Source organism: Carettochelys insculpta, chromosome 25 (assembly GCF_033958435.1).
Source record: "Carettochelys insculpta isolate YL-2023 chromosome 25, ASM3395843v1, whole genome shotgun sequence".
NCBI lineage: Eukaryota > Metazoa > Chordata > Testudines > Carettochelyidae > Carettochelys > Carettochelys insculpta.
In genome coordinates, this window is record NC_134161.1 from 6,544,887 (window position 1) to 6,605,834 (window position 60,948).

At 46.4% G+C, this 60,948-nt stretch overlaps 2 protein-coding genes across 2 annotated transcripts; both read right to left on the reverse strand.

Annotated features, from left to right (window-relative positions):
• Positions 1-12,584: 12,584 nt before the first annotated feature.
• POU2AF3 (POU class 2 homeobox associating factor 3) lies at positions 12,585-18,684 on the reverse strand (the record flags this gene model as incomplete). The annotated part of the gene is made up of 4 exons (XM_074976733.1): positions 12,585-13,201; positions 14,585-14,764; positions 16,364-16,424; positions 18,659-18,684. Coding segments are annotated over 4 exons (618 nt in total), but the record flags the coding sequence as incomplete, so codon positions are not given.
• A 12,389-nt stretch (positions 18,685-31,073) lies between these two features.
• POU2AF2 (POU class 2 homeobox associating factor 2) lies at positions 31,074-57,943 on the reverse strand (the record flags this gene model as incomplete). The annotated part of the gene is given in 6 exon segments (XM_074977162.1): positions 31,074-31,472; positions 32,206-32,495; positions 34,223-34,265; positions 45,631-45,740; positions 57,788-57,835; positions 57,838-57,943. Coding segments are annotated over 6 exon segments (996 nt in total), but the record flags the coding sequence as incomplete, so codon positions are not given.
• Between the last annotated feature and the right edge of the window lie 3,005 nt (positions 57,944-60,948).

Consider the following 60,948-nt stretch of genomic DNA (forward strand, 5'->3'; position numbering starts at 1 on the left):
TGAATGATGCTGTTCTGTTGGGAATCACTAGCGATTTCCCCTGAGACTTAGGCTCATAAGGTACTTAGGAGTTCTGAAAAAGAACCTGTAGCCAAATATGTAGCAGGTTTTGACTCCAGCTCTTAAGAAACACGGCTATTGGTATTGTGATTACAAATTGCTGTAACTCTTAGCCTTCCTCAAACCTGTCCCTCCCTAGTACTTGTTTACCTCCTTTTACTGCATCATCTTTACATACTTGACTGCATCATCTGACCAAAAAAAAAAAAGAAATGTGTATATTTGCATATATTTGCATACTTTCAGGTACAAATCAATCAAAGTGCATGCCTTCTCACGACTGAAGCTATGCGGGAACAAACTTTGATGTGGGAATGAAGGCACGTGTGAGTGTGCTAAGTGACACTTGCAAATGTAAATAAATAAATAAATACAGATGTTTAACTTGCTACCATCAGAAATCTGTGAATGACAGTGTGCATTTAATAAATTTGAATGCAACCACTCCTGAAGATTTTTACGTGGAGGGCCATCATATAAAGCACGGAATAAACCATTCTTGAATTAATGAGTGTATACGTTATTAATTCCCCGATTTACTTTAACATATGTAATGTTTAACCCTTAATAATAACACCACATTGCTCTTATTTAGATAGCACTTTTCATCTGTGTAGTTCAAACTTCTTTAAAATGTTGTCTATACATTGGTTTGATTGACAGCCTAAATCTCAATATCAGGTAGAAGGGAGTTATCTTAAAATATCAATATTTTAAATAGAGTAAACTCTCTCATATCTGGCATTCTATTATCCAGACCTCTCAAACAACCGACGTTTTAACCATAAGTAGTTTTAGTTATGTTTTCCATAAGTACTGTATAGTGAAAGTGAATGAATACAAATAAATACAGCAAATACAGTATACATTTACAAAACAAAAAGCAGTCAAGTAGCACTTTAAAGACTAGCAAAATAATTTATGAGGTGAGCTTTCGTGGGACAGACCCACTTCTTCAGACCATAGCCATACCAAAACAGACTCAATATTGAAAGCTTACCTCATAAATTATTTTGCTAGTCTTTAAAGTGCTACTTGACTGCTTTTTGTTTTGATAGTATATAGACTAACACAACTCCCTCTCTGTTACTATACATTTACAGTGTACAATACTACTGTGGTTGGTGAATAAAGTACTCTGAATATATTTTTGTTTGTTTCTTGAGATCTAATCTTATTTTTCTTTAGTGTTATGCATTGCGAGGTATACCTCTCTATTATTCACAATTTTTGAATATCCGGCAACCTCCCGGTCCTGGGGCTGCCGAATATGAAAGAGTTTTCTGTACAAATATATTATATTGACAATGGCCAAATTTCCGGCTGGTGCACACAAGTGCAACTCCAGTGGTGCTTTGGCAGTTTATACCAACAGAGAGCCTGGTTTCATTTAATCATATTTGAAAAACACTCCCCTGCTTGCAAAAAAGCCCAACATTCCTTATTGTTGAAAATGCCCAGCAGCCACATTTGCTAAACTGACTCCTATCATTTCTGTCTGTTGTTAATCGACAGTCCATCTGGGGGTCAATAATCAGCCAGTTTTCACTTGCACCAAATGAGTCACCCGAAACAAATGAAAGACCTTCGGCCTTGGAAACGTAACAATCCAAAACACAAACAACACATAAAATCTTTGCCACTCTCGGCTCGGAGCAAAAAATAATACACAGAACTGTACGAACACGTGATTGATGACATTATCCGAAAGATCTATGAAAGGCCAAAAATACGGTGTCGGTTCTCAGCCGTGAATTTGTAAAGGACAGGAACATAACCATGGCATGTGAGTTCCATGTCAGTGGAGTTCATCTGGGCTCGAATACCACGTTCTGCCTAGGCTGGCCCTTGTGGAAGGGAAAGAACTCCTCTGACAGCCCTGCCACCTTGTTTGGAGAAGAGAAGGCTGAGAAAGGGCCATGAAAGCAGTTTTCAAGTACCTAAAAGGGTGTTACATGGAGAAGGGAGAAAAACCATTCTCTTTAGCCTCTGAAAATAGGATGAGAAGCAACGGGTTTAAATTGCGGCAAGGAAAAATTTCCTGTCAGGGTGGTTAATTACTGGAGTAAATTGCTTAGGGCGGTTGGAGAATCTCCATCGCTGGAGGTGTTGAAGAACAGGCTCAATAAATAGTTAACAGGGATGAGCTAGATGGTGCTTGGTCCTGCCAAGAGTGCAGGGAACTGGACTCAATGAGTTTTTGAGGTCCCTTCAAGTTCTAGTGTTGTTTGATTCTGCACATGCATGGAAAACATTAGAGAGAACATTGGAGTACATTCCTGACTGGCTGTGGGCTAGCTCCCTAACTCACTCTGATGGCTTTCTAAAAGACCAGCTCTGGGAATTATCTGGGGGCTGTTCTCTGGCTTATGAGACTAAATGATCACTGTGGTCTGCTCTGGCCTTGCAATCTATGGATCTATGATTCTCAGTTACACTCAGTCTTCTGTGCCCATCATAGGGTGACTGGCTCCCTTCAGGGGAAAGGAGACCATCCACCCCTGTTGCCACAATTAATTATCTGTTTCCCAGCCAGAAGCCCCTTGGGTTTTTAGCTCAAGCTGTAGAGGCTCATGCACTAAGCTCCTGAGGTCCCAGGTTTGTTTCTGTCTGTCAGGAGTTATACATTGGTTCCCAGCCTGAAGATCAGGACTGAGTAAGTTCAGGTGACATCTTCATGGGCTCCTGCACCTTATAAAAGATTGAGTGCTTAGTTTGGAAGTTGGAACCCTAATGTATGGGAAGGTACCTTGGGAAAGCCTTGAGCTGGAGCTTGCATGAGGCTGGGTGATCCTGGGAAGCAGCCGAAGGACTGAGTGCTGTGGAGTGAAATGACAAAGAATGGGGCAGGCTTCTGAGGCAGACCCTGCACCAGGAGGCTGCCGTGCTTCAGGGGCCTTGTGCTTCCAAACAGCCTGGGGAAGAATGCAAGGAAGGGAGCCCAGAGGGGGCTGTGAACAGGACTCCAGAAGACCCATCCTGGGAGCTGCGTGCTTTATCCCAGTGCCAGAAGACACTCCAAGGTAACACAGGAAGGGGCTGGGAGCAGGGCCCTGAGGGTGGATGGAAGAAAAACCCCAGAAGGGCCTTTTGCTTGTGATGAAATTTGTACTTCCTCTGTTACTAACCCCAGAGGGACATTTTTGTTTATCACTCACCTGGCGGGGGAAGGGCCAGCTGCTTTTCTAGCACATCTCCAGTGTGTGGGGAGCTGAGGCCATCTCGCTTGGGGAGATTAAAGGGCCATTAGCGTGAGCGTTATTTGCTATTTCCACGCAGTTCAAGGGCCTGTGATGGTGGCAGAGCAATGTGAAAGGGCACTAGAGTAAATGACAATCAGGAGTAATAAATATAATACATCATCAATGGTCACCTAGGCCCTCCCTGCCTGTCAAACCCAGCTGCAGCATTGCATGGGCCTCATGCTAACTCCCTGCACAAGGGATGAAATTCACCCACTGTAATGTATTTATCTGGAGCCTGGTTCTCATTTTATGAAGCCTCTGTTACACCACTTGGGTACAGTATGGCTGCCTTTGAGCGGGAGTTCTCCACCAGGGGTATGCATACCACTGGGGTGCTCAGAGTTCTTCTGGGGGTATGTGAACTCATCTAGATATTTGCCTTATTTTACAACCGAACTCATGCAAAGCACTAGCAGAATCAGTAGAAACTAAAATTTCATGCAATAACTTGTTTCTACTGCTTTGTGTGCTATCCACTGAAATGTAAGTATAATATTTATATTCCAATGGCCTTACTCTACCAGCAAAGCTTGGTACTGTAGACAAGCCCCCATGACTCAATTTCTCATCTGTAAAATGGTAATAATATTCTCCTGGTCTGTCTTCCTTGCTAAGATTATGAGCTGTCACGGGCAAGGATTGTCCCTTACCTTGTTCTTGTACAGTACATAACCTTGATCTCCACTGGGACCTCTAGGCACTAATGTAATGCAAATAACAAATGCCTGTGAATTAATAACAATGGGCTCTTGACACTACAGATGTTTACTACTAGGTGTAGAGCTTATTGCTATAAATAAATAAATTCACTGACTGCCAGGCATGGGTAAAGCAGCACTCATAAAATGTAGTGCATAATCAGTGCTTATAGAATAACCAAGGAACCTAATTTACCTGCCACACACTGCCATTCCTTAACTGAGAAAAGGATTTAATCTTTATTATTTAAATTCCACGTAACTGCAATCAGATAGGAGATATACACCCATATATAATAAACATGTAGTGTTTTGGCAGTGTGTAGTCCTGGGCCATATGCTTACCACTAAACCGAGACAATATGTTGATGTGTTACTGCACACCTGTCACACCTGAGCACGGACACAGGGAAGCTGATTTCCTTGCAGGCATTATTCATCCGGTGCTTGACTGAAGTAAATGGATTGCAAGTTGTAGGTAATTATTAATCCCATTCCAGGAAGATGATTCAATTCAGGACGATTTAATCTCTGCATTTTTATGTTGTCTTAACTTCTTTGTGCCTTTTCTATTGGCTATAATCAAGACCATTTGATTAATCTTCCCAAATTCAGTCTAACATTTTCAAAACAGAGTAGTGTATTTCGTCACCTTACTACTGTTCATTTGAATGGTAAACGGGCATCTATCTATGACCTTTGTTGGTTTGGACAATCTCAGTTCATCCTTCAAACTATTAATTTCAATAAGCCTCTAGCACATTTGAGTAAATCTGACAGATTTCCATGAACAAGTGTATGAGGCCGGGGAAATGCGAACATAATTAGATGCTCCATTATGGGTGATGGGCACCATATAAAAATCTTGCACAGACAGAATGGTAGGTTTTAGCCTAAATTGCCAAATTTTTCAAGCCAAGGTTGGGAAAAGAGGCTACGGCATTCAGCAACGCAGCTGGCATTCCATTGTATCAGAATCTTGGGTATCTTTGTACAGCTTTACCTAGCTGCAAATCCGAGCAGTAACAAATCGATCTATTCCAGTCCCCAGGATAGGAAGACTTTTCTTCTGAAGGATGTGAGAAGTCTACAGACAGTGTACTATGTAGCTGATGAGCAAACAATTCCATTTCACAAACAGCATTTTTAATCCGATAAAAGCTTTGTTGAAGGAAGCAGTATCAAAATTATGACTAACATAGCCTGTTACTAATGGGAGCCAGCTGCATTTATATGGGTTGCTGGGGTCTCTGGGGGTTCAGTTCCCCATCTGTAAAGGGTGTACAAAATGCTGTCAGGGACTCCTCTGAAAATCTGAGTACAGGACTTTGTTTCAAATGTCACTGTTGACTGACAAGGCTTGGAGAGGTAGCCATGTTTGTCTGTACCTGTAAAAACAACAAGGCCCCTTAAAGACTAACAGATTTATGTGGGCATAAGCTTTCGTGGGAAAAATGCACAGGACTTCTCATTATTGTTAACTGAGTACTGGAGCCTTCACCAGCAGAGGTCATTGTTTCACTAAGCTCGCAGGCAATCTCTCTGTTTCATCGACTAATAAATACATTCCCTGCACTGCTGCAGTAAAGTTTACAATCCCAAGCTGCAATGACGTTCCCACTTTTGGGTAATGCTGTTCATCCCCTTTCCAGGGGCCAAATAAGACTTTTGCTTTTTTTCATAAACTGCTCCGTATCTACCTGTGATGAATATGACTGAGGTACAGTTTTTCCAAGAACCCCAACGTTGATATCCTGGACCAGATTGTAGCTTGTTCTCTGTCCCTTTGGCACCACTCAGCCTGTAGAAGGGGGTTGGATTGTGGCCATAGCTGAGCAGCAGATAAAAGTCCTTTAGTGGCATAAAGCAGGCAGAGACAATTCCTGTGCTTGCGCCCTCTCCCCACTGTCCCATCAGACTTACGACACCGACACTAAGCAGTCCTGTGGCAGTTTAGAGAGTAACTCATGTATTAGGTCATGAGCTAATAAATGTGTTCGTCTTAGGTTTGTTAACCTAATAAATGTGTTAGTTTCTAAGGTGCTACACGTGACTGCTTGTTATTTGTGAAGCTACAGACTAACACAGTGACCCTTCTCATGCGGGTAATGAGTTTCATCATCAATGTTCCCTCTAATCTTTTCCATCCTTGTGCAGATTTTTTCCCATTCCTGTGCAGAATAAATGTTATGTGCACCAAAGCATGGGCACAACACATGATAAAGCTTGAGAATGGGTAACTGAGGGAGGTGGTAGACTCTCCTTCCCCAGAGGTCTTTCAGTCCTGGCTTGACAAGGCCCTGGCTAGGACGATTTAGTAAGGATTGGCCCTGCTTTCATCAGGGGGTTGGACTTGATGACGTCCTGAGGTCTCGTCCAACCCTAATATTCTATGATTCTGTGTGTGAATGTGCACCATCAGAAAGAACACAAACCAAGCCGTGGGCAGTCTGCTAATCAGCTGGGCGGCACCTGAATCTCTCTTGCGCAGCCACACAAGCGCTCAGCTTACAGGGAACACTGTTCATGGTGTGTTATTGTGATATTGTTAAACGTTTGTGCCTAATACCATAGGGGTGTGGTGTTTCTCTTCTCTATAAAGAGAGCCACCAATTCCTGCCATGGGGCATATGAGATCTGGGTGGTAATATATAGCATGATATCAGACAGGGCGTGATGAGAGGACACAGGGAAGGAAGAATGGGGAATGAGACGGTTCTAGCTTGTTTTGTCAGGTTTGTATGATATGAGTTATAAGTGCCTGCCTGTGTTATTTGTTTGCCAGCATTGTTCTCATACATCATCAAACCAAGTATTACAAGGCAGAGTGAGACACTGTGGGAAGAGCAGGTCTGGCAGGAGAGAGACAGGTTATGCGATGAATAGGGCCAGGCAGTCTACTTCATGCAGCAGAGGGGGCAGGCTCGGAGAAGGAGCCAGAGTGAGTGGCGGAAGATAAGAGAAGCAGCGGGTAAATCCAGGAGGGAAAGAATGAGGATCTGATGCAGGAGGAGGTTCAAAGTGAGGAGATGCTCTGGATGGGGATGTGGGAGGAAAGGAGGAATTTGGCAGTGTGTGGGCTGACCTCGCAGTAAGCTTTGAGCAGATGCTGTCACTTCCTTGCTATGCAAGGAACGGAGAGTTTGGAGTTGGCGGCTTGAGGATGGAAATTTCATTCAAATCAGATTTTTTTTTAAACAAATGGGTCCAGAACATCAACTGGTGGATACTGGTGTCATTCCACATCTCCACAACTGTCAATTGAATGATCCCAGTTTATACCTCCTGTAGATCTAGTCCATGCTCATGGTGGAAAATCCCAGCCTTAGCCGTCTGATGCTTAGAGAATCGTCGTTGTGTTTGACTTATTATTTTTCATGCAATTGTTACCCCAGTCACTAACAGTGCTCTTCTACCAACATCCAGCAAATGGGTCACTTGTAGACCTACAACCTCAAATAAAGGTAAGCCCCTAAAGAGTGACCTGGAGGCTGCATGGTGAATTGAAATGGAATTCGTACGAGAGAATGGTCAAAGGAAGGGAATGCGGGAGAGAGGGAGCAGAATGGTGATGACAGAACAATAGGCAGACTTTCAGAGAGTGGATGGAAAAGAGGTGAGATACACAGCTTGTGGTGGAAAAGATGCTGGTGTTAGAAGAGGGCTAATCTCAAATGTGTGGTGGTGAGTTACGCTTGGTACTCAGGTTTTCTAATACCCGAGCAGATGTATTTCAAAGGTCCTTGGAGATTTTTTGTTTGTTTGGGTTTAATGTGCAGAAATGCTTATTGGTTTCTGAAGCTGACTTGTGGCTGGAGGATTAATGGAATGTAAATCTTACTCCTCCTGTACCGAACACCGTAACACTGCTTAGCAAAGCTTTGAGGTTTTGTGAGAGTTTGGGTCAGAGGTGAAAGGAAGTGGGTGTGCCCTGGTGCACAGCTCCGACAAGAGCTGGCTGAGCTTCAGCAAAAGCCAGCAGGGAGCCATTGAAAGAGTTGTCAGGGATCTGGGTTGTAATTGGACAGGACCTGCAAAACATTGTAAATTACTTTAATGGGTTGGGCTAATGAGACTTTCTTATTTAAAACCCTTGCTCTTGGATGGGCACTTGTAATGAGAGCTGAAAATGTGGAGAAGCAAGAAGGCTTGGCAGATGAAAGCAGACAGTATCTAGTCCATTTAGATTAAATCATCGTTAAAATGCTGTTTTTTCGGTATCAGCTGACTGTCCTTTGAAGCAGACTGTGACATTTCAAGAAGACGCGTTGTACCAAGGAGATTTCATTTCTGCAGGGAGCCTGCAATTTAAAATGCTTTAGGCCAGCTCCTTGATGATGTAAGTCATCATGACTCTAGTGAATTCAGGAAGATAGGGCCTGAATGTAATGCTTTTGACGTCAATGGCACTGTGCTAAGTTACACCAGCTGAGACTCCGTTTCCATTTTTCCTAGTTCAGACCAAGCCTATGTCTACACTACGAGATAAATTCAAATTTAAGGCAGTTAGCTCAAAATTACAGTGTCACCGTCTTCACTGTAAATACCATTAGCTCGATTTTTAGGGAGCACTAAGATCGATATCAGAACACTGTTGAAAGAGGCTGGGTGTAGCGTCAAGTTTGCATTTAAAAGTTCGAATAAAGAGCAGTGTGGAAGCACCAAGTCTTAAAATTGCATTCAGTAGACTCCAGAGGTGCACCGTATGTGTCCCACAATGCCCCACACTGCTCTGTTCTGGCCGCTTTCATCTCCGCTGGTCTCCAGATGCGCAGGCGTTAGGTAATAGGAAGCCTGCAAATTTGAATTCGGCACCGGGAAGCCCGGGGCTGTGGTGTCATGCTTGTGTGAGAGGCTAAGAAACTTCTTTCTTTCTATGCTATCTGCACTGGGAGTGCATCTACCCAGTCAAACTAGCCCCAGCACAGAGTTCATGGTTCTGTCTCTACCTCTGCAAGCTGAGCACTTGGGATCTTTTTCCTGCACTGGCGTCAGCCTCCGTCCCGCTGCATCACGTCTCAGCTAGGTTGTTGGTGGTGGTGGTGAGGGGTGTGCATGAGAGAGAAGCCGAGACTTCTTTTCTGTGGTTTATATTTGTGCAGCCCCCCCGCCCCGCACAGGTGCATGCATTTGGGGTCTTTCCTGCACTCAATCACATCACGTGCTAGCCTCTGACCCAATAAAAGGACCTGCCCGCTGTTCAATGCAGATCGTGCTGCCAGGCGGCACTATGGGCTAGCTTGTGCATGGTAAGGGCTTCAAGGGCAGGAAAGATTTTGGGTGCTGGCTGTTGCCCAGGGGAAGTGTCCCCCAGAAGCTAAGACTTTTCAGGTGCTTGCTGCCGCCTGGGAGGACTGCTTCAACTGGCCCCCCATCCCCCCAAAAATATTTTCGGGGCTTGCTGTCACCGGGGGAAGTCTCCCCCAGCGGCTCTGATTTTCAAGGGCTTGCTACTGTCAGGGGACCATTTCAACTGGCTCTGCAGCCATGGTCCCCACGCTCCCCTGCCCAGAAAGATTTTTGGGATCCATGTCAACTGGCCCATCATCCCCCGATCCACCCAACCCTCCCCCCACACATGAGATGAGGGAGTCCAGCGCCCTGACAGTCAGTTGGTGCTAGGCCCCTCACCTGAGCACCATCGCTTGTTGAAATTTGGCAAGCTCCATCCCCCATGTTGGACAACTCTGCGCAGTGTAGTGGGAAGGTCAAAGCCTTTTTCCTAACCTTTTCTATTTCTTTCTTCAAGTTTTAGCCCCCTTGAAACAGGGAAGAGTGTGTGGCCACCCAGTTGAGAAAACACAGAGTGCTGGGTGATCCCAAGGCACAGAAGCTGTGTAATGGACTGGGAAGCCAAACTGTGCCTCACAAAATCTTTTTTTTTTCCCAAAACCTTTACTATCCTACTCTTTCTTCAAGCTTTGCATGGTTCCTGTATTATTATTTTCAGGATCGTGTGTAATCAAGCGAGAGGGAACAGTGGGTGGAAGGGCCAGTTGAGAAGACTCAGACACCTGCCGTTTTTTATAACATCTTTAACAATTCCATGACAGCTAGAGTTTAAAAAAGCAAATCAGTTATAGAAGCAAGAGATTTCCATTAAATTGGCAATCTTTGTTGATGCCTTTTCCTTCCGTCTGCCTGGAAAAATATCTGTTTGCTTTCTATAGGCGGGAGATGATGTCACATACCCACAACCACTTGTGGGGATTTTATTTTATTTTTTTTCATGCTGCACCAGCAAAAATACCCAGGGGCTCAGGGAATGGTGGGATAAGTTTCCCACAATGCACTGCTGCAGCAGTTGATCTTTGGCGATTGGGTGTGGCAGCAATAAGTCAGCTTTATGAGGCGCGTGTGGGGAGGTGAGGATAGTCATGATCAAATGTATAAAACCCAGAGTTGCAAAATCGATAGTAATTAATTCAAATTTCTCGTAGTGCAGGCATAGCACAAAGCCCAAACTCCAGGTGTTGATCAATACGTCGTACGGAAGATGAAAGGTTGCTAGCTCCGATTGTGTCTTGACTACTGTTGTTCCCTGGGTTACCAAGATTGAAACTAGTCTGGTACGCCTTCGAACCACACCTTCACTTGCAGAGTAGATGCCCCATACAATGGGCCCCTCAGTCTCCAGAAAATTCCAGTCTGTTTGGAATCATGCTCAGACCAGGGCTATGCCAGTGTTCCTAAAACTACGTTCCACAGAACACTGCTGTTCTGTGAACAACTCGCAAGTGTCACGCGGAGGTGCAGCAACTAGCAACTGTGGTTAAAAGCAGATACAATGTTACTTCTTTATTATCTGGCAACTGATTAAATCACTCAGCTTTGTTTTTGCTGTATAGGTCACTGTTGGTTGGGCTGGTTTGGCTGTAGAAAATTTTCAAAGGTGTTCCACATAAAAATGTTATCAGAGAGAAAGCCGTGCTCGTCTATACACTATCAAAATGAAAAAGCCGTCAAGTAGCACTTTAAAGACTAACAAAATAATTTATTAGGTGAGCTTTCATGGGACAGACCCACTTCTTCAGATCATAGCCAGACCAGAACAGACTCAATACTGAAGGCACAGAGAACCGAAAACAGTAATCCAAGTTGACAAATCAGAAAAAAATTATGCTGCTGAACTCTCTTTCATATTCAAATTTGACACATTAACATGTGGTTTGAACCGGGATGCAAATTTTCTGGGACGTTATAGGGGCTCTTTGGCAAACTTGGCTTAATCTAATTCTTGACTATGCCCGCCCCGTGCCCTTTGCTCTCTGATTTGCTCACCTTGATAATTTTTTTTTCTGATTTGTCAACTTTGATTACTGTTTTTGGTTCTCTGTGCCTTAAATGTTGAGTCTGTTCTGGTCTGGCTATGGTCTGAAGAAGTGGGTCTGTCCCACGAGAGCTCAACTAATAAATTATTTTGTTAGTCTTTAAAGTGCTACTTGACTGCTTTTTTGTTTTGATACAAATATCATAGCTTGGTTTTCACTGGTCTCAAAAAGTTTAAGAAACACTGGTTTATGCGGTGGGGAAAAATCGATTTAAGATAAGCAACTCCAGCTATGTGAAACAATGTATCCTAAATCCATTTTTCCTGCCATCCCCACAGCAGCAGGTTGACAGGAGAAACTCTCTCCTATTGACTTCCTTTATTCCTCACCACTGCGAGGAGTACCAGGATTGATGGTGGAGCCCTGATCATTCGATCTAGTGCGGCCCCCCACTCGGCACACTAAATCGAGCCCCAGAAGCTTGACTGCCACCGCATCAATCTTCTGGTAAGTGTTGATGTACCCTAACGTGGTGTGGTCTGAGATCCCAGCCTGGCTGTGATAGATAGAGGTTCTATCATTTTCAGTGGTGCAGAAAATCTAACATTTTTGCTTACGCTGCGAGGAAGGTTTTTATGATACTGACCAAGGGGAATGAACGATTTATTGGAATGATAGTGGGTGAGACTGGCGAGTACATCAGTGCTGTTGAGGCATGTGTATGTTGAAATGTAGCAGAGGTCCTATGACAAGGACAGCAGATGTTTACTGGCTAATTGTCCCCCCGTCCCCCACCCCGCAGCAGATGGCAAGTTTAAGAAATGGGTTGGGAGGGAGAACTTAAACCCTGATCCTGCAGTTACTTGCACAACCGAGTTACTTTTCACACCTCAGTAGCAGCGCTCCCTGCAAGCTGAGCGCTTGCGCAGCTGCCCAGGAGAGATTCAGGGGCCACCCAGCTGATTGGCAGAGCTCCCACAGCCGGCAGCCTGTGTTTCTATTGGCGGTGCACATGCTCACATGCCTTGGTGTACCCAGATTTTTTTCTGCCCATGGATGAGAAACATTAGAGGGAACACTGCCCAGTAGCCCATTGACTTTGTATGCAAAGGCCCCATTTTACTCAAAAATATACGTTTGCTAGAATAAGGCCTTTGATTTATAACAGTAGAAACTCAACCCCCACTTCCAGTGGTTGGAAAAAGTCAGATTTCTTCCAAATAACCTAAAGAATCTCTTATAAACTTAACAGGAATCAGCGTGCTCCAGGAATCGGTACAGAATTATTTATTTGTAACGACAAAGCATTGTCTAGTAAAGCATTCATTGAAAGCTATGTTGGTTTGTTGTGGATTTTTTCTTAATGAAATACAAGACAGAAATACAACTGTAGCAGTGCTGTAAGGCTTAACATCCTTACTCATCAGAACTAAATTAACACCTGGAGAACACCTGGCTAAGTAGTGTAGAGTAAACTGAACTTTGTGTTTCTCAGTGATATTTTGCGTAGTTCACAGGCTGTTAGCCACTCTGGTTACCTGTATATATGTACCTATATAAAAATCCATCATCTCCATTAACTGTAGCAGATGTCGCAGTTTCTATCCCTTCTAAAGAAGTCGTCTGCCACTGCCGTGGTGCCAGGATAGTCCATACAGTCTGCACTTGGGTAGGGGAAATACTCCGATACTCGGAATGTATCCAAGTGCTCTGGGGCACAGGATGAACAGTGACAGGCAGAGGAGGAGCAGCTGTACTCGAGATGGGAGTGGCGGTCAGAACACACCTCCAAAGGATGGCCATAGTTCGTGGAGTCTAGAGGAGAAGCAGGGCTGTAGTTGAGTGGAGCAAAAGGAGGCAGCTGAGGTGGGGAATAACTACAGTCCAAGGGGCCGGACAGGTCAGATGAGGCAGGAGACCCAGGAACCTACACAAAGGGAGAGAAAAGAAATGAAGTCAGTAATGGCATTCAAATAACTACTTGGACCAGGAAAAATACATCAGTAAAAGGTCCTGAATAGAGACAGCCATGTTACACCCTATTCTGCAGTTATCCGAGTCCACTTGTGGTGCTGGAGTTCTGAAATCAACATGTGACTTTTTGGGCATCACAGCCCTGATTGTGCCTTAAGCTTGGTGCACAAGCATTGCTGCGCCAGTGTTCCCTCTAAGTTGAGGGCTTGGGCAGCTGCCCACAAGAGAGTCAAATGCCACCCAGCTGCTTAGCGAAATGCCGGCAGCGTGTGTTTCTACTGGCAGTACACATTCCACATGCCGCAGTGCCTATAACAAAATTCATTCCACACCTGGATGGAAAAATTAGAGGGATTGCTGCTCTGCACCCACCCAGAGCCCCAGCAACTTCAGTGAATGTCTGCTGACAGAGGGATCCCCCTGATACAAGTCACTGCAGGATCGGTGCCTTTGTGCTCAACAAGGCAGCGTGCTACAGAAAAGTCCCAGATATGCCATGTGATTCCCCTGAGGAGGGGCTGTGCTGCCCCAGTTCTGCTCCATACAGATTTGCATGGAAGGACAAGGTCTGAGAAGCCATCAGTGGGGTAACTGGCCCTGTCACAGCTGTTTCTGATGTATAATTGGGAAAGAAAGCTGCACCGTACATTTGGTGTTGGTCCTTTAACTCTCCTCCCATGAGCATGTAGAACACACGTCACTAAATGACATTACAAACAGCTGTTTTCTACACTGCTAGTTACATGCAGTTTTAAACCCTCCTTCTTCCTGGCATAAGCCTGTGGAGGGACAGAAAGGAACTTTGTAGTGGGCAGGTTATTCCATTATCGTCCATTTCAAGGGCTCTCGTACCTGCTTGGGAGCTATCAGAACAGGATACTGGGGGCGGGGGGGCAAGGACCTGACCCGCTCCGGCAGCTAAGTGTGAACAGAGCAGTGGCAATAATTTAACCCTTAGGAGATCCATGGGGGTGCACCAGGATCATTCCCTGACCCCTCTCTAAAGCAGTTCCATGGAATACAGGTACAGGAGGACGGGAAGTGACACTTCTTGATTCTCCTCCCTCAGGCCACAGTCAGCTGGTTCCTGGTATCCTCTGCTCCTGTGAGAGAGCTCCAGTTTCACACCAAACCCCAGACTCACTCCTTCCAGCTGTGAAGTCATGGGAAATGAATGATGCTTAGGAAACCAGTTTAGTTTTCAAAACTGGCCCACACCTGCAAGGAGTCGGGGAGGAGGTGTTGTTATTTTGCCCTTGTTTGATCGCCCTGCTTAGGAGGGGAAGCTATAACTACAGCCAACAATCCAGCTCCGTAAAGACCTCACGCAACTTACCAGGTTCTGGTTAAAGCAGAGAGGGGGTGATTGGAAGGGGTCTGTGTTATAGTGGGTGGAAGTCTGTGGAGCACTGAGGGACGGGTCCATGGGCAGCTCTGACTGCAGATAGGTATCAACGAGTTGCTCCAAATAGCTTGCGTTTTCTTCACAGGAAATGCAATTTGGAAACTGCCGTGGCTGGAAATAGTTGGGGGCAGAAGAGACAGGTTCTGCATCAAAATAAGGTGCTAGGAGAGGAGGGTGGGGGGGAAGGAGATAAGAAATTATTCAGTAATTGTGCTTACAAAGGGAGGCCAAGCTCATTATACGTCTGCTTTGGGTTAGATTGTGGTATCCTTGTTTGATCCTCCACTGCAACAAGTCCCATGGAATGCAGGGAGTCTACACAGGAAGGAAAGGCCCCTCAAGTTTAAAGTGACATTTCCAGAGGGGTGTGTCTGAATTAGGGCCCTAGTTCTCACTGAAAGCCAATGGGGACTCGGGGAGGTTTTTTTTTTTTTCCCATAAGTCCTTGAATTAATTGGGAGCTTAAGTCCCCTTGGTTTCCAATGGGACGTGTGCTCGAAGCCACTTCATGCTGTTGAACACTGTGGGATCTAACTCCCTCAGACTCCTTGAAAATCCCAGCCTGACTCTGAAAGTAAATCCAGAGCAAGCCTACGAATATGTAATGCAGGGATGTGCTGCTGGTATTTTAACAGACAAGGTTCTCCTTTCGCCTCTGCAAAACCTCATCTTTCAGGGGTGCACATATATGCTGAAAGGTTTTGTGGGGCTTTCACAGAGTGGAGAAAGGAAATGAACACATCTCCACTGAAACAAAAACACAGCTGCTCATCTTCATTAGCAAGGCCAGAGGCAACATACTGAGCAGAGAGCGGAGAGCCGTCCCTACTCAGTGGGATTGCTCAGATGTGTAACATTACTCTCATGCATTACATGTTTGCAGAACTGAGACCAAAGCATTTAACTGGGCATTGGAATGAAGGGAGGAATAGGCACCTGAAAGAAAGACTTACCAGCGTGAAAAGGGTTATATGCTTCTCATGTTTCTATATTAACATAAGCAAATTTAAACCCCAAATATTAAGTATTTCCTTGTCCACGCAATGTATACATTCACACATTTACAAGTGAAAAGGGGACACCTTTTCTAGATCTCTTAGCTCCTAACACCTAGAGAATAGAAGATCTGTAAAGTCCAAACTAGTAACTCTTGCAAATAATAGGTTTTCTACCCCCTGCCACCTCAACTCCTGGATATTGGTGTCCACCAGGAAGGAGCTGTTTCTGCAACTCTGCTGAAAAGACAGGCACCCCTTCTGAACTCCACAGGGAGAGGGGTGAAGAGAGATCAACTGACTCTGCTGGAGGCTAAAGGATCAGCAAAGACAAATAATGCTTTAAGATGGTCTGGGCCCCTTTGGCAGTCGGATATAGGCAGTACCAAGAGGTGTAAATCACGATGAAAGCACCATGGCCTTGTTCTGCTGATAACAAATGTCATCGATGAATCGGGGCCTTCCTCCTTTGTAGAAAAGGCAAACTGTGTGGCCGTGAAAAATCAAATTTCTGCAAGAGTGAGAGCAAAATGTACCCTGCCTGTCTTACTGCATCCTCATCTGCATTTAGTGAGCCCTTTCCAGGTTCTGATTGGTTGGATGCCTAATTAAATGGTAGTGCCTGCCTCAAACCTTGCACTGAGGGCTAAAGAATCTTGGGCTGGAGAAGTAAATGGGGAGGGGGAGGGGAGAAGGGGATGCTCTTTGTACCAACCTGTGCAGGGAGGAGACACTGGTTCTGGAAACTGGACACTGCTGCTGCTGCTGCGTGAAACCTGACAAAACCAGAAGGAAGGGAAATAGCAAATGCAAGTGTTTCTGCTTAAAAAGACCAAAGGAGATCTTTTTCCAGAACGTTGAGGTAAGTCACTTTTCAAGCTTACTTGTGCAAACGTTGATGTCTGTTGTTATTACCTATGTATGCATTACATTCACTTGTACTGTTGTTTACGTAGCACCCGCAATCTATCTAACACCGTATTGATCCATATTTCCACCCAGAGAACACTAGATGTGCATTCCAGAGAATTGTTCTAGCATTGTTAAATATGTAGTTCCTCAGATGTGCTTTTCGTTCCTTAGCTGCTTCTTCACCATCGTTAAAACTATATTTGAATTTTTAGTCATGCTTTAACCCTTGCTGTTCAGCAGGATTGTAAATTTTAGTGTGGACATGACCCAAAAAATACTCTCTAGGGTTAAACACAACTTGGTACAACTTACAATTATGTTAGCTAATGTGTTCAAAACACCACTAAAAAATCAAGTGCAGCTTACCCGGCTCAGCACCAGACATGCGCACCAGACTGAACTCTTCTAATGCATTTCTTCACTTTGAGATCGACATCTGGGATTACTCTAATACGGACATACTTACAAGAAAACGGATAATGTTGTTTTCCCTGAATCTTTGTAAACTTATTCTTGCAAATCAAGAAGCCAATTTAAAACTGACATCAAACATTCTGGGTACAATCTTGGCTGCATGTTGAAAACAATGAGGTTTGCCATTAAATAGGGCTTCCATTGATTTCATTCGAACTATTCAGACTGGCTTCTTCCGATCAGATGATTTTAACTTGTGCTGACCCCAGCTGCATTTCTGTCATTCAATATGCTTCTGATTTAGAGAGCGGGTGATTTCCCTACAGAGAGCTTCCTAACATTTGTTCAGTTATTTCACAGTTAAGTTATCATTATTCTCTATCAGAGGAAAAAAAAAATCTTTCAATCATGTAAGAATTAGCAAGGTTGATCGCTCCTGTCTTGTCGCTACACACACCCTATGTGGCCTCTCCCACTTTCCCACTAACATAAGAATTGGTGAAGTTGCTTGCGCTGTCCTGGAGAATGCTTTAAAATCCAGCTTTGCATTACACATGTGTACATCGCCTAGCACAATGGGGCACTGATCCCTGGGGCCTCCGCACTGCAAATAAAATTTGTAAACTCTGTTAAAACATAAAGCTAATCTCCTGCACCACTGGCTTTGCCTTTTTAGTGGATGTAACAATCATAATGAACAGCAAATGAAGATTAGTTCAGTCCAGCCTCTTAACACCCAGCTGGAACATTTATAGAATATTTAAGTGTTAAGCCATTTGACAGAGGAAGAAGGAAGCAGGGACTTAACACTTAAGGGACAAATATACTGCAGCATTTCAGTGCTGGAGGGCTCCATTCACCAAGCCTCTTTATTTGTGGTTGCAGGTTGGAGTCCGCTCCGCTTCTTGTGCAATCAACAGCTGCAGAGCGAGCAGGAGGTGGGAGATTAAATCTGAAAACCATCCAGGCTGTTATGTCATGAACCAGGAAGCAGTAATGATTTACCAAGTTCTTTATGCAAAAGCACAAGGCAGCCTGAGCTAGGGGAGTGGTCTGTGTTCACGTGTGTCAATTCTGCCTCAGCAGATCTGTCTCCTTAATCCCTTTCCGTCTCTCCAACTAGTTATGTTTTTAGACTGGCAGTATTGAAATGCATGAAGGGCCCTGACCCCCGCAAAGCATTTAAACACATCTACAGCTTCACGCACGCAGTCGGCCTATTCACATGCGTTAAGAGCTTTACTGGAGCGCAGCCAGCATCCTGCATTACAGGTTGGATCCCGCACCAGGCAAGTGTTCTCATTTATTTAAATAGGTGTGAGATAAAGCCCTGTTTAAACAGCTCCCTTCCCATGTGCACTGTCTAACGTTCTTTCAAGACAAAAGGAAATACACCTTCAGTTTTTGGGGGTTTTAAAGTACTAACAAAGTTGCATTGTTCATTATAAAAATCCCAACTTTTCAAACAACTTCTAGAGGTTTTTTAGTGTTGGTTAAGAGATAAGAGTTGTCATTTCCATTGTTTCCATCTTTAACAAACTGGAAAGACAATGTCATAGGAGAAAATTAGCCCCATGATAAAACAAAGGTAGATGATGACATGTGCAATGAAAATAGGGCACCTGAAACTATCTTGCATCAGGCAACACAACTTCACCTGCCAAAAAGCATGGAAGCTACTCACTGTAACCTCGAGTGTTCAGGAACCAACAGAATTTAGTCAGCTACAAGTCTGGATACCTCACTGTTCAATCCCTTGTATAGATCCTCAATAAACATCAGTCCTGGTACAAAACATGAGACACTCAATGTTAACCTTTGGCCATGTTGAAAATTGTCCATTTTTCCCTTTCTGTTTCCTGGCCAGTTTCTAACCCCTGACAGCACCTTGCCTTTTGCCCCAGGCTGTCTAACTTCTTGTGGGGCATGCTGCAAACAGATTTTTGAAATTCCGTATATGTTCTGCTGCATGCATTGCTGGAATTCTGTTAAATATGTTAGCAAACCAGATTACAGCAATGGGGTAATCCTTCACAGAAGCCAGGCTGGTGCATCCCTGAATTTATTCTGTAACCTAAGTTTTAATGATAAGTTTGCTTGAGTCGCGTGATAATAACGGAGGGCACACCGCTCTACTGATGACAGTGGTGAGGTTTGCTCCTCTCCAGCTCTCTGGTACGGTAGCTGATTCTAAAGGAGAGGCTACAGATATTCTGCTTGGCCTGTCAGACTTTTCATTGTTAAGTTTCCACATCAAGAGTTTTGTCCTCAGGGAAAATTATTTCACGGACCAACTCCCTGCTGGCAGTACAATGTACTGGGATCAGAGCTCATTCCTGGGCTTGGATCCAGCAAACCTGAGAAGCTGAGCTTGGCTCTTCATTCTCAAGTCAGTAGCATCTTACAGTTTTACGGAACCACAGCTCTTGAGACCTGATCCAAAGTCCTCTGAAGTCCATGGAAAGACTCACCTTGATTTTAGCTGGCTTTGGAGCTGGCTCCTAGTGTTGGGGGATCCAAGATGCCACCCACCCCCCACCTAGACAAGCAGGAGTTAGGAGAAATGTGATGCCAGTACATTCAGCCCCAGGGGGATTTGTTGGCGCACCTCCCTGGGACCAGCAGAAGCTGGAAGCTGTGCAGAGAGTCCCCGACAGGATGATGGGGAGCCAGTGAACAATGGAAGGCCTTTGAGGGTTAGTGGCAGGGGAGAGATGGGGCTTGGAGAGCTCTCTCTTGGAGGGGAGAACATGTTGGGAGTCTCGGTACAACACATATCAGAGGGGTAGCCGTGTTAGTCTGTATCCTCAAAAATGATGAAAAGTCCTGTGGCACCTTACAGCCTAACAGATACTTTGGAGCATGACCTTTTGTGGGTTTTCATTGTTTTTGCGGATGCAGACTCACACAGCTACCCCTCTGATACTATTCCAGTATAACTGAGCTATTCTGGAATAACTCACTTGTGGGGACAGGAAGGCACTTTCTTCTGGAATAAAAATGAGCAATTAGTCCAAATAAAGTAACTTTTATTCCAGAGGCAAGTATCTGTTTTCTACATTGGTCAATTTCCCCTGTAAGACAAGATCTCTGTTTTGCCTGCATCAGCAGCCTCTACTCTCATAGCTCTGGGTTCATTAAGTTGAGATATTAAGAGAAATAGTTTCTTATTTTTAGGTGACAACATGGAAGAAGCTAGTAGTCTGTCCTTACAGTGCCTTCGGATGCTGCTTGTCTCGCTCTCCTCTGCTGCAGTAACTCTTTCACAGTGATCTTTACTCTCACACCTTGGTACACCTTGGGTTTTCCTGAAAGAATGGGTTACAAATAAGATTGCTTTGCTTTGTTCTCATCTGCACAGGCAGCCTACTGTGGTGACATGTAAAATACAAAAGTAAATGCAATGTGTTCTCGGTCACCCGTTTATATAAAGGGTATATTTACAAAGAGTTTGTATATAATTGATAGTCTGTTACTGCAGAATGCCAAAGATCCTTTGCAACCATGACTTTTAACCATTTCATGACTGTCATGCTTGAAAAATTTATTAATACTTTGTAGATGATTTGCAAATGTACCCTTAATATATAATAAATATAATTGGGACCATGTTTTCTTTCTCCTTAAGAGTTACTTCCTTTTTCTTAGTCACAACAACTGGAGAAATAAATAATACCACTTAGTGTATCATCTGTAAATCAAAGAACTCTTCAGAGAGGAAGAAAAATGCAATGATCTGTACTAAGGGGAAGTCTAAGGCAGAGAGATACCATGACTTCAATATTGCAATCACTTGCATGCATGCTTAACTTTTCATATTGTGAATAGTCTCATCGATGTCCATCAAAGTTACACGTGTGTAAATGTTTGTAGGATCAGAGACTAAGCAACTTGAATAAAATCATACAAACCCCAGGTAAGCTAAGTCTCAGCTTTGTCCACTGGGCCATACTGTGAAGTTAATTTGAATCTCTACACTACCCTGAAATTTTCAGTCCAGGAAAGACCTGGACACTGCATTCATGCACCATGTTAAGAACAGGAATAACAATGCAAATGTGTGTGATTATTCTTTTATAAGACTAAGCACAACAATGAATAAAATGATGGCATTTTCAAGAATCACTCTGTGAGACCTGGCTTTCTTTCTGTTTTTTTAAGAGGAGTCATTCTCAATAACTCCAGTTTGTTTCAAGCACACCTGTGGGGCTCCATCCAACCAAAACAATTGCTACTCGCAGTTGGAGTAGTTCAGAATTTGCCTCCTGACAAGAAGCCCTCCCAGACCCTCTTGCTGCAAGAAATATTTAACACCCACCGCAGTTGAGATCTGTTTTTATAATTGCTTCATTGCATCTGGCATAAAACATACATGCATGTTGCAAAGCTGGGACTGAATCTCGCAAACCCTTGTGATGGGGCCCCCAGTCCTACTATCAGACCTGGCTGCGGATCTCTGCCTGGGTGCAGAGATCCATGGTTACAGATCTGAATGCAGGATCCATGTCCTGCTTCTATTGCCGACAGTGGGAATACTTACGATGAGTAAGGATTCGCCTGATCAGGGTCACAGTTAATATTCTGCCTTTGGAGACCCTGTATTATTACCTAGTCCTGGCTTGGAAGCATAATAATATCGTCCCATGGAGATCACTTACCTAGCACTAATGCATGGGTATTTATAACATATCCAGCTATTAAAACAACAAGAAGTCCTGTGGCACCTTATAGACTAACAGATATTTTGCGCATCAGCTTTTGTGGGTGAAGACAGCTTCGTCAGATGATGATGCATGTTTTTGCCCACGAAAGGTTATGCTGCAAAATATCAATTAGTTTATAAGGTGCCCCAGGACTTCTTGTTGTTTTTGAAGGTACAGACTAACTTGGCTACCCCTCTGATACTTACACCCAGCTCCTGTCTGTTCATCTGCTAACAGCAGCTTTCAGCCTCTCCTATACTATGCCATAGTAGAGTGTACATGTTGGTTCAACAGTGGCTGGCACTTGCTGTCTTTCATGCCGGTTAAACCAGAGTACTAGTTCTAGAGCCTGTCTCTACCTACTGCAGAATGAGTCTCTTATCAACACCACAGCCCTGTTTAAGAACTGCATGCCACACACTTTGTTTGTCTTTAAAGTGGCACCTTGTGTTAGCTGTCCTTTCCTGCTTATTACACAGCACAAGCCAATCAGTGTGGTACCACGAGCAGGGGATTCTCTTGAGCTGGATACTCAGTGCCTGGGGCATTATTCCTCTTGCTAATCCCATTTTTATTTTGGACAAGTTGAAAACTGCAGTTTGGAATATGAAGGAGTGCAAAATAACATTTAACAGGAACCTTCTGCTCCAAGCCTTGCCTGTTACTAAGGCTGACATTTCTGGCCCTGATCCAGCAAACTGAGTTTGATTTATGTATGAAAACAATCTCTGTTGCTTTACCTACACATTTTCCTCGTGGGATACAAGACTGCAGCTAGCAGAATCAGGGCCTGACTGATACCTGAGCTGGCCGTGAGCATCAGCGTGGTCCTATGACTCTGTATCTGCAAAAACAATGAGTCCTATGGCACTTTATAGCCTAAGAGATATTTTGGAGCATAAACTTATTTTTCCACAAAAGCTTATGCTCCGAAATATCCGTTAGTCCATAAGGTGCCATAGGGCTCACTGTTTTAGCTGGTCCTGGTTGCTTCCAACCAGCCAACAGGACTGGCCTTGTGGCCGCTTAGGTCAAAGCATCATGTCAGTTACCCTGGCTGAGAACCTGACATCTTCCCAGCAAAGCCAGTAAAATTATCCCCTGGTTGCAGGATCAAGGCCTCGCCCCTGCCAGTTTCGCTCAGAGGCTGCTGCGTGTTCCCACCAGCGGGGGACTCAGACCCCCCGGCGGCCAGCAGAGAGGCAGGGGCCTGCCGGTGTGTGAAGGTAGGGCCGGTCCACGCCAGCGCCCAGGCTCTGCAGCGGCGAGGGGGAAAGGGGGCTGAGACTCGCTGCTCCGCGTTTACACGTGGCTGGCGGCAGGAGGTGGCAGCGGGGGCGGCAGGCAGGGGCCGGGGCTCCAGCAGGCCGCGCTCCGCCCGGGGAGGCGCGCACAGAACCCCGGGGGCAGCGCCGGGCCCCGTGCGCAGCTGCCGGCAGCGCCGAGCTGGGGTCGGGCCCCTTACGGAGGCGGCGGGGCCCCGCTCGGGGTGCGGGATCCCTCGGCCCGGCTCTGTGAGTAGCTCTGCTCGGAGGCGGGCCCCGCAGCCCGGCCCTGGGCGCCTCCCCCCTTGCGCCCCCGGCCTGGCTGGGCCAGTTACCCCGCAGCCCGGCCCCCCACGTGTGAACCACGGGCTCCCCTTTCGGCCCCCGTGCCGCGCTCGCCTGGGGATTACCCCGGGATTAGCCCCTCCGTCTCCCCAGAACAGCCCCCGGGGGCGCCGCTGGTGCCACTCCCAGGTGTAGCGCCGGCCCGCTCCCCGCACACGCGAGGGCTGGGGGGGGGGGGGTCACGCTGAGCGGTGTGGGGGGGTCATGTCCCGGCAGCACCCCCCCCCCCAAGACATGCTCTGGGCCCGCAGGGACTTTCCTGCCCGGCAGCGCCACTGCTGGTCACAGCCGACATGGCACCCGCACGCTGCGGAGAGGGCTCCCCGAGTGGGGACCGCAGGCAGGGTCCCCCCTTTCGGCGGCCCTAAGGGGAGATCTCCCCCCGGCGGCTGGCTCGGGGGAATCCTGCCCCTGCCGAGTCCCACTTGGATCAGCCCGCTCTTCATAGTAAACCCCGCAACTAATCACCTAGGAGCGCCGAGTTACCTTGCCTGAATCTGAGACTGCACCTGCGATGGGGCGCGTTGACCCTGAAAGCTGCAACCCCGGAGCCCCGCCAGCTCTCCCCCTGAGCACTAGCTGCACGCAGAGACTTTGCAAAGCACGTTAGGGATTAGCAGCATTTTTGAAAAGGCTGAAATACTTTAGCAGTACTTCCCGGGAGCCCCTGCATTCCTGTGCACAAAACCCTTTTGCTTTTCCCTTATATCTTGCGCTGGGGGTGTGTATTACTCTACAGATAATGGGTATTGCATATGATCAGTTTCGGGTCTATCCCCTTAAAAACACTGCTTTGGTTGCACTTTGCATTATACAGCCATTAACTTTTTCTGTCTCTCCCCTCCCCCTCCAATTTTGAAGGTAATATGACCAAAGAAATGGAGGATAATTAAAAACATCTCCAAAATTCAGGAAGAAAAGGCTTAAACTGAACTTACCAGACATCCTGACCTGAAAGAAGAAGCAACTTTTGTAACAGCTGATGTTGCAGCAGAAGATTGCAGCCTGGGCTCCAAGATACTGGGGGCAAAGGGAACAAAAAAACAATCATTTTAAAATTTAAAAAAAAGAATACCCGATAGCACTGTGCCAGTTCCAGGTGGAGACCAACAATATTAATGTTTTATACCTACAGATATAAGTTTGAGATTTTCTCCCCTAATGCCAAGTATTTAAAACCTCTAGAAACCAATGATTTGACAATCAATGATTGCGCGGTACTTTCAATTTGAATATTCAAAGGCTTACCAAAATGGTCTATCTTTTTGTGAAACCCAGCACATCCCCATGTAGCAAAGGGTCTTGGGGAATAAGATTTGGTGGTGCGGCCTTCCCTACTCCTTTCGTTTGGGACATTTTGAACATTTTATCCACCTTTCCACAAACAAAGCAGATGCCCCTAAACCTGGTCAGTATTTTCATCTGAAAGGCACACACTTGGCTCCAGTCCTCTCATATTTCACTGGATAGCTGCAGAGAGAGCCTGCAAGGGAACAGGGCAATTTTTGCATGATTTTTCACATTTTAAGGGTAAATTTGACAATTTGGGGAGCAAAATGGCTCTTGGGAGGGTGTGGCATAACACAGACACACTCCAGGGCATCAGAGTAGCTGTCACTGACCAAAGCCAGCTTTTATTTCATTGTGTTCCCCTCCTTCACCCCTTGTTTGTGCCCTTGGTTGGATTTTATTTATATTTTCCCCAGTTTGTGATCTTTATACCTATGCCACAGCATGGGCCACTTGGGATCAGATTCCTCAGAATTGACCTGTGTGGAGATCCTTGGCACTGACAGCCAATTTAGCCCTGGCAAGGGTAGTTTGACATGTTTTTCACCAATGTGTGACAATCAGTATAGAAACCCAGGTTTTCACACTGCATGTAAACATTCCCTATGCACTGCAGTTATTCCCCTCCACCAGGAATAGCTGGTTAAAGCAGAAAGCAGGATAAGCTGTTAATCATCTACGAGCCATGCATTTTGGCTTTTGTTACACTTTTCTTTTTTTAAGTTCAACAAATATACTTGATTTGTGTTAGGGAGTGGCAGGGAGGTGGTCTCACTTATGTTCCTACTCCAGCCCTGAAACATTTTTATGCCCAAACTGATTACTTTTGTTGGGCTGCACACTGCAGCAGAATGGGAGAAAGTTGCAAACTTAAGTAGACATATAAAACAGACCCCCCCCCCCAATAATGGCCCTGTATTAATAATTGTTTCACATCTGCTTTTCACCATAATGCACACTCACTGATTTCACTGTTGGTGATTAACATCCCCCCTCCCTTGCCCGCACCAACATGCCCTGCTTTAAGACACAACTTGTAGGAGAATATTTTGTTAAAGGATACCACCTGAGTTAGATATGTTTCCATGAGCAATCTAAATCCTCGGGCAGAAATGGGCAGGTTTCCACTAAGGGGACTTATTTTTCGAAGTTAGGAAATCTTTCTTCCTCCAGCTATGACGTTAGCTGCTACTTGACTTGAAATATACATTGTCAATAGCTAGAGGCATGGGAGAATCCTGTTCATGTCCCAAAGGGGGTTTACCTTGGAAAATGCTTCTGTATTTAGATTTACCTTTTGTAACTGGAATAAGTAGATAATTACTTATGAAAGTTGCCAAGATAAAAAAAATAATTGGCTGATGAAGCTTAAGCAAAATGGACTATCCTAACAAGGAAGGCCAAATGTTTGAGGTATAAGTTTGTGTAGAGCCTCACAAGTAGTTAGGTACCTAACTTCTCTTGATTTCTTTGAGGAGCTGAGCCTTTGTGTCCCGATTGAGAATGGCTACCACTGTTAGTTCCTGCTCTCTTATCTGAAATTTTATGATTAGGCAGCTGAGCAAATACCCATATGCTTTTAAAAAGGTAAGGGTGTGAGCACTAGAAAAGAGGGTCTGTACGGCCTTTTCTTTTCCAAGCATGTAAGATGGATGCTGAAAATACAGCACAGCTGGGTGATTTTTTTCAGGAGAATTTGAGAGGAGTGCACCTGATGTAATGCAGTCTCTGCATGAATTTCTAATTCCTTTGAAACAGCACATTGTCATACCAAATGCATTGCCCTGCAGCAACCCCAAGGGGTATGGAATACAGGGATTTAGAAAAATATGGATTGCAAAATGTATTTATTGGAAACCCAGCATATTAGGTGCAAGAGGAGCTCATGCATTGGCTCCGACTGTCCGTGGCAGTTCCACCCCACGGTAAGTGTAAGGGGCAGCCCCTGGTGTCCTCGGTGGGGATGTTAAAAATGATGGCCCCTCGTGGCTCGCAGTGCGTGGGGAAGCTGGTGCCAGGGTTTCAATAGCTGGCTGCCGGTGTTATCCTCGAGCTCCTACCCTCGGAGGTGCTGTCGTACACCGCAGAAATTTCCTGCGCCCTGCCTGGTGTCAGGCTTTTGGCTCACGCTGGGTCGCCCATGCCAGGTTTTACAGGCCAAGGCTCCTGGTTAGTCCCTGCTGCTCGGCAGTCTGGTGAATTGAGCGAGGAGGGCAGAGGACAGCTGGGGGCTGCTCAGTTGCATTTGCCCTGCAGGGAGGTAACCCCCCCCCCCCCCCCACGCCGCATCAGCTGGGGCCGGGCTGGCAGCTGAGGCTGGGGGGAGGCAGCTGGCGCCCAGCGGCTGCAAAGGCTGTGAGTGACAAGCGGTGCCCTGGGGCTCGCGGGACCCTTGCTGGGGGGGTTGGGGGGCGAGTCGGGAGCTGTGCCCCCTGTCCTGACTCGCTCGATTAGACCAGGAGAAAGGTGACACCCGCCCAACGTTCCCCAAGAGGCCGGCGCGGGGGCCCGGAACGGGGAGTTTCCACGCCAAAAAGCCTCCGAGGGCTGTTTCCAGACAGGTTTGAACAGGGCTGGAGAATCAGGAAGTTCCAGGAGGGAATCGGAGCAGGGGGCCGGGGCGGTCCTGCCCGGCTGCAGGGTTACACCGGGGCGGAGTAGCGGCAACCCCAGTCCCGCAGGGGCACCCACCGCCTGGGCGGCAGAGCAAGGCGCCCACGTGGCCTTTAGACGGCAGCTTTGAAAATAAAACTTTGCCAGCGACCACGTGCCAGATTCTGCCCAGGGCCACAGAGCACCCACCCTTCAGGCTCAATCTGGTCCCAGCCATTTGCCCTGGCGTGGACCCCTGTGGGGCACAGCGCCCGCTAGTTGTACCCCAGGGGGGTGGGTGCGACTGCCAAGTGGGGCAGGGGTGAGGAAAGTGCTTTCTGAGAAGGGAGCTGGGGCTGGCCCAGGCCTGCACTCAGCTGCTGGTGTAACTGGTACTCCCATTAGGTACATCAGAGGGTGCGGGAGGGTCCAGAACCAAGCCTACTGCAAAGCAAGCTCAGAGGCAGAACTTCTACCAACCTGCTTAAAGAAGGGCACTGGAAGTCCTTTAAAATAATAACTGGCAGTAAAAAAGTCATCAGTGGTGGAACTAAGCGTGTGGAGTGGGAGGGTGCTGAAGCAGCCCTGGGCTTCAAGGTGTTCCCATTATGTACAGGGTTTAAAATTTGGGTCAATGGCACTGAGCACCTGTGAAAAAAGTCCATCAGATGCTCTGGTTGGCCCTTTCTTATCAGAGGAGAGTAAAGGGGCACTTTATAAACTCATGCTGTAGTGGCATTGCTGGATGTGAAGGTGATTCATCACCAGGTTGCATCCTCGGTTGCCATGTGTCCCTTGAACGGTGTTCCCTCTTGGAGGTGCACTTGGGCAGCCAATCAGGAGAGATTCAGATGATGAACTGGGTGCCTGCAGCTGGATTTTTGGTTTCTTCTGGTGGTGCACATCTGCACAGATCTCAATGCACATAAAATTTATTCTGCACAGGGAATGAAAAAATTCTGCTTGTGGGAAAAGTTTAGGGGGAACGTTGATCTTCAGCAGAGAGCTGACCAGGCTGCTGAGTGTCTCAGAATACCTAACTGTAGGGGATGCTTTCTAGGATACTCTGTGTTGGGGCCAGGTTTGAAAGGAGGGCAGCACCTAACAGCTCCAAATAATTAGAGCAATATCAGTATTCTTGGGGCTTAAACTGCCTTTCGGGTTTAGTTTAGCTCCCTATAGTTTGTGTACACTTTATATGACATAGACTCTGTGTTTCTTTAGGCTTTTAGTCATAAAGGACATGGATCCTGGCTTTTGTACACACAGTTATATATATATTGCAGACATTGTGAAAATCCTATTTGAAAACAGTGGAATGTGCCAGACCAGTGGAAGGTATATTAGTGGCGAACGCAGCACCAGAGGCTGTTGATTTTTCAATTAGCCATTTGCGGTTGTGCAGCAAATTGTAAAAGGCAGAGAGGTCTCAGGGGAGAGCCGCCCCCACCCCTCCCTTAAGAGGTTTGGGGAAGTCCTTCCAGACAGCTGTGCATGCTGTTTAGGGGTGAGGATATCTAGTGCTTGATTGAAATGTGTGAGCAGCCAGAATGGGAGTTGATCTTTGTTGTGCTCAGATCTGGATTCTAAAAAGTTGCTGAAATAGTCATGGATTGTGGAGGTCAAATCCTCGTTCTGTAGTGGACCTTTTGGCAACTGCTGTCCTTGCAGGGGAATTCCTGGCTGGTGTCGTCGTCTCTGCACAATTGCCTCAACAGTCCCAGCCTCTCTGGGGGTTAAGTGCCCTGCGCGACGAGAGATGGTGTGTCTGGAGTACCTTTTGCCTGGGATCCTGCTGTGGAATGTCCCCTGGATTGCTGTTACCGGTGTGTGGAGACCAGAGCAGCCCAAGCTGCCCCCAGATGTAACCAGTGATGCTTTCCATCACCTTGTCTCCCCAGCATGCCTCAGGCCTTGTCTGGGCATAAGTTAGACATATCTCAGGACTTAGACCATGGTGTCTCCAAAACTAAGATTTCGCAGCTTTCCTGCTGCCACGCTAAGGGAGCATGCCCCATCAAAGGTGAAAGCAGCAGCTCCTCCAGAAACAAAATTGCTACAAACACAAAGAAAGTCACTAGAACCATAATAAGCGATGTGGATTGTGATTTGGGCAGGCACAAGGACTCCATATGTGTGTGAACAGCATCCTCTAGTGGCCACACACAGCTGCTGGCACACACATGAAAATACACTGTTTGAAGTTCTGGCACACTGGTTAAAGGGACACAGGTGAGGTTCTTTGCACTCCAGTTAAAAAATGTGTTCTTTCACTTCTGTTTCTGTAACCGATTCAGAGCTTGAAACCCCAATTTGTGTCTTTATGGTTGTGTTTTATCCATTGCATGTTACCACCGTCCACTTCCTGGCTAGCTTTTTGAGTGTGGCCTGTGAGATTTGGGTTGCTGACTTTCCTCATCTGAGGAAAAAATAGTAATGAAGCATCTTCCTGGCTAAGAAAGTCATGTGATCCAGTGGCAGGGCACTGATTTGCAACCCTGGTAACCTGGGCTTTACTGTGGCACTTTGGGGATGTCATTGAGGCTCAGGTCCTCAACAGTATTTCAGTGCCTAATTCCTGGTGAAATCAGCAGAGATTTTCCTCTGTGCTTAGATTTCCCTCTTCCCCTTTTGTATCTCCAGGCGAGATTTTCACATCTCTGGGATCTCTCACTTTGTGTTTGCACAGCACCTAGCGCAGTCGGTCCTGGTATTGATTGGAACAGCTGTGTAGTGTCACAATGCAAATAATGATAAAGACAAATTTTTGACTTTCATGGACTTTGCCATTAGGCAAAAAGAAGGAGGGATGTAAAATTGTGTATTCTAAAATATTATTCATGTTTACACACCTCTTCCTATGTGTATCAAGAAATACCCATGTAGTTCTGATTTAGAATTGTTTTGGGAGAAATATTGGCTGTATGCCGGAAGCTAATCCATGCAGGCAGACCTCTGCACCCAGGAGCAGTGTGTTTGAAGTCAGTGTGACAGTGCCTTGAACAAAATGGGACCATTTACACACCAAAAAGTTCAGGTCTTTGCAGAATCTCAGTTTTTAGATTACCAGTTCTTGGGGGAAGGGACTTGTCACTTACTATGTATCTCCATAGCACAAAGGGGGTTCATAGCTCCCTGGAGCATTACAAGCTATAAATAAATAATAACAAACTAATTACTTGTGTATGAAAACCTCCGTAACAGATAAGCTCTTGCATACTGCAATCATTGTTTTCCTTGAAGTAATCCATTGTGGCTGATTTCAGATTATAGATGTTTATTTGTAATTGCCTGATTACTGTCTTGTCCAAGTTTACCCTTTATTTACTATTCCTTCCTTAACTATCACTATAGGACAATGCCATATTTACAGAACGTTGGGATTTGGAATGTGTATGTGTGTGATGTATAGTACATTGATCACAATACAGAATTTAAGTTATTTTAAAATGCTCTACTCTCTCCACCAGAACTACTGTATCTCTATGTGGAGTCACTTTCTAGAAATCTTCTAAGATTGTTTAAATAAAAACGGTTTATCAGCAACTAAAAAAGTTGACATCCTGTTTCTTAAGATTGCTTTCTGAACTGGGACTGATCCAAAGACCACTGCAGTCACTGGACTTTGAAAGTGCACTTTCCCTAGGCATTGGATTGAGTCTCTTGTCTGCAATCTACACAGAAATGCTGACGATTGCATTGTTAAACAGAGCATAAAGTGATGTGCTGATCTCAGAAGTGTCTGTTTCCTTCATCTGAAATTCTTCTGAGCGTTTTGGCTTCCAACTATGTTATCACTGTCCTCGGTTTTTCATTGATGGAGGATTATAAGGAAATGGCCTGCAATCAATTCTGCTGTCTGAGTGAAGGTTAATTCTAATTTGTCACCAACAGGGAGCTTTTCTCAGTAAGTTCTGCGGCATTCATATGTCCCCCAGACTGAACTCCCATCATCTTTTGCCCAAGAGGAGCTGTCATGAAGGGAAGTTGTATCCAAAGATTCCTCTGAGAGCTGGAGCATCTTGGGCTGTAGATCATTTGCAATCGTCATAAATGGTGAAAAGGAATATGACGAGGGGGCAGGGTAACTGGGAATGTAGTGGACGTCTTCAAAAGCAGGCAAAGAATAGGACTGGGCACTCGGTGTGATAGAACTCCAGCTCGAGCTTCTGTACTGGGAAGTGCTTCCGGTCTCGTGAGAGGTGAGGCAGCCAGTGGTTGTAGACAAGGTTTGTAGGGAGTCTGAGCTCACGGCGTCTGATGGGTTGAGGCTGTCGGATGTGCCCTGCTCCCAGGGGTCTTTCTGTTGGAAAGAGGGTGAGGGAGATCTTTGAGAACAGTGCCCTATTGCAGAGCAAAAAGGCACAAACACCTAATCTACTGGGTCTTCTAGCTCCTGAGTTTACCAAGCAGAGCTATTCCCGCTTTCTTACCTAGGCCCTGCAGCGACCGCTCTGTATTGCCCTGCAACGCTAGCAGAGTGCAGTATGTAAAAAAGTGATTAAGGAAAACAGAGGCAGTATTTAGGGCATGAGTAAACTCCATTGCACTCTGTTCCAGACCAAGCCGGATGGCCTTAGGCCCTGGTCCAGCAAAGCACTTTAACTGTAAGCCCATGAGCAGCCCCAGTGAGGTCAATTAAACTTAAGCAGGTTCGGGTGGAGAAGGGCCTTAGTTATCCTTCCAAAGGAAGGTTGGGCCATGCAGATCCATTCATGCCATGCTGGACCTGTGGGGGTGGGACTGCACTTGGTTCTTGCTCTTTGGGATCGTAGGGGCAGGAGAACTTTGTGAAATTTCCAATCGACTCGCCTCCTACCACCCCACAAGCAGAATGGACAGGTCCCCAAAGGAGAAACAGGGAGGCCATGCAAGGCAGAAGGCGATAGGAACATAGCAGCAGAGGAACTGTCAGAATGGATCAGACCAAAGCTCCCTCTGCTCCAGTACCAGGCCTCCAGAGATGGTGCACCCGCTACACAATTCAGCCCATCGTTTAACCCTGGGTACCAAACCAGATCGGTCCACAGACTCACTATTAGGAAATGCGCTGAATCATTGGGGAAAGGCGGCAGGAGAGGGGGCAGCGAGGAGGTGCTGAAAAGGGAGCTGGTGCTGGGCGTGAGACTGGTGGCACGATAGTCCTCGGGGAAATAGGAGTCCCGGAGTGGTGGGTACCCTTGAACTGCTGAGGAGTCACATGGAAAGGACTTTGCCCCCAGGGATGAAGCATAAACATCATTTGAGAGCGGCTTAGAGTTGTGAAAATCCAAGTCAGACATGAAGGATCTCCTTGCACCGTAATAACCCGACATGGTAGGGGAGCCTGTGGGTGAGAAGAAGCACAGTCACACCAATGAAAAACTGTGTCAAAGGCACCATCCAGGGACTCAAAAGTCACTGGACAAATCAACAGTGTTGAAAGCCACAAAACCCCACCCTCCATCTGTAACAAACCCCTGCTTGCTTCCCAAGAGAGCCTATCTTTCAACCAGTGTCCCCACCCTGCATGGTTTTACCTTCAGGGTCATTACAAGGCCCCTGGGGTTTTTGCCTTCCTCTGCAGCATGGTGTTTGGCTCACATGCTAGGGTTTCCTGGGAAGATCTCACCGAATCATTTTTCTGCCATGGCAGGGAGCTCAGTTTCTTTCTTGTGGTACAACACGGTATAGTCTCCTAGGACTCAAAGGCTTCAGTCTAACCTGACTTATGGGGGTCATTGAGTGAAATGTAATGTCCTGGGATATACAGGAGGTCCGACTAGATGTCCAATGGGCTAAATGCTATGGAGCAATTAAATTAGCAACCAAAGTCACAGCATGGCCTTCCCCTTTCCCTCAGCCTTGGTGTATGTTTTGCCGGAACTTCACAAACTCTTTTGATTGAAGATCCAAAAACCTGTCTCTCATAGACTGAGGTGAGACCAGTTCAGGTAACTATTAAACCTCAGCAAACCTTTTATTGGCTAGTTCAGCAAAGCACAAAAGCATATGCTTAGTTTGGTCCCCGCTCAGCAAACTAAATCATGTTTTGCTGAGCTGGGGCCTCTCTTGGGATGCTCTGCACTCAACTGCTTGGTCCCTAGGTTGCAGACCAGCTGTTTTGGTCTCTGCTGCCCCCTCCCCCTTCTTGTGCTCTTCCTATTCCCCTAACACCTTCTGTGTGGGCAGTGGGGGGATTAACCATCTGCCCGCCCCCAGCAGCAATCCATCCATTTACCATCACTTTCCTGCAATGAACTACACCAGCTTTTGCACTTTCCCCTGGCAACCAAAGGGAAGCTACAATTTCTGCTACCCAGTGGAGCTGTGTGATCCTGGACCTTAGTGGCAGCTCCACATCTACTCTCAGGAAGCATCACTCAGCTGCACTGCTGCTCGCTCCTAGGCCTTAGCACTCGGCAAACATCACCCCAGGCACGTCTATTTGCAGCTCTGCTTCTGTTCTAATGTGTGTGTTCTTCATAGCACCTAGAGGCCCCAGCTGAGATCAGAGCTCTTCTGTGCCAGGCATCACACAAACCTAAGAATATAAGAATGGCCATACTGGGTCAGACCAATGTCCTATTTAGCTCAGGATTCTGTCTTCCAGCAGCAGCTAGTGCCTCTGAGAGAGAGAGACAGAGAGGACTTGTGTGCCAAAGAACCTGCAGTGAAACTAAAAAAGATGACAAAGAAAGTAGTACTCTCCCCATTTTACAGAAGGGAAACTGAGGCATTGAACACTTGAAGAAAATGATTTGTCTAAGGTCATTTAAAGAGTCTGGTACTGCCAGAAACTGAGCCTCATTCTCCTGAGTTCCAACCCAATGCCTTATCTACAAGACCGTCCGTCCCCCTCTAGGAGTTGGTCCACCTTGCCTCCCTTTCCTGTGAACATCATTAAAATAACCTCTGAGTTAACCCTTCTGTGGCTCCCCTCTCTAAGTGTTGCGTGGCACCATCACAGTTCTTTGTGGTAGCATTTTAAAGCCCCTCTGCAGGAAAAATGCGTCAGAAATGGCATTGGACTGCCAACAATGTAGTCATGTACATTTTAGTGAAAATACTCACCTGCTATTTGGACAAATGGAGATGGGGGAGAGCTGGCGCTGCCCTAGAAAATAAAGAGACATTGAAAGTGTTTTTTTCCAGCAATCCAGGGTGTAAATTGTTTAGGTTTGCATCATTTCAGTGCAGCTTTGGAATTTCAGTGAAGCTACAAATGAGAAGTACGTAGCCACCAGAGTGCAAGCTCTGGAGAGAGAAGGTAATAGCAAATGGAGGCAAGGTCAGGATGTCAGCACACTCAGACTAGTGCTGATAATGGCGAGAAAAATCAGGAGGAATGGGCTTGATGCTCATTTACACTAAAGTTCCCTTATGCCGTCTGAGTGAAGTTGCTTTTGCCTGAGACTCAGTCCTGAAAATATTCAGTGTCTGGGATCCTCTGTGTTTAAAAATTGCACCTGAGTCTCCATAGCCCTGCACTGTGCACGGTCATGTATACCAGCAAAAAGGGGTATAAACTTATTCTTCTGATTGGTAGCATTTCACATTCACTCTGCGCAGGTGTGATTTACTCTGTGTGGGGCAGTACAAAGGAGAGCCAGGCTCTGTACTTATATTGCACTGGAAAGTGCACATTCTGTTCCTCTCTTGTGGCTGGTCTGCTGAATGGATAACAACCAACTACTTCTACCCGTCAATGGAGCTGCTCATTTCGCTCAAAGGGCTGGGGTCTGTTGTTTCTATTTAGATGGAATAGAAGAGCCTGAAGAGTCTTGGCTGGTGACATGACCCAGTCACTGTCCAACATGACACACTTTTAAAGAAGGTTTGGGATTTTGCTGGAGGTAGCAGCATCAGCTGGATCCCTCTTTGTGGTCCGCTCTAGTCAGGGCACCTTTTAGCAGGAGGTCCCAGAAGATGGTGTGCTGTGAGGAGGGAAAGGCGGCCATAATTCTGAAGCTCATATCAGTAGCTAATTTTTTTTCCTCATAGTCTCTTTCATGAAGGACCCCAAAAGGTACTGATGGGCAGAATGGCCACTCCTGTCACAATCAGCCTGCTCAGGCCCCTGGTCAAGGTGTGTTTAGGGGGCTGGCTCCATGCTCTCTGAAGAGGCGAGGCATTGTTGGAAGGGTCGGGGCCAGGACAGCATGCCCTCTGTGCCACCAGCCCTCTCCAGCCCTCAGACCAGCATGGTCAGGAGCCGCAGACCCCTTTGAATCTCCAGGACCCAGAGCAGTTGCCCCCTTTGGCCCCCACCTCCATCAGTGGGCCCGGTCATAATTTTGTCCATCCATAGGCCTAATTTGTAGCACACCAGTTATGGTTCTTTGGTTTTTTTTTTCTCTTGGTCTGGCAATGTCTTGTTTAGCAAGCATGATTGTCCACCAGAACTTGAATTCTATCAGGAGGGCTTTTGACTTGTTCTGTTCCTTTTGTAACTTTTCCCCTCAACTTTTATTATTGTTGGCTACTGTGACACTTGGTGAACTTTCCCTCACTTTTCACCCGCTGGACAAATGAGTAGGGCCTGTTATCCCACCAGGGGTGTGCTTTGGGACTCAGTGTTCGGAGCGCAAACCCCACTGATGACCTCTGAAGGTGAGTCAATGCATGTGCATTGGGTGTTGTCCTGCCCCATGACTAGGGGGAAGATTTATTCTAATCACACAACCATTCTATGGAAATCATTAACAGGGCAGCCATCTATGGAGTTCCCAACTTGAGTCTGGTTGTTTTTCCGCAGTTTGATTGTTTCAACTCTGGCAGAATGACAAGGCACCATTGATGCCTGTTAACTGAGCACCTGGGTGGCCACCCAGGAGAAATTCAGGCACTGGTGAACTGAATGCCCATAGCACCCACGGTGGGCAGCCTGTATTTCTGTTAGTGGTTCACATGCATACATGCCTTGGTGCACATTAAAAAAAATTTATTCTGACCACGGATGGAAAAAATTAGAGGGAACCCAGCAAGGCACCAGTATAAGCAAATGAAAAGTAAGGGCATGGGGGCAGGGAAAGACACGTGGAAGCGGTGGCAGATCAATCAACAAACATTAGGTTCTCAAAAGCCCCATGGGACTTGTGACAAGATGGTCCTGGTTCTGTACTGGGATCCTCTCAGATGAATTCTTAGCCCTGTGCAGAATCGCAGTGAAGTCATTCCTACGAGTGCAGGGATCATCCCATGACGATCTGACTACAAGCGTGGGGCCTGTGTGTGTGTGAATGCAGTGAAAAGTCAGCCAAGGTATCAGTCACATAACTGTAACTATTCTGTGAACAGGGCCTGTGCGCTCCCCTTCTGAAGAGAAGCTGCAGAGGAGAACAAAGGGATGCCAAAGCTCCAAGCAGGAATCCATGCACACTCATCCCTCGTTGAACGAGTACTTTACTTACGAGTACTCGCTAAAACAAGGGACACACACACTTACCTTTGTCCACTATGTGAATGATCTTCCCTTGCTTCTGTGAGCCAGCCAGGGAGATCTGTAGCCCCAGCCGCCCTGCTCCCAACACTCCCACCTGTGGTAACTCCCCGTGCACCCCCTGGCTTGGTCTGGCCCGATCCCTGAACCTCCGAGTCTGCTGCACCTGCCCCCAGGTACCGCTGCTGCAGCCCAGGGGAACAAGCCACCACCTGCTCCACCGGAGCTGCCACCAGGTTTTAACCCTCCCTCCTGCTCATGGCCCCAAACTGCCCCCAGCCTTTAACCCTCTGCAACCCCCCCCACCCCCAACCCAAGGTTCACTTACCTTTCAAAAGCAGCACCACCTGCTGCCACTCCTTCCCCAAGTTAGGAGCATGAGGAACCAATCAGAGGCTTTTACATGTATTTTAATGGGAATTTAGTGTCCCTCTGACGAGTTTTCGGCTACGAGCAGAAAGCTGGGAACCACTTGTGCTCGTATAGTGAGGGATGAGTGTACTTCCCTGCAAGCTCTGGTCCCAGAGACTTTAGTGGGGGGAGAAAATCTGACCCATGAACTGGATGTTCACATGCAGGCTGATAATACATTTTAATCAACTGTTTTAATTTTTCAAAGAAGAGGTAAATACTCATGCAAATGCTCTCTAGAATACAAAAGTTTTTGCAACTTTTTTTTTTTTGTCCTTCACTAAATGTGTTTTGTTCTGCTGACCACAAGTTCTCAGTGTATGTAGAAAACAGAATGCCTGGTTTTCACCCAAATGTGAGATTTAGCCATTCGACTAACGTTGTGCTGTGTATTACGATGGATGACCCATCCCAGGGTGGATCTTTTCTCTTTGGAATCTCAAGTCAAATTCCCATGGTCAAATTAGCAGTAAATAGACCTTGCTCAGAGCCATTTCTACTGTCATTTGTATGAGTTTAGGAAAGTGTGTGCTCTTACTCTTGAGTTTCCATAAAATCGGGCCCAATCAGAAAATAATTTGTCCCATGCTCAAGGTATCCCTAAACCTCCAACCATTGGAAGTTGGGACTGGATGAGGGGACAGATCACTCGCCATCCCTGCTTGTTCATTGTCTCTGAAGCATTTGCTGCTGGCCATGGACAGAAGACTTCACGGCTAGATGGACCATTGGTCTGACCATGTTCTCCATTCGCTTCTGAGACCCTGAACAAGGTCAGCTGCTTGGCCTCTTTGCAAATGTAATGAGTGGCACTGCCCAACACCAGACTACTGCTCCTTCTGTGCAGCTGGAATGCAGTGTTAAAAATATATCCTCCAGCACTTGAAGTTCAGCCGAGGTCAAGCAAGCCCTGAATAATATTTCATCCCTCAGCTCTTCATGTTACATTACCTCTTGGTCATCATACAAATGTTGATACTACAACTGCACAAGCATATGTCTGCATTAGATGTAACAGGCAGCTTTCTCTAGCTGAAAAAGCTCAGATGCCTCTCTGAGCATTTACCCAAATCTTTTGCACAGAATTCTTTCTCCAAACCATATTTAAAACAAAACCTGACCAAGAGTGATTTTAACTATTCCACTGCTTTTGACACTGGAAGGTGGTTCAGAGAAAACAATTTCCAGTTTGCATAGAACACACAGGAGGTTCCTGCCATGCCAGGCAACCAAATTTAGAGGTTTGGATTTGAATTAAATTTGCCAGTGTTAAGACTTCCTTTCACTAACATGGCAAGCTCACAGCTGCTTATGGGCTCCTCCATGAAAATGAGCTCATTAGAACAAATAGGTGATCCACCCTGCAAAGATAAGAGGTTTGTGGAAAGAATATTCCGCAGGCAGGACTGTGCACGCAGGTTTACGGTGGCGTATTTTACGGGATTTACCTTACTTGTTTGGAGCTACTTTTGGGAATATATTGTAAACACAGAAGAGAAGCAAATCAACTGTTTTCCCCCCTTTTACTCCTCCTACATAGTCAGTCTGGGATGTTTCTCATTTTAAACATAAAATACCTTTAAATCACAAAGTAAAAACTGTGGCTAAGTTTTCGAAGGAGAGAGGAATCATTCTGGCTGTGTGAATTTTTGAGTTTTGCCCCATCAGGGCCTGGATTTTCACAAAGAGCTGAGCAACCCTCTGAAAATTAAGAGCCCAAAGGGGTGTCTGGCTGGGCACCCCAGATTGCTAGCCACTTGAGAAGCCCTGCGGAGGTTTGTAATAGAGAATGCACTATCTTATACCACGTTAAAACTTGACCTTGCAAATCTTACTCTTGCATCCTTCTCTCTGCATGTATATACTCAGAGCACTCTTTCTCTAGGATACAGACCCTCCTGCTACAGGCTTAAATCAATATAGAGCTGTTGCGGGCAAAGGCAGAAACTTTCCATGGGGTCAGATTATCCTATAACTGCTGAGTCTCTGGCACCTTTCTCTAAAGCAATTGGTACCAGCCACTGCGGGAGACAGTATGGAGCCTTGGTCTGGTTCATTCTAGCAATTGTGTTCTGATTTAATCTCACAGAGTTTACTGGGACTGTGTGTGTGAGGAAGGATTACTCTTGTGAGGAAGGTTTGATTTAAGGGTAAGGGGTCAGTTGGCAGGTGCAATGGAGAGACCAGCACTCGTTTCGGGAGAGTTATAGCCCAGAAAATGAGGGACACCTTTCCATCAGACTGGAAAAGTGGCAGTAATGGGTAGGGGAGAGATGTGGCCACTGTAGAGACAGCACTTGGAAGGAGCCAAGGACCAGATGGGGACTGGCAGAAGAAAGAGTCAAGAGGCAGAGAGAGGCAGCGGAAGCTGTAATTTTGTGACTTTTGACTGCCTTCTCCTCGAGGTATTGCGTGGAACCGTACACCAATCCCATGGGGCAAAGACGAACATGCCACTATTTAGAGTGGCAAAGGCACACAGTCACCTTTCTGATTATAGCCTAACCATCTGTATCACAAGAGTGTGCGATGAACCAGACATGTTTGCTGCACAGCTCTCTCATGTAGCTGCCAATGTAGCAACAAACCCTGGTTATGAGCTAGAGTCTTGTGTTATCTCTATGGCTTATCTCTTCCAGTCCAACAGGTGCAAGACTCTGGATGGTATGTGCTTTTTGGCAGGCAGGAAGCTTTTGTAATCAAAGAGAGAGTTCCAGGTTTGCTGTGGAAGGAGCTGGTCTCTTGGGGCTGTGTTTCTCAGCCTTTTTTAATAAAGTACTGTACTCCCTTTAAAAAATTATAAGTACCCCCAGTACTTAAAACTTTCAGCTGCATTTATTTCTACCATTACAACACATCTGTTTAAACAACTTAATCTTGACTGGTTGGTTGGAAGAAATTATCTACAGGCAATAAACTTGACATTGTACTTATGATTGTGCAAAAAGGATAAATTAAAAAAATAGATGAACGTTAAGTTCAATTTTTTTATTCATAAAAATGGCTGAGAAACATGGAGTTAATGTACCCTCAGGAAGAACTCTGAGCATCCCCAGGAGTAAACATATCCCTGGTTGAGAACACTGTCTTGGGGAAATGGGGGGCTTAGTGCATATTAATCCTCCAGTCTCTAATGTAAAATACCTTGGAATATTGGCATACATGAGCCTGGTGGATTTTTTATTCACATTAGACATCCCATTCAAGATGTAATTCCATATGCTACAGGTTGCCTCCAGCAGACTGGTCTGACTGATAGCTACAGAAAGCTGGCAAATAGCAGCAATTGCTTAACTTGGTGTTGGATGTTAACTCTCTTGGAATGGGTATTGGAGCATCTTTTCCATGGTAATTAATCAGCCCAGGCATGATCTATTTGCCTGGGCCTAAACTTTGTGTGTTTCCTTATCAAGTGGTGAGTCAGGAAGATTATTTTAAACTCATGAGTCTGTTTCCTCCCTGCGTTATTTCTTTTCAGCCTGGCAGGATTCTGACAACTGTATCTTCCATCCAGCAGGAGTTGGTTAAAGAATCGTGAATCTGTTTAACATCGCAGGTGTTAGAGTTGGCAAAGCCATTATTAATTAGGAATGGGCCCTGTCTGCCAATAACTTGCCTTTCTCGGCAGTGCTGCCTGTGAGATGTGAAAGAAAGGTCATAGAACAATGCTGCTGTGTCAGTTTATGTTTACTCGGCATCATGGCTCATGTATCATGAAGCAAGACACACTGCAGCCGCTGATGAGAAAGCAGAGTGTGTGTAGGCGGGGGTTAGGATCCATTCCCAAGCAAATAATACACAATATTGTTTGGTGATTGCATCTGCATGGGCTGATCCTTGGGCTCCTGTTGACTTCACGTAATCCAACCACATGCATCCAATTGCATGATTGAGGCCTAATTCAGTAACAATACGAGTGATGCTTTCTCCTGCCTGGAACCTAACTGCCCTGCTAACCAGGCAGGTCAGTTCACTGCCCATAGTACTCTCAGAATTGGACAATGACACAAGATCCTTCTCGCTCCTAGTGGAGTGGATCAAAACTGCCAATTATTTCTTGCCAGAAACTTTTAAAAGTGTGATGGGGAGGGGTTTCCTTCCCTAAATTTTCCATAAATTTGTTTTTCCAATGAAAAAATACCCACCCCTGTTTTTTTCAGACTAAAAACTATAAATTTTTACCAATTTTAATGGAACTTGTTTGAAAAAAAAACCAAAATTACAAATAAAAATATAAAATTTCCATACTTATATTTTTCATTTTAAAATATTTTGACAAAAAAAAATTTCAGCCAGCTCTAGTATTTTGCAAATCTCTGCTAGAGGGACTGTTCTTTGCAGAGGCCACATGACCCTTGTGGAGATCCATCTTCGGGTAGCGAGACACTTGTTATTGGAGGCAGTGTTGCCTAGTGGACACAGTTCTGGACCGGAACTCAGAAGACCTGAATTCTATACCTGACCCTGACATGGGCCTGCTGAGTGATCTCAGGCTGGCCATTTTATCTCGCTGTGCCTCAGTTTTCCCATCTATAGAATGAGGACTGTGGTTCTCATTTAGTAAATGAGAAGTAGGAAAGTCTGCAGCAAGAGGTGCTGCATTTGCTTGTGTTATGGCTAACTTGCTTGTAAAGCTCTCTCAGATCTATGGCAGAAAAGTGCTTGAGAAGAACTAGATGGTATTATTTATTTATTTATTGTTTATTTACTAGGTGCCCCCTCTTTTTTTTTTTCCCCCATTGAGGAACACTCTGTTTGCCTCCTCCGTCCCAAACACCCAGAGAGATCAGAGGAAATGGCAACATGGTACAACAATTCGTGGGAAATCAAAATGCAAATTGCATGTATATCATCCCAATGCAAATTTCTTTGCCATTTGGAGAATAAGAGACCTACTTTTGCAGAAGAGTGACCGTTTTAATATGTCACTCAGTAGATCAATAGCTAACCTCTCTGGCAATAATCAGTGACACATATCTGTGACTGGGAGCTTTCATTGGCTTAGGAAGGGTTTACTGACTTCTGAAGAAAGATCAGATCCATGCAGAGGCTCAAATATAGTTACACTGCATCATAAATATACATTATCATGCTCACTTGCCTGCTGTTCACTCTGATTCCAGAATATGGTTGTCGGTTTCTCTCTTCTCGCAGCAGAGGTTTTTCAGACTAATCATAGAATTGTCCCAGCAAATAAGGAAGTTTGCCTAGCTCTAATTTTTATGGTAAGGCGCTTGCCAAAGAGCACTTTTGCATTATCTACAAACACAAAAACTATTCTGCTTTTTGCATACAAAACAAACATAAGGCAGGAGGGAACATTTACAATGCTGGCCTAGCTGTGTAGCTTTGGGCTTCCAAGAGTACCTTTCACCACAACATCTAAGTACTGAGTAGAAGGCCGTCTGTGTATGCACAAGTGAAGCACGGATAAAGCATGAAACTTCTGAATAACTCACTGAAGTTTCTTTTGTTTGTTCAAAGCATATGCACCTCATACCTGTGCAGGAGTCAGGCATGCAGGAAAGCCATTGCCATGTGCCCAGTGCATTTATGCAAGTCAGCCGTGCGCAAAAGTGTGTGTGCCCATCTATGTTTTGAGCTGTTTGTTAAAGTTTACAAGGTGGTACGTTGTGTGTGGTCAGTGCTTATTTTGTTAAGTAATTTATGGGATGAATTTCTGTGTGGCATTTTTTTGTTTTGTTTTTTGCCACCGGCAGTTAGTGGATGCAAAGGTGAAGGAGAGAAATTTAATTTAAAATGTTTGTTGCTTCATTGTGCTAACAGTGAAAAGCTGACTCAAATGGTCTGGAAAGTGAAAAAAATTCAAATGCTCTAAAATATCCCTTGTTCTGCCCTTCAGTCCATAAACTGCTCCCCTCATATCCTGAGAAAATCTAAGGCATGGTGATTTGATAGTATCATCCTCATCTGTCCCAGGTATCTGTCCCTCATCTGTCCCAGCCGGTCAGGGAAGAGAAACAATGCCAGTTGACAAAGGTGCCCAATCGCATAATAGGAATAGGAAATACCTTCAGAGAACAGTTTACCAATAAATCTATCAATCCAGTGAGACTACAGCTTGGAATACTGTGTCCTGATCTGGAGACTGTATCACCTCCAAGTTGTCAGCGTCTTGCTAGTCGCGCGGAAAAGAGAAACAACATTTATCATGGGCGAGAGGGCTGATGTGATATTTGGCGGAATGTGAAAGGGAGATAAATCTGTGCGGCTGAGGGACTTCCTGGGCGAAGATACGCAAAGTTGCTGAAGGCAATTTAGACATGATGGGTGAAACCCTGACTCCACTAAAGACAAAGGCACAACTGCCATTGAGTTCAGTGCGGCCAGGACTTCACTCCATGGGAATTACTCTTTTCACAAAATTTCAGCCGAAATGTGCATGTGTGGGAGGGAATGAGATGTCTGAAGAACATAAAGTCCAGTAGTGGAAGACTCTACATTCCAAGGCAATTATGAGGGGTTGTGAAGAGGGGTATAATTCACAGTCATTGGGCAGAATTAAGAAAGGCAAAACTTAGCTTGACATCACAATACATGCTTAAATCAGGGCCATAGACTTGGTCACCTGGGAATAGTCCCCGAGTATATTCTTAAGGGTTAAACATGCTGGTTTTATGTCCATGTAACTGCTGAAGGCAGTGGAGTTAATGTAGCACAAACACACTGTGTCTGAAAGGCGGATCTGCCCCCAGTCTATTGCTGACGTGCAGTGTGTGAAATAATCAATCTGCGGCAGCTCCATAAGCAATGTGGGAGTGACAGTAATGGATTATCACATCTGAAGCCTCTTAAGTGTAGCTTTGGATTCATTGTGTTCAAAATGGAAGAAAAGAAGGGAAGTCTGCAGCAAGAGGTGCTGTGTTTGATTGTGGTACGGATAACTTAGTGTCCGACCATAGCTGATGCCAGTTGGTGAAGAGCCATTGAACTCAGTGCCCTCAAGAGGGTATTCGGGTGCTTTTTGCCACAAATAACCCTCCAGAAGACTTTTAAGAGCTCACGTCCAGAACAGAGAATTTATGGTAGCCATAGGGTTGCCTTCCAACTTAGAAGTTGCTCAAAAGAGACAAGACGGTGCTTGGGTGGAGACGACATCTGCTGTTTCGTCTAACTGGTTCTTCCATGGTTTGTGGAGTTTCTCCTTTGAAGTATAGCCAAGATAATTAGAAGGGGCTAGAGAGTTCCTGGTTTGGGGTGTCCAATATGAGATCTTAAAAGGTCCTGATTTTCAGGAAATACCTTCTGAAAATTCAGCCCCTTTAAGGCATCTCAAGCTGTTAGTTCGTGCAACATATCCAAATGGTAGGTATATGCAGAAATTCCCCAAGGAGTGATTGAGTTTAAATTCTGTGCTGGTCAGTGTCTCCAGTACCCAGCAGTTCTTCACCACTTAGAGTAGCCACTCCTCTAGGGAGATGGCTGCATAGCCAGGAAGCCAGGGAAAATTCTGGCATGCTGTTAGGGTTTTTTTTTTTCTCAGTATTTGCAGAGTGCAGGAGACAGGTCCTTCTCTGGAGGTAGTCCAAGACTGAGGACTCCTCCAGAAACAAATGTCTATTGCTTTCCTTACCGCTTTCCCGTCCAAGTGCAAGATTCATTTTTTTCCCGTCGTACCTCCTCTAATATCAACATGCAGCAGAAGGCATATTTAATAACAATCAACCAAATCAAAACACTTCACCACAGGCTTCTCCTTCTCGGCAGAGGGTGAGAGAACAAACCACACCTGACAGGTGTGTAGTCATGTTGCCCTATGCATGGCTGGATGGTGTTCAGGTACTCCAGTAATGAGCATGGTATAAAAACATACATAGCAAAGAACGGGACAGGGCAGAGTGCTCCCGAGAGTAAGATGTTGCCAAATTTCCTGAGAGAACCAAGTGTCCTAGTCATACATCAGGTTAGGAAGAGTAAAAGGAGAATAAGATCTTGTTTCAGAGCCTCGTCACGTGAGATTGTGCTGAGCTTCTGTAAAATGCAGCAATTTCCAAGCCTGTTGCCTACTTCCATTGGGAAAGTAAATTCTCCGTTTCTTTCCATGAACAGAAACTTGTTTCCTCTCCCCTCTAGTGTAACCCCCTCCCCACTCCATGCACGTGTGCACATGACTTGAAAAGAGAAAAGCATTTATTTGAGGTCGGACATTGATTTGTATCATGTTGATTTGGTCAGCTCTAGATGATGATAAATTTAGATGTTGTTGAAGGCCATAACATGAACTGCATGAAAGGGACTGTGGCATTTAGTTTAGTTAAAGTCGGTGAGATTTGTCCTCTTGGGATTTGAAGCTCCAAGTGTTTCATTGACACGAAAAATTAATTATAGATTGAATGATCTTTGAATCAGCCCCTGACTGCATAATTATTCCTGCTTTTTGCCTTGGTGATGATGGTTTCTCACTTCCCACAGTCACTCATCGTCCATTAGATTCCTGAAAGATCCCCCTGGCTCCTAATTCTTTGTTTTAAACTCCCTACACCTAAAAGTCTTCTGAAAGATAAAACTTCATGAAGACTTTGGCATGGAAGGTGCATTGCGCACAGTGAAAACCTCTTAAACACAGAGAATTCTGTACAGTGACATTTCTGTTTGACACACAACTTACAGTGAATCGGGAGCTGCTGGTCTGTCTCGATCGCTTTTCGGCAAGGAGATCTTTGACTGTGTGTTTTACTCTCACTCCCTGGTAAACTCGTTTGCTGTAGTCTGTAGGAACTAAGCAAAGGGAACACATGTGAGTGGAATTTGGCCAGTAAGTAGAATAAATAGAATAATTCAGTCAGGTAAGGATGTCAAGTTGCCAAGTGCCTTTAAATCAAGATTGGGAATATGCCTCAAAGATGACTGACTATTATTTGCATTGCGATAGTGCTTAGGAATCCCACTCCTAGATCAAGACTTTGTTGTGCTAGGCGCTGTACAAAATGTTCCTGCCCTATGGGCTTGTTCAACAAGAAGTTATTGGGTGTCATGATCATTAATGGGCAGCAGGGAGGAACAATTCTCTCTGTTGCAGGAATCACTGGGTAAAATTCCTTAGTCTGTGTTCAGGGCAATGGACAGACTTGCTGGGCTCCTAGATCAGGGTGGGGAAGGCCCTGCTGCATGCTCCCAGAGGGACGTTGCCTCGAGCAGATGGGGCAAGGCTGGGGCAAGGCAGCCCTGAGTGGTGTCCAGACCATGTTGCCCCTTCCCCTGTGGCCCTGGAGTGTGTTGTGTGGCACTCCGGCAGCAATTTAAAGGGTCTGGAGCTCCTGGTCGCTGCTGTCACCAAGCCCTGGGGCAGCTGCCCTCACCACCCTCAGCAGTGGGCCTGCCTGTGGTACACAAGCAGTGACTTGGGATGATAGAATCATAGAGCACTAGAACTGGAAGGGACCTCAAGAGGTCATTGAGTCCAGTCCCCTGCCCACACAGCAGGACCAAGCACCATCTAGACCATCCCTGACCTGCTCTTAAAAATCTCCAGTGATGGAGAGTCTACGACCACCCAAGCAATGTTTTCCAGTGCTTCGCCATCTGAAAGCCAATTTTTCCTAATGTCCAATCTAAACCTCTCTTGATGCAATTTATGCACATCGCTTCTTGTCGTATCATCGGAGGCTGAGGAGAATAAATTTTCTCTCTCCTCTTTGTAACATCCTTTTAAGTTCTTATATCCCCTCTCAGCCTTCTGTTTTCCAAACTAAACAAATCCAATTCTCTTACTCTTCTCTCATAGGTCTTATTTTCTAGACCTTTAATCATTTTAGTTGCTCTTCTCTGGACCCTGTCCAATGTCTCCACATCCTTCCTAAAATATGGGCCCAGAACTGGACACAGTACTCCAAGTGAGGTCTAACCAGTGCAGAATCATAAGTGAGCCCTTCCAGTCTTAAAACCTGCGGCTGAGATTTTCAAAGTTCACTAAAAGGAATTAGCCATACAGCCATTTCAGAAGGAACTATCTGGTTAATCTCCTACTCAGCATCGGTAATAAGATGCTTTGGAAACCTGGATGTTGATATTTAGCACATACATTTGTATTCTGAATTACTACCCTGTTGTTTTTCAGATTGGCAGATTATTTGGCCCAACATATCTGATCAGTTAGAAAAGCAAATAATTTCAAGCAAGAGCTTTGTACTTAATTATTTGTTTTAATCAGAACCAAATACTTCCCTTGAATAGGTGAAGACGCCACAGTAAGTTGACTTGGTAGAAAATACTCTGTTTTTCAAAGGAACTGAAAACAGGCGGCAGTGGTAAAACAGTCAGAGACTTTGGGTTAAGTTAAGCAAAGCTGTTCTTTAAGAGCAGAATGTGCTTTTGTGCAGAGAGCAAGGCCTATGAACCACATAATAATACTAGTGTTAGGTCGCGACATTTGTGACTTTAACCTTCGCAAATTCAATTATTTCCAAGAAGCCGCCACTTCCCCGAGGCTCCTAGGGAGGAGCAGTTGCTTCCCCAGGTCTCTGAGAGCCAGCCAGGGGCCCAGCACGGCCACTGATGGGCTCCCCACAGCTGCCACTGGTCTCTGCCTCCCCTCTTGCTGCTCAGAGCTGCCCAGGAGCCCAGCCAGGTTAATATGATATTTGTGAAATTCAACATTCACGAGGGTTCTCAACACCGAACCCTTGCGAATGTTGCATCCCTGCTGGAATGAATACCCCACTCTTAGATTGCGCTTTTCAGCAGTAGGTCTCAGACAGCTTTACAAAGCAGAGCAGTAGTACTAGTAGTATTTCCAGATGGAGGAAACTGAGGCACAGAGCAGCAAAATGACTTGCTCAAAAGGCTGGTGCCAGATCTAGTGCGCCCATATCTCCCTGCCCCAAATATGGGACAGGGAGCTTTGGGAGGGAGGGGTGACTCCACCAAGCCCTAGAGAGCCGGGGAGGAGGTGGCAGTCGCCGGCCTTCCCCAAGAGCCCTGGGGGAAGCGGCAGCCCCTAGCGCTCTTCAGGAGCCTGGGGAAGTGGCAGCTGCCAGAGCTCCCTGAGCCCCAGGGAAGCGGCAGGGATATGGCAGCTGCCCATGCTCCCCACACTTCCCCAAGGCTCTGGGAAGTGACTCCTGCCAATGCAGCTACTGGTGGAAAAGGTCAGCCGGGCGGGGATGGCCCAAATACTGGACAGTTCGTCCCTTTTAAAAAGTAAGTCAGGATTTTGGCCTTCCAAATACGGGACCATCCACCCAAATACGAGACAGACGGTCACCTTAGCAAGCCTGAGAGTGGAACGCAGGATTCCTGAGTCCCAGCCGAATGATCTTTCTGCTAGACAACACATAAAAGCCCAGTTAGGCCTGCTTAGGAGGGAATTTGACTCTATCTGAATTTTGGAAAGGTGTGTCAGTTTGTTTTTTCCTGAGCAAATCTCTGTAAAATTCCCCATTTGTGTGGCTGTTTTGACTGTAAATGAGCTCAGTGAGGTTGCAGGGCACGTTAATGAAGGTTACTCTTCTCTTCTCTCCCTGGTGTCTGCCCACATAGGGAGCTCACGCCTGTGGAAAGCAGTGATGAGTTTTAAAAAAAGGCTTTTAGTCAAATGTTACAGGTGGGAAGTTGATGTCTGAGTTAATCCTTTGGAAAACAAAAAGATCCGTGTTTCCGGGCAGAAAGCAAACACAAACATCCCCCAGGAGAAGCATCTGATCTCTTTAAAATTCTGATTTACCTTGCTACAACTGTGCTTTACATCATACAGTATTTTGGTTCGCTTTATCATTCTAATACTTCACAATATCAGTATCCCAGCTGTATTTAAATTGATGGAAACTTACCTAAGTTGACATTTTAGGCTTTCGTGACGTTGGGTCCCAGAGTGTCTAAAATTCCCTGGGCATTGTTTGTATTATTGTGATTGCCTATGTTTATTCAAGTAGTGTCTGCAGGCCCCAGTCAAGATCAGGGGCAGGGGCTAGGGTCATGGTGCTAGGTGCTGCACAAAGTAAGAGACCAGTCCTGCTCTGAAGAGTTTACAGTGTGAACAGACAAAAAGGTGGGAGGTGAAGTGATATGCAAAAGGTCACATTACAGGTCAGAGTTAGGAACAGCACCTACATCTTCTGAGTCCCCCTTGCACAGCAGTCTTCCCACTGAGTTTTTTCATTGACTCCACTAGGCCTTGATTCAACATCCTAGCCAAATAGGTTTCTATTAGGTCTGCTATAAACCCCTATTTTAAAGGGTGTTTTCTGATACGTTGGTCTGACGCACAAATGTTGGGCCTGGGCTTGATTATTTTATCTGCAAGTAATTTCTGAGGTGTCTTAGCACCCATAAAAATGTATTTGAGATTCTAATCAAGAAGTTATGAAAAGAGAGTTTGCTAAAAAAAAACAACCTAACAAGCAAATAAAATTGTGTGTGTGTGTGCGTATACATGTAACATTGATTATGTAGGGGTATTTTTAGGAAGCATAAGTATTTAATTTTGAATTTTCAAGTTGTTCAGCTTTAAAATAACAGCTCCTGCATATGATTCATACATTCTATCAATTACAGACCAAGGCGGTACAGCAGTAGCGGACAACATATAACCATACTTACAACATATAACCACCTCTCTAAATATGCGTCGAAACCTTAAATTGACAGTTTTGTATGAATAAAATAATTCTAATAGAAGTGGCCAAATAGCATTGTATAGACACATCTTGACAAGCACAATCGTTAACTCAAGCACCTTGTTTCAGTCCATAGAAAGGATTATGACAAGGCAAAGCATTAAGCACCTGCTCAATTATAAGCATGTGAATAGACTCATTGACATCACAAGGGCTGCTCACACAGTTAAGGTTAGACATACGCTTAGTGAATTTGGACTTCAGTGGAAAATGTATTCTTACGTTTGATTGTTAAAAGAGCAATTAGTTTAAAACTGACATCAACATTACTAAAAGACAGCATAATAAAACAGAATAATCAGAGTGACTGAGCAGACCAATGTTCCCTTTAATTTTTCCATCTGTGGGAGGAATAAATTTTATTATGTGCGCTAAGGCGTGTATGGATGTGCATCGCCAATAGAAACACCGGCTGCCCATGGTGGGTGGTTCTGGAAACTGTTGTTACAAAAGAAATGGCGTAAAAGATTCAATCTGAATTAAAAATGAGCTGTGCTGCAAAGGCAGGTGAATGGGAGTGTTGAGGGGTATAGTGGGAGGCTGGGCAGGCCCATACGAGGACCCTGCTCTGGGATTCTGTATGTCAGTGATGGGGGCCTAGGCTAGTGAGTGGGTTGTATGAACAGCCCTCCTTCATCTCAGTGGGCCACGAGATTGTCCGAACCCAGACAGTCTCCTGGGATGAAGTAGCTTTGCTAATTGTGCTTGCACATATAAAATGGTGGGATGTGCACAGGCCAGTGGGAGGGGAGGGGGATAAGGGAGCAGTTTCACAGGGGCCCAGTGTTTCAAGGGGGCTGAGAGCTCAGCAGCTGCTTGAGCTCTGGGACCCTCTGAACTGATGTGGCAGCACCGCTCCATGTGACTGGGAAGGTGGATGAGGGGCCAGAGCTGCGGTCCAGGTAATACGACTAGGGAAAAAAAACTGTATGGACAGACACCAGCAGAATCATGGACGAGAGTAAACAAGCGTCTCGTGGACCACACAGAGAACCCCGACCAGCTGAAGGCAGGCTGCAGGCTGCCCACCTCCGCTGTCGGCTGTGTTCCTGGTTCAGCCACTGACTGACTAATCATGCGGCCTTAGGGAAATGACTTTACCTTTCTGCATTTGGTTTCCCCATCTATCAAATGGTGATCATGAGACTGACTCATCGCTGTGCAGTAACTATAATTATCCGTACCTCTGCAGAGAGGCAGTGCTTCCTAATGGGTAGAGCGTTGGATAGGGATTTAGGCTATCTGGATTCTGCTCCTGGGTCAGCATCTGGTGTGCAGGGTGATCTTTGGCAACTCACTTCTGCTCTTCGTGCCCCTTTCCCCCCATCTTTAAAATGATGCTTAACTTTCTTTGTCAAGCACACTGAGACCTACTGAAATAAAATTAGTCAGCTTTTATTTCATTTTTTTTTCTGTCTTTCTGATAAATTCTCTTTGTCTCAGCGATCATTTATCAGGATTTTCCAGATGTGAAGAAGTGGGTCTGTCCCACAAAAGCTCATCACCTAATAAATTATGTTGTTAATCTTTAAAGTGCTACCAGTCTGCTTTTATACTTTTTTGTTTTATAAATGTTCAGATTTTGTCTTTACTATTACCTTGACATATCAGTATGATTTTTTTTAAATCCTCTAACACTGAAATTGACCAAAATGGGCCATGAATTTGGTAGGGCCATACATGTCAGCCAATATTTCAGCTGGGATTGGCTGACTTCACTGTATTTCATGTAAAAATCAAAGGAATTGTAATCAGGAATAGATTAATTTCACTTCAAGGAGTAAGCCCAATTTTCACACTGAAGCTCAGTGGACACCACGAGATAAATTCAAATTAAGGCAGTTAGTGAGATTGTACCAAGTGACTGTCTTCACTGTAAATATGATTAGATTGAGATAGGGAGCGCTAACATCGATATCATACTATCGTCAGAGCTGGCTGGGTTTAGCATCAAACTCAAATTTAAAAGTTCAAATAAAGGCTAGTGTGGAAGCGCCATATTTTAAAATCAAATGTATACAACTCCAGAGGCTGACTGGAACTGCTGCACCTGGCTCCCGGCTCTCCGCCACATGCAGGAGCCAGGACACTGACCAGCGCAGCAGCCCTGGTCAGTTTCCCAGCTTCCCTGAGTGGCAGGGAGCTGGAAATTGAAGACACTGCTGCACCTGGCTCCCGGCTCCCCACCACTTGCGGGAGCGAGGAAACTGACTAACGCAGCAGCCCTGGACAATTTGCCGGCTCCCCCAGGCTGGGTGAGCACGTGAGCGATGTCAGTGGTGGGGTTGCAGCAGGGCAGAGAATGCAGGGCCAAGGGAACTGTGGGATAGATTCCCACAATGCATTCTTGCAACAGTCAGTGTTTGGCCATTGAGTGTGGCAGCAATTTGGGGGAGCCTGTGGGATGGTGAGGATTCTCAAATTCAAATTTATAAAACCCAGCATTATAAAATCTATTTTAATAAATTCGAATTTATTTTGTAGCGTAGATGTAGCCTGAGTTATTCAAGAGAGCCAGTTTACCCACTCCTAAACCTGAATCACTGAAGCAAAGCACGTGAATGTTGTCCTGAATGCGTCTTTCAAATTAACGATTTTATTTACAAAGTAAGGCCCTGATCCTGCAAACACTTATGTGCATGCTGAATAGGTAGCAAGTTTAAAACAAACAAAACTAAGTATTCAACGTGCAGTCACCCTGTGGAACTCCTTGCCAGAGGATGTTGTGAAGGCCAGGACTTTAACAGAGTTCAAAAAAAGAGCAAGATAAATTTATGGAGGGTAGATACATTAATGGTTGTTAGCCAGGCTAGGCAGGGATGGTGTTCCTAGCCTCTTTCAGAAACTGGGAATGGGTGACAGGGAATGGCTCTCTTGATAATTGCCTGGTCTGTTCATTCCCTGTGGAGCACCTGGTACTGGTCACTGTTGGCAGACGGGATACTGGGTTAGATGGACCTTTTGCTCTGACCCAGTCTGGCCGTTCTTATGTATGCTCTTTATTTTTTTTCAGATGAGTAGCAGTCCTAATAAAGTCCATTGGTCTTCTCACGTATCTAAAGTTACACAAGTGCTTAAGTCTTTGCAGGATCAGGGCTTATCTAATTTATCAACTACAATAGTCCCATAAGATATGTGAGAGTTGTTTTCCCATGCACCCTCGCAAAACTCGAATTTCGCGTAAGTGGGGTGGGGCGGGGGGCTTTTTTCCTGGTGGAATGTATTTTCTGCAGCAGGAGCACCTGGAGCTCCTTTTTAAAGGTAATTCCTGGGGGGCAGTTGGGGAAGGTTAAGCCTGGCAGTGGGTTGAGGCCATGGGAAAGGGACAGGGGGGTTAAGCCTGAGGTGAGTTAGAGCTGGAGGGGGGTGGGGGGTGGAGCTGAGCTGTGGCCGTATGGCCCTGTGGCGGGGCTTGAGCTGGGGGGGAAGGGTGAGCTGGAACTGCACCTGGGGGGTTGTGAACCAGAGCTGTGGGGGGCAGGTGGGTTAGCCAGGTTGTGGGGAGGTTGACCTGGGGCTATATGGGGCTGGTGGGGATGGGTTTGAACTGGGGCTGCGCTGGGCTGGGCTGGGAGGGTTGAGCCACGGACGGGGGGAGCAGGATTTTGAGTTGCACTTAACTTGCGTTCATGAGAGTTAAGCGCAACTCGAAATCACGCATTTTGAGGGATTACTGTATAAAATAAGGGCCCGGTGCAGCATTTTTTCTCACGGACAGCCCTGATTCACATAATCCATGCCACTGAGTTCAGTGAGTCAGTGTGCTAAATCTGACCCTGAGATATTACAATCCTGAAATAACTGAAACCTGAAATAACTGGCAGCATAGGGAGGCAAAAACCTAACTTGGATCAGGATTTTTATAACAATCTTCCAGTAAATTCTGAAAATGTGCATTATGAATTAAGTAAGCATCCCAAATTATATTTAGAGAAAGCTGAAAATATTGCTAAAATAATGAAGCTATCAAACAGCATTTAAAGGCAGATTCTTTTTTGGCCTTTTTCTTCATCCCAGACAACCCATTCTATGCCCATTCTTCAATTTTCTTTTCTGTCGGTATAATTCACTTAACCATGGGTGAAATAGACACTTTATATTTTGAAAGTTTTGACAATGACACTCACCCGTTTCCATTCTGAATCTTGGTATGAATTTCCTGCTTGCAGGTGCTGCAAGATTTCTGAAAAGGAACAGCCAGGAGCTTTCCAGCTAAAAATGAAGTTAATGCTCATTCTCCGCTGATAACGTTCGATTTGAACTTGACGGAAATATATTTTTCACAAGTTTAGTGATGTCTCTGAAATAGCTTGTTTGAAATTTGTTTAAATGCAAATCTTCCAGTGTCTGTTCTGGTGCAATTTGCATGGTCAGTGCCGATCATTCGCAAAGGTTGTTTCTCTTGATTAAAAAGACATTGCCTGGGTGGAAACGGAATTTCATGTGTTGATGGAGGAAAAGTTATTTGAAATGAAAGGCCCATAAATCAGGCAGCGACCAGATGTTTCCATGTAGCAAAGAGGAAAAGGGACTTGGCCAGAATTGTGCTTAGGAAAATGCCATTACTTGGAGCTAGGATTAGGGCATCATTTTGCTTGGCATTGTAGAAACAAGTCATAAACCAACAGTCCCTTCAGCAGCAGCACTTGGCCTGGAGGCGGAGGGGCGTTGTGGGGTAGAAGAGGCCTCTCTCCACTGCAGCAGCTCCAGGGCTGGGACTGCAGGACAGGTGCATTTCTCCTGGTCATCACGGGTTGGGGGCCAGGCTGGGCTGGGGCTGGTGTACTGTCTCCTGGTAGCACCAGTTCCAGGCAGGGCCTGGGTTTCGGCTGGGGGATGCGTGTCTGTCCCCCAGCCGTGGCAGATTTGGGGCCGAACTAGGTGAGGTTTGGAGGAGGGGCACTAGTTTGAGGGGCCAAGCTAGGTGGGGGCCAGAGGAGGGATGCCTCTCCTTCAGCAGTCGCAGTTCCACTGGGGCTGGGTTCCCCAAGTGCTCATGCAGCACTTAATAGGCTCCTGTGTGGCCTCATGGTTTACAAGGAGCTAAGGTGGCAAGATAAGCTGAAGGGAAGGGCTTATGACTCCAGAAGAAGAGTGTTATAGGGATCCAAGTGTTCACATTGGTTACTGACTGAGAGAAATCTAATTACAGAACATATCATCGGTTTGAGGTGTCTTGCCCTTGTTTTGTGACCGTCTGCCCTGGAGTCGGCGTTCACAACTGTGAGTCACTCCAGAGTGTGTGACACTTGCAGTATAAAATTAATGGGTAAAAAAACAGTTTATTTCATGTGGTTGACCATGAACTCCAGTTGCCAGAAATTTGACTGTAGCTTTTAGGGATGAGAGGTGTTTATTCATTTATACAACAAATGACAATAGTGTTTATCCTCTTCATTCTGGTGGGCAACTGGAAATACATACTGTAGGATTGCACACTTTGTCAAGTTACATAGAAGAAAAAGAGCCACCATGTGAAATCTCATGATCTACTTGGGCCCCAAAGCAGCTATTAAATTGTGCTGAAAGTTAAGTATATGCATGCAGGTTTGCATGATTGGGCCTTTTGCATTTGTTTTGAGATCTTCAAAAGTATTGCATGTCTGTTAATCCGTACGACAATCCAGAGAGGCAGGTGTACTGATCTTGAGATAATGGGATACCAGTAAGCCACTCAGTGCAGCAAAGTACTTAAGCATAGTGCGTAACTAAAAGCAGACAAGCGGCCCTATTGAAATCAGCAAGGCTACATCAACACTAGTGAGGTTTCTTTGAAAAACCTGGGGCTCTTTCAAAAAATCCTGTCGAGCATCTGTACATAAAATGCATTCTTTTGATCTGAAATAAAAAGAATGCGGCACTTTTTCCAGCAGCCTCCTTCCTCTCCCAGATGAGGAAGATCGCCTTTTTCTGAAAAGATTCTTTCAGAAAAAATTGTTTGTAGACTCTCCGAGAGCGCTTTTTTCTAAAGAGCTGTCCTCATCACGTGGGATTTTTCGATCCCTGGCCTGCTCTTTCAAAAGAGCGGGGGCTGTGTGGACGCGCTCTGTTGAAAGAGCGGCTTGATTGTTTTCTATCTGCTTTTTGAGTGTCATCCTGAATTCCATAGTGAGTAGTGGATAAAAGGTAGAAAACACCAGTAGTTCGATGGACTTTGCAAAGAGAAGAGGTTGCGGAACGTTTGCACTGCCCTTTAGTGGTATATGCTGATAATAAATGTTACACACATTGTAGAATGCCAAAGTACCATGCTCCAGACCATGGTTTCCCAAACTGGGGGGCATGAAGAAATTCCAGCGGGGGGGGGGGCATGAGGTCACCCATTCCCACCCTCCCATCACTCCCCCACTCCAAGAAAGAGATGGACTTGCTTCCAGCTCTCAGCCCCTGCCATATTACGTGGGCGACCTGGCGTGGCCACTGTAAAAAGCAGACAGCCGGCGAAAACCCATGTGGAGCTAGCTGCCTTCTACAAAGGTGAGTGAGTGTGGGTTGGGGGGGAGGGGCAGAAGAAGTAGCATGGGGTTAGATGCGGGGCTGGGGGTACCTTGCTCAGGGGACAGGAAGGGCTCAGGCCAGCAGCTCGTGGGACTCAGGCAGGCAGCTTGCAAGGCTTGGGCAGGTGGCTGGCCCTGGCAGCGTGGGGCTTAGGCAGCTCTGGTAGCACAGGGCTCGGGCCCGTGGGAGGCTGGCGTGAGCAGCTCTGGCAGCTGGTATAGGGCTCAGGCAGCTGGTGCTTCACTGGACACCCACAAAGGGGCCAAGAAAAGCTATTTGTGCTTATTTTTAAATTTAAAATAACATTTTTATGTCAAGTTTTTGTTTATTTTAAATTACTAATCAAATGTTTTTGTTAACGGGGGCTTGGATGATGGTAAAGAAGAGGTGAGGGGCGTGAGGGTTTCTCAGAAATCAAAAGTGGGGGCGTGATGCTGACAAGTTTGGGAACCGCTGCTATCGACTTTTTGCCTTGTTGTTTATGATCTACACACACACGCACCACAGGAAAAATAGAAAGCATTGTTCTCAAAAAAGATACTGCCGGAAGGTTTCAAAGTCCCCGTGTTGTGTATTGGTTTTCACAGCAGAAGCACTATTTGTATTGACTGACTCAGAACTTCTACCTCTTATTTGCCTAGTATTATTTGCATGAATTTTCGCATTGGCATTCATGAGTCTCAACATTAAATAAAAGATGAACTCAATAAGAAACACTTACTTGCTGTCCTCCTCTGGCCCAGTGACACATTCAATATCTGAATAATCATGATGAAATAGAAGTCCTGACAATGAGGTTCACTAAAGATAAATCATAAATCTGTCCCAAATAATGAAAATGTGCCTGAGCTAAGAAAGGATGAAGGGTAGGTCACGTTATTTCATAACCTTTAGGCCCAGCTCTTCAAAGATATTCAGGTGCCTACTAGAAGCCTCAATGCTTTTGAGAAGTTGGGCCTTAGAATCACAGAAAAGTAGAAATGGGTGGGAAATTGAAGGTGAAATCAACTAGTAGATTTATTTTTACTGAAACAGGACCAAATATATAACCATGATGGGCAACCTCGGCTAGTGAGTGGGTTGCATGAGTGGCCTGCCTTCATCTCAGCGGGCTGTAAGATTGTCATAACAAAGACAATCTGCTGGGACAGGATAGTCTGCTAACTGTGCTTGTGTACTGAGCATTTGCTGGGTGTGCTGATTGAATGGTAGCCGTGCTTTGATTGGATGCAGAGGGAGCACATAGTTCTCACCGTCAATGTTGTGCGCAGTCATGCATCTCACTTCATGTGCCCTGGCTTTACGTGCGTGTCACTTAAGTAATACCAGTAGGAAAAAACTACACGGACAGAAACCAGCAGAACCTGGCTACCTTGCACATGGGCAACGGTGAGCAAAATGACTCATGGGCCACACATAGAACCCTGATGGGCTGCACGTGGCTATCAGGCTGCAGGTTGCCCACCACTGAACTGGAGCATCCTTGACAGTCTGGTCCAATCTGTCCTTTAAAAGCTGTAAAGATGGAGGCTCCATAATCTTCATTGCTAACTTGTTCCAGTGTTTAACTATCTTTATCATTAGAAAAAGACATCCTAATACATGACCTAAATGCATTTTGCTGCAGATTAAACACATTAATTTTTGTCCTACATTTAGTGGACATAAAAAGCAACTGATCACAGTCCTCCACTTTGTAATCTTTACATAGCTGAAGGCTGTTATTTGAGCCTATCTTTGCCTTCTTTTCTCAAACTGAAACATGCCCAGGGTTTTTTTCGATCTTTCCTCAGAGGTCAGGTTTTCTCAACCTTGGAGTTACTCTCTTCTGGACTCTCCAGTTTTTCCACCTCTTTCTTAAAGTGTGTTGCCTTAAACTTGATACACACATATTTTTGCTTGTTTGAGGGTTGTATGTGTTTGTAGTGTGTGCATGTTTTCTGTTTATTAGTGTATGTATGTTATTGCGTGGCACAATGTTTCCAACTCTCACTATTTCACTACAAGTCATTACGGGTGCGTCTACACTAGCTGGCTACTTCAGAGTCGCTGGCAAAACGTTGAAATAGCACGCGTTGCATCTACACTCTCTGTGTGCTATTTCGACATTCAAATCGACATTAAGCGGCGAGACGTCGAAATCGCTATTCCTATCCGAAGATGGGAACAGCGCCCGACTTTGACATTCAACGTCGAAGTAGGGTATGTGTAGACGATCCGCGCCCCGCTACTTCGAAGTAGCGGGGTCTGCCTTGGTGGCCATCGGCTGTTAGGTGGAGACGTGCTGTCCAGCCCCTGCAGGGCTCTATGATCTCTGCGCCCAGCAGTTCTTAAAGCTGCACGGACCCGGAAACCCCGTAGCAGGAAGCTGACACCATGCAGACAGCAGCTGTGCCACGAGGTGCCCCTGCACAGGCCAGATGGAGACCATCATGGCAGCGAGCCAGCGTCCCGAGCGCCCTCAGAGCTCCCCCTCTGGGCCATCACAGGGCTCCAGCCAGGGGGTAAGGAAGCGGGGCCCCTCCTGGACTGACTCTGAGCTCCGTGACCTGCTGGGGCTCTGGGGGGAGGAGGAGGTGCTGCACATCATGGGGAACAAGTGGTGGAACGTGGAGGCGTTCGCCCGGCTGGCCGAGGGCCTGGCTGCCCGGGGTCACCCTGCCCGCACTCCTGACCACGTCAGGAGTAAGGTCAAGGAGTTGCAGCAGGGTTACGCCGGGGCCTGGGACTTGGCCAGCTGGTCTGGGGCTGCCCCTGCCGCTTGCCCCTATTACCAGGAACTCAGGGCTATCCTGAGCCCCCAGGGCACCTCCTCCCCCCCGAGCCACCCTTGACACCATGGCTGACGAGCCCCAGCCGGCCTCGGAGCCAGGGTCAGGTCCGCAGGCCAGCTCTGCCCCCCCAGGCTAGAGCAGGGACCCTCCACCCCAGCCACCGAGTGGTCCAGCGAGGAGGGGGAGCTCGTGCTGGACATCCCATCCCACAGCTCCAGCCAGGTGTCCGCTAGATGGGCCTCTCCTGATCCTGGCAGTGCACTGTCAGGTACGTACCCCACAGGGCACAGACCCCCTGAGCATGGGGCAGGGGCACTACGTGATCAGGGACCCCCCACAAGACCCCAGCCTGCCATGGCCCGGGCAGACCACGGCCCAGGGACGGTACCACAGCCACCAGTGCCCAGCAGCACCTCCACCCATGGACAGTGCCGTGCCCCACCCCCGGTGGGAGGGGAGGGGGTGGACCGCTGGAAGGAGCCACCCACAGGATCACTGCACACATCAATGGGGGATGGAGGGGACCACAGGCCCTCGGGGGGGATGTGGGGTGGGCCATGGGTCAGGGCTGGGTACTCATGGTCTCCGTTCCTCCTTTCCCCCTATTTCTGCAGCTGCACCATCTGTGGTCCCAGACAGCCCCCCGAGACCACCAGACCACCAATGCCCGGGGTCGCCGCCTGCACCGGGACAGGCCCACCCCCGCCGGGGCCACCGCCGCAGCACACATGACCCGGAGGTGGCTGCTGCCCTCCGGCGCCAGGCGGACATCATGGAGCGGAGACTCCAATTTGAGGAGCGGGAGGCCACCTGGCGCTGGGAGGCCTGGCGGGAGTTTATGGCCACCTTCAACCGGGTGGCTGACACCTTTGAGGAGCTGGTGGCCCATCTACCCCCCCATGTCCTCCCTGCTGCCCTGCCTGCTGTCGCTCCTGCTGATGTCCCGCCTGCTGCCCCGCCCACCAGCTCCGCAGGGCAGGAGCCACCTGGGGCCAATGACCGGGCCAAGGACCCGCCTCGGCCATACCTCCCTTTCCTCCTGGCCCCCAGCTGGCCTCTCTGGGGACCCTGGCTCGGGGGCGGGACTGGCCAGCGGATCGCAGCGGAGCTTGCGCCCTTCCACCCCCGCCCCGGAATGATGGGCCGATGTGTGGCCTGCCCATGTCTCCCCCCTGTATATAATTGTCCCCACCCTTGCATATAGTTATTTATAGTTGACCCCCCTGTACGTAGTTTATAAAAGATGTCCCCACCTGTATATTATTTTCAATGATTCTGTTTTATTTGGTTTATATATGCCGAAAAGAGGTGAAATTTTTGGTTATGTAAATAATAACAGTTTTATTTTTCAAAAAACCTGTGTCCCATGTGCTTTTGGCGAGGGTGGGGTGTGGGTGCTGGGGTGGGGTGCAGGGATGGCTTGGGTGTCACTCACTAGGCCCCCTGGTCGAAGTATTCCCTTAGAGCTTCCCGGACCTGGACCTGGACCCAGTCCTGGTGGGCCTGGCCGCTCGGGGCAGCAGCTGGCTGAGAGTAGGCTGTTCCAGCCTCCAGTGCCCAGCCCGGCACGAAGGCCTCCCCCTTGCTTTCCACCAGGTTGTGGAGCGTGCAGCAGGTACCCACAACCTGGGGGATATTTTGGAGGCCCAGGTCTAGGCGTGCCAGGAGGCAACGCCAGTGGCCCTTCAGGCGCCTGAAGGCTCGCTCGACCACTTGGTGGGCATGGTTGAGTCCCTCTGGGGGATGTAGGTCCCCGCCTGCAGTTGGCGGCAAAGTCCTGAATTCCAGAAAATGCGTGCGTCATGGGTACAGCCAGGCCAGCCCACGTATATGTCCTGGAAGCGGCCACGGCTGTCCACCATGGCCTGCAGGACCACAGAGTGGTAGCCCTTCCTGTTGATATAGCAGCCACCACTGTGGTCTGGGGTGCAGATGGGGATGTGGGTCCCATCGAGGGCTTCAAAGCAGTTGGGGAATCCCATGGCGGTGAATCTCTCGACGGCCACGTCCAGGTCCCCAACTCGGATGACCTTCTTCAGC